Source organism: Pipistrellus hanaki (genome assembly GCF_964339955.1).
Source record: "Pipistrellus hanaki genome assembly, chromosome: 18".
NCBI lineage: Eukaryota > Metazoa > Chordata > Mammalia > Chiroptera > Vespertilionidae > Pipistrellus > Pipistrellus hanaki.
Window position 1 is genome coordinate 4,412,045 of NC_140520.1, and position 69,571 is coordinate 4,481,615.

The 69,571-nt window shown below is 61.0% G+C and overlaps 1 protein-coding gene across 1 annotated transcript; it reads right to left on the reverse strand.

Annotated features, from left to right (window-relative positions):
• Positions 1–883: 883 nt before the first annotated feature.
• On the reverse strand, positions 884–34,694 carry SLC6A17 (solute carrier family 6 member 17). Its single transcript, XM_084866309.1, has 12 exons — positions 34,310–34,694; positions 21,413–21,789; positions 19,195–19,352; positions 17,472–17,598; positions 16,433–16,614; positions 14,983–15,093; positions 8,154–8,395; positions 7,701–7,893; positions 6,777–6,969; positions 6,376–6,535; positions 5,150–5,312; positions 884–4,603 (listed from the first exon to the last, which is right to left on the reverse strand). The coding sequence occupies exons 2-12, from the start codon at positions 21,702–21,704 to the stop codon at positions 4,235–4,237; spliced, it is 2,190 nt and encodes a 729-aa protein (XP_084722435.1). The 5' UTR covers positions 21,705–21,789; positions 34,310–34,694; the 3' UTR covers positions 884–4,234.
• Positions 34,695–69,571: the final 34,877 nt, after the last annotated feature.

Here is a 69,571-nt window from a genome sequence, read left to right on the forward strand (position 1 = left end):
TCTCAGGACTTATTGTAGAACATGGCTTGCTCCGAGGAACCCTGCTGCCCCTTACCTGGCTCTCACCCTGCCAGCCCCAGCCCTTCCCTGAGGCGGGTCTCCACCCCCCACCCCCCACCCTCCCCACCCTCCGGGGCTGGCAGGCAGAGCGCTTCCTGGGAGTGAGGCTCAGAGCCCCCTCAGAGCCCCGGAAGTGGACACCAAGCCCCATCCTCACATCAACGGAGCCTCATGTCCCTCAAATGGACAGCAAAACCCTGGCCGCCAAGCCGACCCTCGAACAGGGCGGTCAAACCCCCGTAGAGCCGGGTCCCTCATAGAGAGGGACACAGAACAGTGCGCCCGGCTTCCCAGCTGCAGAGGTCAACCTGGAACCAGGGGGGCGCGGTGTGATGCCCGGCCAGGGCACACGCCGGGTTGCAGGCTTGCTCTCCAGTGTGGGGCGTGCAGGAGGCAGCCGATCCATGATTCTCTCTCCTCGCTGATGTTTCTCTCTCTCCCCCCACCTCTGAAATCAACAAAAATATATATTTAAAAATTCTGTCTTTGGTTGGCTGCATTCATAGACGGGAAACCCGTGGGTATGAAGGGCCAGCTGCATATTTGTTGGGGAAAACCCACGCCTAAGTCCAGTTCAGCCCCGTGTTTTGATAGCTGTTGTGAACGTCCAGTGGGAGTGGGTGTGTAGAGTCCTCGGAGCCCAAGGGGCCTGCTTCAAGGACACCCAGACAATTCTTGGAGAATAAATACATGTCCCTCCCTCCTCCTCCTCCCCAAGCCCCAGCCAGCCACACCCACGGCCCCCTCAGCTCCCATCCAAGCTGTTACCCCAATGCTGCCCATCCCGTCCCTGATCCTGGCAGGTCAGAGAGGCAAGAGGGGGTGGTAAGAACAGACACTTTATTGCACACCATGGGGGGAGCGGAGAGGAAGGGGCTCCGGGGTCACAGTGCCTCGTCCCCTCCCCTGGGCCGAGTGGCCTTGACCGACCCAGGGCTCTGCTAGCCGTGAACTCGCGCCAGGACTAACGCGATGCTCGCCGTATGCACGTGGGCCTGGACCAAGCGGCGCTCGGGGTGAGGAGGGACCCTGGGCCCAGGACTAGGCCTCAGGGAGGAGGCGGTGGGTCCCGCTTGGGGGCCTCGTGGATGCTCAGGGCTCAGTCCCTCTTCCGTGGGGAGGCAGTGGCAGGGGTGCGGCTGTGAGGATGGGCAGAAGGGCAGCCCCTGCCCGCAATACTGCAGCCCTGCTGGCCTGGGACCACCCAGCTTCCGGCCCCCAGCCTCACGGCCGCGCAGGCTGGCCCAGGAGGCGCCTCCCGGCCCTAGGAAAGCAACAGTCTCCGCAGGTTTATTGCTGGAGGGCAAAGCCAGGCTCACTGGCACCAGCTTGTGTGCCCCGCGGTCGGCCGCTCCGGGCCTGGGGCTTCAAGCTGCCTCAGCGAGCGGGCTCCCTGAGCGAGAAGCTGGTGATCAGGCTGAGGGGCGGGGACCGGGACTCTCTCAGGCACACCCTGCCCCGGGGCCGCTGTCTCCTGCGATGCTGGCGGGGGCTGGGGACCCTGTGCGGGGATGAAGGCCCACTTCCTGCTCCCCCAGGAAGCCGAGGGCTGGGTCTCACCTCACCAGAGGCCCCACCGGCCCCAGCCTCGCCCCACTGCGGAGTGAGCAAAGGTGTGCGTGTCAACAGCGCAGGTGACAGGCGGCCGGTCCCTTCTGACACGGTCAGGACCGGCTCAGAGACAGGTGCAGGGCGGGGCGCTGTGAGGGTCCCTCTGGGGGGATCTCACCCCTTCAGGAGCCCGGCCTTCCGTCAGGAGGAAGAGCATGTAACTCAAAGGGTGACAGGAACATGAATCGGGGGCTCCTTCCCCACGGCCCCTCCTTCCCTGTTTCTGGGAGCCCGAGGGTGTCACCAGCCAGGGTGGGCTGCTTCCCCCACAGCAGGGCCTCCCGCAGCCCCGGAGGCCTGGCTGAGAGGAGGGGGAGGCGGGGAGGGCAGCAGGGGCTTCAGGACACGAGGGACAAGGGTTCACGAATCAGCACCCACACACACCCACGCCCACGGATGTGCACACATCACACATGTACACGCTCGCACGCCAAGCTCCGGGCCCTAGGACTAACAGCGGAGACAGAGCCGGCCAGGCCCGGCCGCAGCCGGAGGCCAGGAGCACGCCAGCCCGCGGGCACCGCGCCCCCGTCCCCGGCTGGCGGGCTGGGGCCCGGCCCGGCCACAAGCTACAAAATTAAAAATATATCAAATATACAATGAAAATAGATCTGTGCAGCACTGAGGGTGAAAATAGTCCGGCAGCCACAGTAGATGGGGTTGTCCTTTAACAGCATGTACACCCACGTGTACAGATTGCATGTACAATGGGAATAGAATACACAGAGGAGTATGTATAGGCGCCTCTCCCGGGCTTTGCTCTTCCTGCCGCTGAGCTGGGGGCCCGGGAGGGGTGTTGTCCAGGGAGGGGCCTCAGGCGGCCTGTTACGCCCCAAAGGCTCCTGTCTCTGGGGAGAGGTGGCCTCCCTCCCCTCACAGGAAGGGCAGGAGGGCTGAGAGGCCAGAAAGGGGGGAGGAGAGAGGGACAGGGGGGATGGATCCCCAGGAAAGGGGGGGGGGGGCAAGAAACGAAGGGGCAAAGGAGGGAGCCTGGGCCCAGTCTGTCCTCCCCTTCCCCCCAGCGCGGAGAGCAGTCAGTCACTAGTGACTCAGGACCCTCTGTCATGGCACCCAGGCCTGGGTCCTCCCTGCCCACCACAGCTCTCATCGAGGTTTGCTGTCCCAGCCAGTTTTCCTTCCTTCCTACCTACCTTCCCTCCATCCATCCATCCATCCATCCTCCAATTGGTCCATCCATCCATCCACCCATCCACCCACCCATCCATCATCTATCTATCCATCCTTCCCTTGGTCCATCTATCCATCCATCCATCCATCCTTCCCTCTGCCCATCCATCCATCCATCCATCCTCCCATTGGTCCATCCATCCATCCACCCATCCACCCACCCATCCATCATCTATCTATCCATCCTTCCCTTGGTCCATCCATCCATCCATCCATCCTTCCCTCTGCCCATCCATCCATCCATCCATCCTCCCATTGGTCCATCCATCCATCCACCCATCCACCCACCCATCCATCATCTATCTATCCATCCTTCCCTTGGTCCATCCATCCATCCATCACCCATCTACCCATCCTTCCACTGGCCCACCCATCACTCTGCAGACATGTTCTCTGGTCAGGTTCTGTTCCAGGGCAGGCGGAAGGGAAGAGTGGGGGTGGGACACAGACACCCAGCCCCTCCCCTTGGCAGCCTTCAGCGTCCACAGCACCGTCTGTGGCCCCGACCGCCACGGCCTGGGCAGCTGTGCTTACATAACAGAGGGGGAGGGGGTGGCGGCCCAGAAGGGCACTGGGATGACCTCTCTGCCAGGTGCCAGGCTTCCTGGACGAGGGCCCCGAACTCCAGGAACCCGTTCCAGGGGGAAGCTGCCATTAGGAAGTCGGGTCCCAGGTGAGAGGAGGGGATGTGCTTTGCAATTGTGCTCCAGACCGCCCGATTGTGCTGTGGACGCGTGTGCTCTGGACTCAGACAGAGGTGGAGGCCCCACTCGGCTCCCGGATGGGGCTGTGGGGGCCGGGAGGGCACAGGGAGAGCCCCGGTGGAGGCCTGAGGGGTTCGGACCTCGTCATGGCCTCCCAGGCAAGATGCAGGAGCACCCCCTGACCACCACCACCCCCCCCCCCCAGGCATGGCCTGGGACATCGGAGATCCCACCTAGAGCCCCACCCCCCGCCGCCCGGGCACCATCTGCCTCACACGAAGGAGCCCCACCCCACGCTGAGCCCCGGGTCCTGGCACATCTGTCCCACCCCCCGCCTTCAGCAAGGCAGCCTCTGGGATCCCCGCCCCCACCTGGCAGCCCGAGGGCTCCGAGACCAAGATCCGCGGGAGCAGGTGAGGGGGAGCGAAGGGAGGGGTGACCTGTAAGTGGCCCTGGGCGACTCCCCTCCGTTCCCGGTCCTCGGCGGCCGTGGGGTGACGGACCTCGGAGGGTTAGACGGCAGGGCCCCCCCCCCCCCCCCCCCAGGCCTGGGGTGCGGACGGACGGGCTGGGGACGAGGCAGGGAGGCCCCTCCCCCGGAGGAGGGCCCGGCGGGGCGGGGCGGGGCGGGGCGGGGCGGGGCGGGGCGGGGCGGGCGCGGCGGGCGGCGGTCACAGCTCCGATTCCGGGGTGCCGGCCAGGAGGTAGCCGCTGCCGTAGCGTCCGTTGGGGTTGCCGCCGGGCTCCAGGGGCGAGGGGCCGCCGGGCCCCAGGTAGGAGCGGTGGGTGGGCATGGGCGAGGGCGCCTCGCTGGGCGCCTTGCTGAGGATGAAGCGCGTCTCGTCGTTCTCCTCCAGGTTGGAGATGTCCTTCATCATGCGGCCCTTCTTGTAGGACACGGACAGCGTGTTGGAGCCGTCGGCCAGCAGGTGGAAGTGCCGCAGCACGAACACCACGGGGATGGGCAGCGTCGCCACGACGATGAGCAGGATCAGCAGCGCCATGGCCCAGTCCGGGAAGTACAGGTAGCGCTCGGCGGCCTGGAGGGGGCGGCGGTGAGGCCGGCGCCGGGCACTGCCAACCTCACCCGCTCAGGGCCCTCTCCCACCCTCTCCCCACCCCCCACCCGCCGCCGCCGGGCACCAGCAGAGATGAGGGTGCCATCAGGGGCTGCTACCGGATGGGGCTGGAGGGCAGGAGGGCTGAGAGGCCAGAAAGGGGGGAGGAGGGAGGGGCAGGGGGGATGGATCCCCAGGAAAGGGGATGGATCCCCCGTCCTCTGCACCCCGGTATTTACACCTGCACAGAGGGTGGGTGACTCCATCCCCACCGGGGCGGGAAAGCACGGGTGGGAAGATGGACACGTGCGTTAGCCTTTCGGCCCTCGGTGTTCCTGTCTGCACCCCAGGGGTGACGCCACCGCCCATGCCCTGGGCTGTTGGGAAGGTTCCAGCCAGGCGTGCAGCGCCCCCCGCAGGGCCGGGCTCACAGCGATTGCCCCACTAGGGTGGATCTCCATCCCGCGTTGCATTCACGGCCCGGGAAGGTCCCGGTGTCCCCGGGCGGGCCGGGGTGGCCGCCCTCACCTCCTCTCTGATCCAGGCGCTGTAGCCCGGGGGCGTGACCGCCAGCTGGATGACGCTGGCCGTGGTGAGCACGGCCATGCACAGGGGCGACACGAACTTCCACATGTAGAAGTAGAAGCGGTAGGGCCGGAAGCCCAGCATCTCCGTCAGCTCCTGCATGAACCTGCGGGGGGCGGCAGAGGGCCGGCAGCTGGCACCTTCGCTGGCCTGCGTGTTTCCCCCGTGGCCTCCTCCTCCCGGAAGCCTTCTCTGACCACCCACCCGTTCTTCACATTCACCGCCCCGGCCTGTCCCCTGTGGCCGCCGGCCTCCGGCAGGCTCTGCCGTCTTCCTCTAAGATCCTCTGACCACATCAGACCACACCCTCCCAGGATATAACACAGCCCGCAGGGCACCAGAGGGCTCTGTGCCCTGGGCAGCCCTCGCCCCCAATCGCACTGGCCTGGCTCTAGACTCCCCCTGCTGGAAGAGAGGAGGAAGTGCACCTCCCTAAAGTCCAGAAGGCTGCCCTGGCTAGGGGTTTCTAACTGCCCTGCCTGTGGGTGGAATTCGGGGTGGGGGGGGAGGGGTGTGTGTGTGTGTGTGTGTGTGTGTGTGTGTGTGGCTAGCAGACTGTGCCCACGAGTGACATTTAAAAAATCATCCCTACCTCCACAACACCTAACCGAAATCTTGCATTTCTCCTATTATAAATGCAAACAGCCACAGCTGTGTTAACAGTTCCTGTGACTGCCAGCAACTGACTAAATCTCAGATTCGTTCCTATCGCACTGCAACTGAAAGTACCCTACTCATACCACATATGCTCAGAGCTGCCTTGAAGTTACCGTCGTTATCAAACCCACAGCCAGATCCTGTAATGTGCGGCAGTAACAGGAAAGCAAGAGCCTGGCTGGTACGAACCAGGAGGTCACGGTTCAGTTCCGGGTCAGGGCACACGCCTGGATTGCAGGCTCGATCCCCAGTAGGGGGCCTGCAGGAGGCAGCTGACCCATGATTCTCTCTAGGTGCTTAAGCTTCACTGAATTCTGAGGAGCTGTGCCCAGGCCGGGTGCTGTGAGCATTCAGGCAGTTTAGGGTGAGGACGGGACCTGAACCCTCTCTGAGCCTCCGTCTCTCCGTGGTCTGTGGGAGCGCCTCCGCTCTGGCTTCCTGACCCTGGGCCGGGCCCCCCTCGGGCGCTCCCAGGGGAGCCCCTGCCGCCGCCCCCCTCCCCGGCCCCTTACTTTTTGGTCCCGTAGACCCAGGCCACGGCGATGTTCTCCAGGATGACGATGACGGTGAGCGGCAGGGTGGCCGAGTAGTCGTCAAACATGGTGACGAAGTAGTTCCCCGAGCGCTGGACGAACAACAGCCCCACGAAGAATGCAAAGACACAGCAGCCCACTACAGAGAGCCGGAGGCCGGTGTGGGGGCAGGGGCGCGGCGGGCGGGCGGGCGGCCCAGGGCTCTGGGCACCCAGGCCCCTCCCCTGCCCCCCCCCGCAGACCCACAGCCCTCCCCCCCACCTCCCCCGGGCAGCAGGCCCAGCCCCGAGGGTCAGGAGTGGCTCCAGCAGAGCCCGGGGCCTCTCCGTCACAGCCGCCCCCCAGGGCGCCCGTCCGCCGGCGGGGGCTGCCCGGAGTACCTGTGAACATCTCCTTGGGCACCTTGAAGGTGTCGATGACGGGCGTGGTGATGCCCGCCATGGTGCCGATCATGCTGCCCAGGCCCAGGTTGATGAGCATCAGGAAGAACATGACGGACCAGAACGGCGAGGCGGGGAAGTGCGTCATGGCCTCCGTGAAAGCGATGAAGGCCAGGCCGGTGCCCTGCACGGACTGCGGGGCGGGCGGGGGGCCAGGCCTCAGCGGGGGCCCTCGTCCACCCTGCCCCCCCCCGTTCTCTCCGCCCCCAGAGCTTTAGGATGGACTCCTCCCTCTTCCCAGCGGCCCCCACCTCCATCTCCATCCCTCCACCTTGACCAGCAGGGCTCGGGTCTGAGTTTGCATCACAATCCTCCCCCCACAAGGCAGTAAGCCACCATCCAGCCAGGGGTTCAGCGGTGGGGTCTGGAGTCTGCGAGGTGTACCAGGACCCGGGAGATTCAGAGGAAGACGCTCCCTTTCAGCAACACACCCGGCTCCAGGCTCTCCTCCTCTGAGGAGCCTTCCCTGATTGCTCCCAGCCCTGAACTCCGGGCCTGAACGTGGTGACCTCAGCCCGGCTGCCCCTGAGCACAGCGGAGCCATTAACAACTCCGATGCCTGGCTCAGCCCAGGACAATGATTGGGTTGGTCGGGAGGTAGAGCCGGGTATTAGGGTTTTATAAAACCCCAGGAGTCCCGATGGACGGGCGGGTAGAGGACAATGCAGTCACGCTGGGCCCCTGCTCACCAGGGCTCAGCTGACCTCGGGGCAGAGGTTTGGGCCGATACCTCTCCTCTCTCCCTCTCTGGACACACGGAAATAAGGTCCTTGCTCATCAGGGAAATGAATGGGTCCCCGGTGGCTCTCTGGCCCCGCCCCTCCCCGCCCCCCTTGCCTGTCCGCCGCCCCGCCCGCCCCTCACCTTGTCCAGCTCGTCCTCCAGCAGGCAGGGGTCCAGGCCCAGGGCGGGGAAGCGGTCCTCCTTCACGGTCATGATGACCTTGTACATCTCCGCGTAGTCCTGGGTGGTCAGGTGGGAGAAGTTGACGTGGGGGGGGATGAGGTCCTGGCTCAGGACGTTGGAGTGGAGGTACCCCAGGATCTTCTCGGCGTTCCTGCAGCACAGAGGGGAGAAGGCCAGTTAAAAGGGCAGCAGTGAGCACGCACCCGGGGGCACCGCCCCCACACCCCGGCCGGGCCCGCTGGCCAGCAGCAGAGGCCTCTGCCCGTGTGGTCCAGGGCTGGGGACAGAGGGCTCCCCCGGTCTCCATCCTTCAGCCCCGGGGACAGGGACTCCCCACCCACGGCCCGCCGGCCCCTCCTGGCAGGGAGGGTGGCAGGGAGGAGGAGACAGGCAGGAGGAGGCGCCACCTACTCCACCACGCATTTCTCGTTCATGATGTTGGCCTTGAAGCCCAGCACGGCGAACACCACGAGGGTGGCCAGCACCGAGGTGAAGAAGTTGATCAGGGCCACCAGGGCGGCGTCGAAGTGGCAGTTGTTGTCCTGCTTGTTGTAGCTGGAGAAGGCGATGACGCCGCCGAAGCCCAGCCCCAGGGCGAAGAAGACCTGCGTGGCCGCCTCCCGCCACACCTGCGGGTCCAGCATCTTGTCCAGCTGAGCGGGAGGGGCGGGCAGGGGAGAGAAGAGACACACGGTAACGGTGTCATTCACGGGCAATGGGGTTCCCACCGACCCCCCTCTCCTCAGCCTCCACGGAGCTCAGAGGCAGCGGGGCGCAGGGGGAGAGAGCGGTGGCCCTGTGACCTGGACACATCCCCTCACCCTGGAACCGTGTCCCTCGGTGAAACGCAGACACAGGAGCATCCTGGGAGAATCACTGCCAGGCTGAGGTACGACGGAACAGACACGCCCACCTGCACAGTACGTTCCCTGATCTTTTATTTTTATTTTTAAAAAATATATTTTATTGATTTTCCACAGAGAGGAAGGGAGAGGGATAGAGAGCTAGAAACATCGATGAGAGAAACATCAACCAGCTGCCTCCTGCACACCCCCCACCGGGGATGTACCCGCAACCAAGGTACATGCCCTTGACCGGAATGGAACCCGGGACCTTTCAGTCTGCAGACCGACGCCGGGAGGGAGGTCCGAGCGTGCAGACGGGTGGACGCGGTTTCGGCTGGTCCCAGCAGGGAGAGCGAGGCCAGAGAGATGGCGCAGGCGCCTTCCTTCCAGTATGATCCCAGCTGCCTTATTCACACGCCCGGGGCCAGGCGGGTTTGGGAAATCAGGGCTCACTTCTGATTTTATTGTCAGAGGGTAATATGGTGCGCAGGCCACAGAGCTACATGCTACCCTGAGCAGGGCTGGGACAAGCCTGTAACCAAACGCACCGGGTTCCTGCTGCAGAATATGGCAGCCACACCAGCACGCCCATAGACTATAAATAGCCTCCCAGCGGGGCAGGTCGTTCTGCCACAGAATGAGTTCCCTCCCAGAGAAAGCAAACTGCTGTTATCCTTCACCAAACAGTGAGTTCACCAAACAGTGAGTAGGGTTATGTGGGTTCGGGCACGGTGAATATGGACCTGGGGCCTCTCCATGCCCGAAGAGAGATGTGAAAATTAAATAAAAGGAAAATCACACTCATCCTTCCTCATCTGTGGTTTTGCTATCCATGGTTTTTAGCTGCCTCTGGGCAACTGCATTTTGAAAATATTAAATGGAAAATTCCAGAAATAGACGATTCCTACGTTTTAAATTGTGCGCCAGCCAAGCCAGCGTGACTCAGCGATTGAGCAGCAACCTATGAGCCAGGTCATCAGGGCACATGCCCTGGCTGTGGGCTCCAACCAGATCAATGATTCTCATCATTGATGTTTCTATCTCCTCTTCCTTCCTCTCTGAAATCAATAAAAATATATCTAAAATAATAATTAATAATAATAATAATAAATAATAAATAAGGGAAGTAAATTGTGCGCCATTCTTCAAAAGCACCATGATCTCCTACCTGTGGTCTTTGCCCAGGCTGTTCTCTCTGCCTGGAATTTCCTTCCTCCTACTCACTGTTTGGTGAACTCCTATTTATATCTCAAAACCCAGCACAAATATCGCCTCCGCCCTGAAGCTTTTCCCTCGGCCTCCAGCAGAGCTAGCCATGGTCCTGGGCTCTCCCAGTCCCCGGTCACACCAGAATTATCGGTGTGTATGTGTTACCTCCCTGTCTATACTTTGTGGTGAGGGATGGAGCACGCTGGCTGTCTGAGCAAGGAGAGAGTTGGGGGCGGGGGAGGGGGAGGCGCGGGCAGACAGGCAAAGCTGGCTGTGCCCTAAAGGGACCTGAGCTGAAGGCGTGCTGTTCCTGGACTCACAGGGGCTCTTCCGGGATTGGTGGCTGATGGCACATGGCCTTAACGAGGTCCTGATCACAGTGTCAGCAGAGGCTGAACCCAAGGCCCAGCCTCAGGAAGCTCAGGGTCCTTTTGGGACATCAGAGCGTGATTGCAGGAGGGGAGGTGGGAACCAGCTTCCCCACCGGAGACGAGGCTCACACCCTTTTCAGGGTGCCCCCCCCCCCCGAAACAGCAACAGCTTCCCGTCACTTCCTTGGCACCTCGGCTGAGTCACTGCCTGGCGCAGGGAACAAGGTGTTCGTGGCATTTGGCTCCGAGGCACGAAGATGCTTTTTGAATCCACAAGCAGCTGCCGAGCGCCCAGCCGGAGCTGCTCGTGACGGGAGCGCGGCCAGACAGACGGCAGGACGCCAGGTGGCACCGGAGCGCCGGCTCCCCGCCTGCGGGCGGCGTCACCTTCGCGAGGGACAGAGCAACGCTCGCTCACGCTCACAGCGCTCTCTGCACGCAGCAGCAGCCACACACTCACTCCCCCGACAGCTGTGATGGAGCCACATGTCACCCCTCCAGCAGCTGAGGAGACGGAGGCCCTGAGGGGGCAGGACCTGCCCTCCGGCCGCCGAGCCACGAGCTGGCATCCGGCCCCATCCCTGGGCTCTGAGCCCGCCCTGTGGGGAGAGGCTGGGCTGCGGGTCCTGCTCAGAGCCGCTCCAGCTGCGGGAGCCGGCGAGTCCCTCCAGGAGCTTCCTCTTCACTAACAATCCTGGCACACCCCGGGCCCGTGGTCAGTCCGCTCACTGTCAGCACCACCCGCACGCCCAGACCCAGAGGCTGCAATGCCCGGAGCCCAGCTTGTGCTGATCCCAACCCAGAGGCTGGCGCGGCTCCTTCCATGGTGACTGCTTACAGGCAACACAGTGGTGTGGTTCAAAACCAGCAGGCGGAGAGGGGCCCACAGGAAAGTCTCCCTCTCCGCGCCTCAGTATCCCGGACGCCCTGCTCCCTGCCTGGACGTAACCATGACGTCCGTTTTTGCACACTCTTCCAGTGATGGTCAACGCACATGCCCGCGTGTTTATACGCACACTCGAGGCCCGTTGCACGAAGGTCCGTGCAATCGGCCTTCCTTCCCCTGCCTGCCGGCACCAGGACCCAGGCTCCGCGCCGGCTGCGGTGGAGGAGCCGAGCCTCTCTGGTCTCCAGTTTTCAGTCGCCCAGCTGGTCTCCGAGAAGCGCTTGCTGGAGGCACAAGGAACACCTCCCTCCAGATTGGAAATGGAGTCTCGGAGCACAACGTCACAGCCGTTACCACAACGGGTTTTAGAACAGCCATGACCATCATCAACGTCAGAGCATCTTCCGCACCCTGAAAAGCAAGCTGTGCCTAGGAGTGGCCGCTCCCCATTCCTACCCCAACCCGCCCCAAGCCCAGCCCTGATCTGCTTTCTGTTTCTGCAGAGCTGCCTGCTCTGGGTGTTCCGTGTAAGCGGAATCATACGACATGTGGTCTTTTTGTGCGAATGGCTTCCTTCATTCAGTGTCATGTCTTCAAGGCTCATGCACACATGACCGGGAGCCGCACGCCTCTGACAGCTGGGTACGGAGCCCGTCCCACGGATACACCGTTCTCCACTTTTCCGTCCGTGCACTGATGGGTGTTGGAGCTGCTTCTGCTGTTTGGCTGTTGCGAGCAATGGTGCGTGCACCCTTGTGTACACGTTTCCGTGTGGACATGTGTTTTCAGCTCCCTTGGATGCGTGCCCAGGAGCGGAGCTGCTGGGTCACATGCGAGCGCTGTCTAACCTTTTGAGGAACTGCCAGATTGTTCTCCCAGGGCAGCTGCTGCACGGTTTTCCAGCCCCGCCGGCCGTGTCTGAGGGCTTATTTCTGTATAAAATCCTGAAATAACACCTTTGATCTCATGACCCTGTCCAGTTAGCACCCCGCTTCTCGTGTCTGTGCCCCATTACAGCAGGACTCCCGAAAATAAGTGGTTTCCATCCCTTGTCTTCAAGTTCTCACCTTCCATGTTCCCGCGAACTCATTCCTAGGAGACTGTCCCCAGCACGCCACCCCCTCAACCGCTCTTGTCAAGATCACGTGACCTCTCTGTGGCCAAGTGCTCCGGCCATTTCTCAGTCCTCATGACCTGACCTCCGGGCAGCTCTGGGCATGGCTGACCTCCAGGCCCCCTGTCCTTGTGGAATACATCCCGCCGGAGTCAAAGGCAGGAGCTGCCCCATAACTGCTCGGCGGGCAAGGTCTCAAGATGGATGGACCCCAGAGATTTCATCCGGACTGAGAGGCACAAGGTTCAGAGGGCCAGGGCCACGCCTGCTGGTTCTCGGGGACCTGAGTCCTCCAGGGCCTCCTGCATTTCTTTCTTTCTTTCTTTCTTTCTTTCTTTCTTTCTTTCTTTCTTTTTTTTTTTAAATATATTTTATTGATTTTGTACAGAGAAGAAGGGAGAGAGATAGAGAGTTAGAAACATCGATGAGAGAGAGTCATCGATCAGCTGCCTCTTGCACACCCCCTACTGGGGATGTGCCCCCAACAAAGGTACATGCCCTTGACCGGAATTGAACCCGGGACCTTTCAGTCCCTAAGCCGACTCTCTATCCATTGAGCCAAACCAGTTTCGGCTTGGGTTTATTTCTTTACACTTGGCCTCAGGAAGACCCTGGCCCCTGCTCCAGTGGGATCACACCGTTTCCCGGACATCTGGGAAAGGGTGCTGGGAAGGAGTGCCCGCTGCTGCTGTTCAAAACGCACACCCGCCCTTCTGCACCCACAGGATACTTGAAATATATTATAGCAAACGTAGAGCCACATAACCAGCTGGTGGGGGTGTTCACAGAAGCAGCCTCTTTGGAGCAATGTGGCCAACATCTAGTTACACTGAAGCCAGCATGCCCTCTGGGACAGCAGTTCCACTCCCATACGCACACCCCGAGAGCCCGGCCCACGAAGGCCTGTGCCATCCTGTTCATTGTAGCATTACTAGCAACGGTGCACGCTGGGAAAAGCCTCAGTGACGGTCACCCGGAGAATGAATACATCCCTCCGAGTCCAGTGCTGCGGCGAAAACGGACGCACTAGAGCTACACATATCACTGCAGCTACATCTTCGAAGTGTGGAGCAAAAACAAAAACAAGGCTGCTATAATATGATGCCATTCGTGTGAAATGTAGAAGTATGCACCAATGGCTATGTGTTGTTGATGGACATGCACGTATGTTTAAAAAACAAAACAAACCTTTCATGTAGCAGCAGGAGAAACCCCAATTAAGGACAGGGCTTATCCCTGGGGAGGAAGGGTGTGGGATCAGGGTGCGCTGTACTGATACGGCATCTGCGATATTTTCTTTCTTAAGGATGCTTACTATGTTATTAAGTGTGTGTGTTTCCTAGTCTATCCCTGAGACGAAGCCACAAGATGTCTTAAAGAGCTCCTGAATTAAACGGGAGCAGCGCCGTCTGTGCTCGGCTCAGCAGCCGGCGTCACAGCCCGGCTCCCTCGCTCCTGGAATTAAGCCCCCGGCTCTCCTCCCGGCAGCAGGGCCCATCTGGAGGCCTGGCTTACCATCTCCACGTTTACCACCCTCTCCGGAGTCTGTCCTCCGCTCACAGAGCTCAGTGAGGTAAAACCGAGAGACTCCACTGCTCGCATCAGGCAGATTCTAGAAACAGGGCTGAAGTCATTCATAAAACAGCCGGCTTTCTTCTCAGAGCTGGTTTCCCCCAAAGCGAGAGGGTTGTGTTTCTCTCCTTTGTCAGACACCACGTGCTCACCACCGCCCGCGCCGGCCACGTGGCCCGAGTCACACTCATGCCTCCCGAGATTCACTAAGTGCTTCGCAAAGGGGACCTCCGCGGTGGTTCCCATGGCAACATCAGAAGTCACTTCCCAGCATGCCGAGGGCCGGCTCCTGCGGTCTGGCGGCGATGGAGCCGTGTGTCCTGCACATTGCCACCCCGGACACCGGGAGCTGTGCACAGCTGCGCGCAGGGGGGAGTGGGGAGGGGAGGGGGTCTCATACCCGCTGGTTCTTCTCCCTGTGCGATCTGTGTAACTGAGTGCATGCGTGCATGTGTGTGTGCATGTGCGTGTGATATACATGTGACATGGCACTATTGAAGGCCAACGCTAAGACCTGAACCTAGGGGGGTCCTGACCCAGGCCCCTGCTGGTGGCTGGTCAGCTGGCATTTGGGGGTGAGCTTCTCAGCCTGCCCACAGGGGTTACTAATTCCATTGCTTGGGGCACCTTAAAGGACACCCCAACCTGCATTTGAAATTCTCTTGCTCCTCAGGGGACTGGCACATGCCAGCTGTGCCCAGTGGTCTAAAGGGAAATGGGGAGGCAGGGTCACATGTGGGCAGAGACCACCGGGAGAAGCCTGGGTGACCGTGTCCAGGACGCCTGTGCGGGCGTGTGAAACAGGCACAGGGGTCCGGCCTGGCCCACTCCCCGGGCCACGGGAGATGTGGACGGAGTCGCTGAGGGTGGTCACTATCCATGTACAAGCTGGGTTCACGGGGGGAGACTCCTTCTCTGAGGCACCTTCTTGGTTCCTGCTCTCACAGCTGCACCCTCGAATGCCCCCCTCCCTGTCCCCGTGCCCCAGCCACGCCTGACTTCCCTCAGGCACGCCCGATGCTTCCCACATGCATGCTCACACGGTCCCCGAAACGCCCTCCAGCGGCTCATGAAATCCTCCCTGCTCCCCAAGGCTCAGCTCCCGTGTCCCCTCCTCCCTGATGCTGCTTCTGATTTCACCCCAATAAGTGTGACGTCCCTTTCCTCGGGACCCATGCTCTGCCCTCAGGGCGTCCCTCCAGGGCCCTGTGATGCCCACAAGGCCGATGGGCCGGGCGCCTACCTTGGGCGTGAACATGTGCAGGATGCCGTCAACCGCCCCGCGCAGCAGCAGCCCCCGGACCAGGAAGCAGGCCAGCACCACGTAGGGGAAGAGGGAGCTGAAGTACATCACCTGCAGGGAAGACAGGGGCCACCGTGGGCCAGGGCCCTCCCGCAGCAGGCCCCGCTCCGCCCCTCACAGCTGGGGCACATGAGCCGCGCCGATGGCTGCAGAGAGCAGAGCCCGGGACCCCGGGCACGGGGCCAACCCCGCCGCATGTCTGGCCGGGAGCCAAGGCAGAAACAGGAGCCCAGAAAGCTGGAGTCAGCATGGCTGGGCTCGCAACCCCGCCCACCCTCCCCCGGGGCGCCCGGGGGGCCGAGGAGCCCTTTGCTCTCCCTGCCTCAGCTTTTTTCATGTCTGGAGCCTGCGTCTCTGTCCCTGGCTCCAGCGGGCCCCCTGAGGGTCTCCCCTGTCCTGAAAGGCCTTTGACAGAGGCCTCCAGGAGGTTCCAGTCATGGCTCCCGAGCCAAAACATCAGAAGGAGGTCCTGCCTCTGTGGTTATAAATCATGTCCCGTGTTCTAGCATGTGTGTCTCGTGTGCGTTTCCACATCCCCATGGGCCTGGCACAGGGCCTCGTGCGGAGAAGATGCTCACGCCATGTTGGCTGCACTGACACAGATCTGGAGGGCTGCTGGGCAGGCGGCGAGGCCGTCAGGAGCATGCGTGTCTGCAGCTAGACACGTATGAGTCCCGTGATCTTGAGCTGTGCACTTAGCATGCCTCGTCTATGAAAGCGGGTACAGTAGCTCCTAACTCATAAGGTGGCTGTGGGTCACAGGCATTCGCACACTCAGGGCCACAGAGTTTCGGCTACAATTTTGGACTCTGGAGAGGGAAGAGGAGGGGGCCGAGACCACGCTCCCGCTCCCAAGGCTTAGCTTCCTTGCTCTAAGTCTGGAAAAGAACCCGAGGCCCCGGCCAGCCGGGCTCCAATCCCAGCTCTGGGACAGGCTGACTGTGTGACCTCAGGGCAGTGTTTTCTCCTCCCTCGGCCTCAGTCTCTTCATCTGACAAAGGAGTGGACTGGGCTGCAGGGTCCCTAACGCCCCCTCCAGGCCTGGCCATGCGTGAATGGTGACACGTGACCAAGAAGCAGAGCCTCTTTGGAGGGAAGGAGCTGTGGGAGAAGGTATATGGGGCTCGGCTGGGCTGCCCTGCAGAGACCTGGGTGGAGCCACGCCGAGGGGCTGAGACCCGGGTGGGGCCACCCTGAGGGACTGTCCACAGGGAACGGTGCTGCGGCAATGACACTCCATCGCCACCTCGGGAGCCTGTGACCTCATCCCGGTCACCCAGAGGCCAAGCCCACCCACAGGACCCTGCGTGGGGCCACACTCTGGTCTCTCGGCTCCCTGCCCTCCACCCTCTCCTCAGGCCGTGGGGTCTGAGCGCCCCTCCCAGCTCACCTTCCCCGAGGACTGGATGCCCTTGACCACGGCCATGCCCACGATGGTCCAGGCCATGAGGAGGCACAGCGTCATCTTCCAGTTGAGGCCCCCGCTCTCCGAGATGGAGTTGGAGATGTCCAGGGCCTCCCGGTACCAGAAGTAGGTGGTGGCCGAGCTCTTCTCGCACTCCGCCTCCACCACTGCAAGGGCAGCGGGGCCTCAGTGCCCCCTGGTGGCGGGGCCTGGACCCCCACCCAGGCAGCAGGGCCCAGGGGGCAGCTGACCCAAGACCCCGAGGACTCCTGGGCTCCCGACAGGGCCTGGGAGGCTTCAGGACTCTGTATTCCCGCTCAGGCCCCCCCTGCCCGCGCCGGTCTGTGGGGGGGAGGGCCGGGGGAGGTCCTGAGCTGGGAGCAGAAGCCCTGGCTTCCCTCCCTTGGTGACATCGGTGGTGTGGCCAGGGCAGTTGTTATGGGTGGGCCTCGATTTGCCCAGCTGCGAGGTGGGATACACCATCCAGGCCTTGATGGAACATTAAAACTTGCCGAAACCGGTGTGGCTCCGTGGATAGAGCGTCGGCCTGCGGACTGAAAGGTCCCAGGTTCGATTCCAGCCAGGGGCATGTGCCTTGGTTGCAGGCACATCCCCAGTGGGGGCTGTGCAAGAGGCAGCTGATCGATGGTTCTCTCTCATCGATGTTTCTAACTCTCTATCCCTCTCCCTTCCTCTCTGTAAAAAAATCAATTAAAAAAATAATAATAAAACTGTTTCAGGAGAGGGTGGCATTTGTGCAGCACAGGGTGGTGGGTGACAACTACAGAAGCAGAGTTCCACCTGCACTCGCTGGTTCTCTCCATCCCTTTAAGGACTGCAGGCTGGGGGAGGGCATCCAAAGGGGAAAGGAGGGTCAGAGAGGGCAGGTGTCTTCTTCAAAGGAACACGGCGAGTCGACGCGACCCCAAATCTGTGTCTAAGCCTCTTGGGCTCATTTGGCTCCTTCCTGGGACAGGGCTGGCTGGGGTCCCCGCTGGTCACACTCCGGGGCCCCCGTACTTGCCTGCCATGGTCCCATTCCTGACGACAGGACATTCGCTCCAGGGCAGTGGGTACTGGAAGGACTTGAAGAAGTAGAAGATGCTCCAGCCGATGATCACGTTATAATACAGCCCCACGAAGAGGCAGACCTGAGGACGAGGGCCCAGGGGCAGGGGTCACGGGGGCGGCAGGAAGTTCCCTCCCTACCCAGCCCCACCGGAGGCCGGGCGGAGCACAGCCTTGGGGGAGGAGCAGCCGAGGCCCCTCCTCACTCTCGTCCCTCTGGCATTCAAAGAATCCGCCCAGGAATGCTTCCCACATAAAGTTCTCTCCTTCGAGCAATAAACGCGTGTAGCACGTTAATCCTTTCCAGTTCCCCTTCTCCTCGGAGGCTGCGAGCACCACCTCCCCCTTCCCGAGGGCTCGGCGGCCCCGTTTCAGAGCTGCCCCGGGAGGTGGGACCGCCCGGCTCTGCCTCCCTGGTCCCTATGCCCAGACGGGGGTGCCTTCTGAGACTTTCTGGATGCTTCTTACTGGTTTCCCATGGCGCGCCCCCCCCCCCTTCCCTCGGGACACTCCTTTCCCTTCGCACAGTCTGCAGCCGCCTCAACAAAGACAAAGACGGCCGTTCTCGTCTCTCACGTCCTGGAGGCTGTCACGTCTCATTTCTTGGGAACAACAGAACCCCCTTTGGCAGAACTGACGGGGGGCTCCCGGGCGCCTCTTCGAAAGCACGGCTTTCTCTCACTGCCCTGCCCGGTCGGGGACAGGCCCTTCACCTCCCGGGGCGGCGATGTTCTCGCGCACCAGCACCCCCAATGGTCGGTGAGACCGCGGAGGGCCCCTCGCTGCACCCATTCCCCCTGATTCCCCCCGAGCTCCGGTGTGCGGGAGCAGACGCTCCCACAGCACATGTTACAGGAGACACAGGGAGAGGGGCGCCCACTCCTTTCAGACCGAGGGGACCCCCTCCCGCTCCCAGCAGCCCCAGCAGAGCGGGCTGTGTGCCCCGGGCACCTGGGCAGAGCGATGCCCAGCGTGAGGCTGTGGCGCTGACCCTCCCCCGGGCTCGGCCCGGGCCGGCTGGGCTGGCCCCGCTGCCACGTCCGACAGCGTCCTCGGCCCCTTTCTGAAGCAGATCCCGTTCCGTCCCGGTGAGCGTGGGCACCGGGGCTGGATCCCCCAGGGGGGCTGGCCGTCCTCCCCACAGCGCAGAGCAGGCCGGTGGGGGAGCCGAGCGCCTCTCAAAGCTCCCTGTCCGGGGCTCCTGCCTCCCGCGGTGCCGAAGCCTTGCCCCTCCGGCCGCTCCTGCCAGACCCGCCTCCGGCTCTGCCCATGAGCGTGCCCCGGGCTGCCTTTTCCTGCCACCCACCTGCCCAGTTCCCTTACTCTCTACCCGAGGAGAGAGGAAGCGCCTCGCTCGAGGGGAGCTGACGGGCTGGCAGGCAGAGCGGAGGATGGGGCGGCCCACATGTCCCCAAACTCCAGCAGAGATGTGCCTGCTCCCCTGTGACATGCCCTGGCCTTCCCGCCTTCATCACATTCCCAAGTGTAGGCCCCGCTCCAGGCAGCGAAAACAGCTTCCCGTCCAGAAAATGATGGTCCCAAGACACCCGCCGGGAGCCATCCCCACACCGAGGGCTCCGTCCCTGCCCCTGCCCTGGCCCAGGACTCCTGGCTGGAGACCCCGCCCCCACGAGCGGCCCCTCGGCCTCCCGGAAGGGCCCAGCCGGCTCCGGACTCACGATGCAGCTGGAGAAGCCGATGCCGCCCAGGCGGGGACACACGTAGTGCCACACGCCGATGCTGCCCCGGCGGATGCGCTGGCCCACGGCCAGCTCCAGGAAGAAGAGCGGGATCCCGATGATGATCAGCAGCACCAGGTAGGGCACCAGGTAGGCACCTGGGAGGAGAGGGGGATAGAAAAGGTGTCTGAGGCTGGCACCAGGGTAAGGAGGGCTGGCAGCCAGTCCTACCGTCCTGCCCACATCCCCGATCATCTCCAACCACCCCCGGGGTCCTTGTGCTCATCCAAACCCTCCCCCTTCCCGGGATTCCCCACCTGAACCAAGAAGGGAGGGTCCACGGTACATCAACGCCTCCTGCTTACAAGGATAGACCCACAGACAGACAGACAGGCAGGCAGGCAGGTGGGCAGACAGATCCTGTACTGCCTCTCAGAATCCTCATATCCAGTCACTCGCCGGCAGACACACTGGCCCAGCAGTGCCCTCTGGGGACACCTGTTCGCCACCCTCCCGCCCACAGAGCAGCAGCCCAGGTGGAGTGGCCCCGGGGCAGAGACTCCAGCGGGGCCGGGCTCAGAGGCCCTGCGGGGAGACAGTCGGACCAGCGTGGCCGTGAGTCTACAGCGAAGTGGGAGGAGCGGGGAGAAACGAGCGGCTCAGGACAGCGGAGCTGGGAGGGTGGTGAGGAGAGAACGGAACCGCTGAAGATTCCAGATGATGAATTAAGCTCTGTCCTGGGCCTCACAGCAGACAATCTCGTTTCCAGTGACAGGGCATTTAGCAGGAAAATTAAAACCTTGTCTGGACACAGACGAGCGATCCCGCCGAGAGCTGTGCCAATGACCTAGTCAGTCCTGTTAGCAATGCTGTTGGCACGGCCCTGCCCGTCCGCCTAATGGGGCCAGACCAGCGCCAGCCACCAGTGCCCTGATGGTCACCCAGCACCCCAGACCACGCCCAGGGGGCTGGGAGTCTCCCATAGAGCCTCCAGCCTCGCCGCTCTGCCCCCTCCCATGACACCCCACATGCTCCCCAGTATGTGCTCCATCTGCCAACAAACCCGAGGGATGGGCATCTCCTGGGCCCGAGACCTGGCACCAGGCAACAGTCAGTTGTTATCTAATCTGTACCAGGCAGAGCAATAAGGGGACATCAGGACAGCAGAGGGTCCGACGCTATCCTGGGAGCCACAGCAGAACCTCCAGGTGCGCATGAGCAATGTCAGCACATGCACACGCACACACGCACACGCACACACACACAGAACCAACTGACCACAGAGCTAACTGGGAAAGGCTTCCAGGGCAGGCAGCACACTGAGCTCACACACTGCAGCAGCTCACTCACACACACACACGCATACACCAGCGCCAAGCGTCACTGACCCGCAGCCCTGTCACGGCCCTAACAGGAGGGCGGGTCAGTCTTATAACTTATTCTGTCTTGGGCTGTGGAGACCCGGTAGGGGTTGAGACCCAGACTCTTGGGAGAAGAGGTTTGATGTCAGAGTAAGATCCTTTAGGGGGATTCAAACTCAGCGAGCAGCAGGAGGACCCCTCCTAGGTGTGGCGATTGTGTGCGCAGACCCTGGGGCCAAGCTGTCCAGGCTTGAACCCTGATTCCATCAGTAGCAAATTGCCTAACCTCTCTGTGCTTCCGTTCTGTAGTCTCTTAAGTGAGGATGATAACGTGGGGTTGCTGAGGGGATTCCATGGTTGAACCACATGAAACTGATGCTCTGACTGTTCCAAGATGCTCAGCGGTCTCATCTATCTCAGCCTAACGTCCAGTAAGTGCTTAGGATGGGGCCTGGCACCCAGGAAGCATGTAATATGATGGCCAGAAGCAGCTCTTTACTGTGTGTGAGGCACCGTGTTATAAGCACTCTACGTGCAAAGCTCTTTTCATCTTCCCAGCTCTCCTGTGTGGCAGGGGTGACTACGGCTCCCATTTTACAGACGAGGAACCAAGAGGCACAGGGAGCTGAAGCTGCATGCACAGAGCTGACCGGCGTGGCAGGGACTTGAACCCTGGCCATCCAGGTTCTTACTCTGCGCTTAGCAGTCCCTAGGGGTCTTACCTGAGCTCCAACCTACGAGGGTTCCCATTCTGCCCAGGGCGGGGGGGGGGGGGTAAGGGGTTGGGGGGGGTTCCTTTTCACCCCTCAGCCCAGCCCACTCGCAGGGCACCCGGGGCCGGCAGGCCTGCCTCTTACCGCCCCCGTTTTTCTGGCATAGGTAGGGGAACCGCCAGATGTTGCCGAGGCCCACGGAGAAGCCGATCTGGGCCAGGATGTACTGCAGCTTGCTGTTCCAGGCCGGCCGGTCCTCGGCGTCCAGCTCGTCCTCCGCCGCGGCCGCCGCCGGCTTGCCGCCCGGCCCACCCGCCACGTTCAGGACGCTCTGCTTGTAGTCCACCGGCTCCTCCAGGGCCAGCAGGTCGGCCACCGACTCCGTGACATGCTCGCCGCTGTGCTCGCGCTGGGTCACCTTGCTGTGCTTCGGCATCGGGGACCCCGGGGCCGCCGGCCCTGCTCCCCGGCACTCAGAGAAGGTGGGACTCGGCGGCTGTCAGCGCCGTTGCATCCGGAACCTGTAGAGCCGGGAGCAGGGAAGGGTTAGCGGGCCGACCAACGAAATCCACTCCTTTCACACACACACACACACACATGCGCACACACACACACACATGCACACACACACACACACACACACGCACACGGAGCTGGTCAGGGGCATGAATTATTATTGAACTGGCCCCTCGCCCCATCGGGACTCAGTTTCCCACAGGCCTTCAGAGCCTCCTTAGGAGGAAACATTGAACCAGGCCAAGGAGGCCACGCCAGACACGGAATCCCAGTCCAGGGCTGCCACGGCAGCACCGCTCCGCTCCCACACGCAGATCCAAGTGCTGAAGCCGCCTGGTGCCAGGGCTCGCAGGTTGTCCCACGTCCACGCTCTCTGTTCTGCTGAGCCCGCACCCCCTGCTGGGACCCGGAGGCCAGTGGCTACCTCCTCTGGGAAGGCTCTTTCTATGCAAAACACAGTCGTGGGCTGAAACCGGTTTGGCTCAGTGGATAGAGCGTCGGCCTGCAGACTGAAAGTCCCGGGTTCGATTCTGGTCAAGGGCATGTACCTTGGTTGCAGGCACATCCCCAGTGGGGGGTGTGCAGGAAGCAGCTGATGGATGATTCTCTCTCATTGATGTTTCTAACTCTCTATCCCTCTCTCTTCCTCTCTGTGAAAAATCAATAAACTGTATGAGGAGGGGGAAAAAAGATGCAGCAGATTAATGATTTAAAAACAAAAACAAAAACAAAAAAACCCCACAGTCATGAGCCAGCAGCATCTCAGGGGCCGTGAGCCATGCAGAGTGCCAGGCCCACTCCACACCTGTTCAATCTTTCTCATATTTTTATAGGATCTCCAGGGGATTCAGAGGGATGTGACTATGGGGCGGGAAAAGGGTTAGAGCTCCCACACCAGCCCCTGCTCCTCCTCTCCATCCACAGGCAGACCTACGGACCAGGCTTGGCTAGGATTCCGGCACCAGAGCACAGAGCCCTGGAGGTGTCTGCTCGGTGCCAGCAAACCCAGGGTCATCGCTCACCAGTGACGTTATCTGAGGGCCACTGCGGCCAAGAGCCGGCTCTGCGTCCCTCATGGGCAGTGTGACAGCAGATAACGTCTGCTCGAGGGGCAGGGAGGCCGCACGCTCCCCTGCCATCCCTCATCCGTCTTTCATGCTTCCCCTCAGAAAAAACACACAAAGCACCAAGGAAGCGACTCCTTTGAAGGATCCCCACATTCTGCTGTATTTCAAAGCACTTCCTCGTCGGAGGATGTAAAATTAAACACATGGACACCTGGCCTGCAGTTGCCCTGCATCTTCCCAGCGATGTAAATGGCCCGGCTCTGTAATTGCCGAACTCTTGGGAGGAGCTGCCTCTGGAAGCCGGCTCCCGTCGGTTCCCTCGGCTACGCCGCCGGAGCGGCCGGGCAAGGTCACGGCACAGCAGACGCGCGCCCGGCTGCCCTCCCTGCTGGCCTCGGCCCACCCCTTCTGAGTGACTCCAGCAAAGACGGAACTTCCAGGGGACCTGGCCGGCCGGATCCTGCGGATGAGGCCGGGAGGCCTGGCCGATGGGAACCGCTGTCCACGCTGGTCTGCAGGGTGAGCCCACCCTCCCAGGCCAGACCCTGGACCACATCAGTGGGGACAGTGAGTCTTCAGGGACTGCCCCTGGCCAGCCCAGGAACAGTCAGGGGCTTGGGCTCTGGGGAGACTGGGACGGAGCCAGTTTGCCGAGGAGACCCCAGAATTCCCCGAATACACCTTACTCTCTGCTGGGGCTCTGCAGCAGGTCAGCGGAATAGCCCGCTGTGTCCTGGAGATGCCCCAAGGCGGGAGCGTGTGTGTCCACGGACCCTCCGTCCTCAGCCTCCCCCGGGGCGGCTGTCCTGCCCAGGCTACAAAGCAAATGCCGCCCGAGGCACTGTGCCATGGGGAGGCCTAAGGCACCCACCGTGGCCGCTCATCTAGCTGCCCGCCTCCCCTAGGGCTGACACCGAGAATGCTGATTAAAACTGGAGCGGAGAGGAGAGCCGGGTCCTGCTGGAGACTGCAGTCGGCGGGGTGCCTCCGCCCGAGCCTGTCTCCGGGGCGCCGGCAGCAGGATCTGATCAGGGCGATCTGCAACGCATTAGGCTTGATTTACTGCACATCCTGCCACAACTGAAGCGAAGCAAGGGGGATTCCGCAAGTCTGCAGAATGTATCTCGCTGCTGACCCATTGGAGAGCATGCTCCCCCATAAATAGCCCGGTGAGCGGCCGCTCTGGTCACCAGTATGAAAAAGGGGGCCGGGAGCGGGGGAGAAGGGGGGCAGATCGTTTTAGACGAGCAGGGCTCAAGGACAAAATGGACGCACTGTGGTGAAGCCAGGGAGAGATGCCACAGCCGCATCAGGGAAACCGCAAGAAACAGCTCAATACGTACGAGCTGAGCGTCTCCCCTCTTCTCAAGACACCCCTGCCGTGCCGGCACCCTGCGCTGCAGGACGGGCCCAGGGCCTCCAGTGCCGTCGGGTCTGCAGGAGGCGAAGAGCCGGTGTGCGCACAGGCTGAGGCTCAGCGCTGGGCGGCAGCCACGACGGAACCTCCCGACCCAGGGAGCGTGCTCAGAGGACAATGGCTGACTCTGGCACTGAGACCAGGGAAGCCTGAGGGACCCCGACACCGTCCTCAGTGTACATATGGGGACCCTGAGGCCCGGAGAGCGAGTGAACGGCCCAAAGCCACTGGCTCGGACTCCTCGGGGACGGGCACAGGAGGAAGGCGGTGGCAGTGAAGATCAGGGGGCCTGGAAGTCAGACAGACCTGGGTTTGAGGGTTCCCATTCCATTCATTCATTCATTCATTCATGCATTCATTCATCGCTCCATTGCTCACTTGACATACATTTCCGAGTGCCTCTGCTCAAATGCGTCCTCCTTGGGAATGCCTTCCCGGAGACTGAATTAGCAGCCCTCCAGGCTGCCACCCCCGCAGCCGCCCCGTGTTATTTTTCTCCACAGCAAGGATCACCCCTCACCCTTCTATGTCTGCTTCTTTCTTTAGCACCTGGCCCTTCTAGGAGAAATAGGTGACTCCCGCAGGAATAGACATCTGGCTTACTTTGTTCGCGGCTGGATCCCTCGCACCTAGGAGGGAGGGGACGTAGATGCTGCCCAGGTCGCACAGCTGTCAGCACCCAGGCCCCCTCATGCCTGTGTTCTCGCTGTGCTTTGAAAGAGGAGGTGAGGCCAGCAGCCGAGGAAGGTCAGCTTGCAGACCAGTGCATGGGAATCCAACATGAGCCCAGCCAGTGAGGACCAGCACCCAGGAAGAGAAGGACCCAGAATTCCTCTCTGCTCCTCCCTTTGCCAGTGGGGAGACGGCCGCCATCCAGGCATCAGAAGGCCGGCGAGGTGCAGGGCACCATCGCCCTCCCCTCTCAGGGTCTCGCTCTCCCTGTGTGCGAAACGGGTGGGTCTGGATGATCTCTGGGGCCCCGTCAGCTCTGCATACATCCTGGGAGCACCCCGTTCTCTCCCCCGTTGTCCCTGCCCGTGCACACGGTGAGAGTGAGGCCTGCATGCCCCAGGCTCCAGCCTCCGCACCTGCCTGGGCCTGTGACATGCCACCTGTCAGCTGAGAGCTCGCTGCCTGCTTTCCCCAGGATGGCGGCTTCTCCACTCAGCTCCCCTGGGGTCCCGACTTGGAAAATAAATGATTCCCTTGAGCTACGTGGGGCGCCGTGGGGACACTCTGACAGCCAGCCCAGCCGGACCGGAGTCATCCCCCGGAGTAGCCGGGTGGGCTGTTACGGCTGATTTCTCCAGCAGCCCCGGAGATGAGGCTCCGTGCGTCCTCTGGAAGGAAGGCCTCCGTGACTGAAAGCACAGCTCGGAGGGGCTCCGAGGCCTAGGGAGCCGTGTGCCACGTCTGTCACCTAGCAACCGTGCAGCTCGCAGCTCAGAGCAGCACGTGAGAGCGGCAGGCCCGAGCCACTGAACGGTGCTTCTTCCTAAAAAGATAAAAACAGCTGAAACCAGTTTGGCTCAGTGGATAGAGCGTCAGCCTGCGGACTGAAGGGTCCCAGGTTCGATTCCGGTCAAGGGCATGTACATTGGTTGTGGGCACATCCCCGGTAGGGGGTATGCAGGAGGCAGCTGGTCGATGTTTCTCTCTCTCCCTTCCTCTCTGTAAAAAATAAATAAAAAATATATATTTTTTTAAAAAGATAAAAACACCAACTAGGAAGCAGACAGGTAAACATACCTCCTGCCCAGGGAAGGGCTCCACCACTCAGCAATGACTTCGAGGGGTGCAGGATGGCTGCTCAGCCCAGGCCAGGACCAAGCCGGAGTCCCTCCAGCCCGCAGGCCCTGCTGCCAGGCTGAGGTCCGCCCACCCTCTGAGCACTCGCCTCCTGGGGTGGGAGCATCTCTTCCTTGGGAAGGTTGTGCCACGCAACTCGAGGGAATCACTTATTTTCTAAATCGGAACCCTAGGGGAGCTGGGTGGAGAAGCCACCATCCTGGGGAAAGCAGGCAGCGAGGGGACTACAGACCCCACAATGCCCTGCTTCTCTGAGCCCATGGGACTCGCCTAGTTGTGCTGCCCTTACACCTTCCCAAGCCAAAGCAGGGAGAGCCCCCTGCCCCCAGGTCCTCAGGCCCCAAAGCCGAGGTCCCATTCAAGAGGAGCTTCTTCAGGAAGGAAGCAAACTGATTCTGTTCTCTCTGAGAACTCTATGGCTTCCCGATTTCCATGCGGCGGTGGGTTTGGGCCCCAGCAGCTCTCCTGATTGCCTCAGAGCCTCTGGGCTTCCACTGAGCCCAGAACCGGTGACTCCTGTCACAGGCAGACACGGTCCTCCAAAGTATCTGTTTTCCTGGAACGGCCGGCAGTCACCTGGCAGGCCCTGGCCTTGGCTGGGGGGCCGGGACACGCAGGCAGGGAGCCCAGCACCATTCCTGACCTCACGTCCCGCATCCGCCATCCAAAGTCGCCTGTCCGTGCGCCCGGATCTGTCCTCCTCCCCACCCCGCGGGCTCTGGTCCAGACCTCCCGGCTCCCTCCCTCCCAGGCCTTCGGAGGCGGCTTCACGAAATACCACACCGCCTGGCTCCGCCTCCCGGTGGCATTTCCAGCTCCTCCACTGGCCCTCCATCTCCATCCTCTGCAGGAACCCCTCCAGCCCCTCCCTACTGAAGCCACCAGCCCCTGAGGGTGCAGCTAGCTCGAGGCCCACTGCTGGGCCTCCATGACACGGCCTGTGATTCTCTGAGATCCAATGTCCTTTCCCTCCCCTTCACAGCCGCTCCTTGCAGCACTCTGATGCCTTTCCCATCTGCCTTTCCAGCAGAGCTTCCTGTTTACACGGCGGATTCCTTTTCTAGGTGTCCTGCCCGGCCCAGGCTGGACAGAACGTGGTCCTTTCCGATGCCCCAGAGTCCCTGCCTTCCCGCCCTCCAGGTGCAGCCTTCTTCCTGGGCTGACATCCTACCCACTGCCTTTGCCTTTGAAACACAGGGGCAGGCCTGGCGAGCCGACAGATCTGACTGGGGAGACCGGTAAGCCTCCCAGGAGGTCTGCGCGCCCAGCTGGGGGGCCCTGGGGGAGCGCAGCCTGCAGCACACGTGTGGGGGACCCCGGGGCTGGAGCGCCAGATTTCTGTTCCTTATTCATCTGGAAGAGAGGGCACAGTGCTCACCTACCCACCAGGCCTGGTTCCCACATGGACGGGAGGGGAACGAGAGTGAAAAACTGATCAAGGAGCCGCACCAAATCCGGGCGTCTTACTGTTACACGTGCTCGTAAACTTGACATGATGAGCTGGATGAGTGAATAGATGGTCAGATGCTTGAGTCCCCCCAAGTTTCCTAGAGTCTGATGTAACGTCCAGCTTTCACCCCTCCTCACTCTGCTGCCATATTCTGACCCCAAGACCATCGGAGGCCCACGGGTGCCCCTAGAGGAAGTTCATGGCTATGGGAAAGGAAGTCTGGCCGCTGCTCATTGACTTTTTCTTCTTACAAAGGAGCCACCCACTCTCTCACCCGGCAGACAGCACCATCCTCACCTCCGGGAAATAAACACCGGAGAGGCACAGACTGGGCACAGAGCGTGCCAGGGGGCGGTGGGCCCCTCCTAACACCGGCTCGGGCACCGCGGAGCCTCCTGCAGCCGTCCTGTCAGGCTCTCCAGGCGCGGTCTCTGCAGTCGGCATTTTGTTTTCTTAGTCAAGGAGGAAGAAAAGGAAAAAACGGGCAGATGGTCGGGAGGGGTAGGAACTGGCACTGGGACACGTGGGCGGGGCCCGTGCAAACCAAACCTTTTGGTTCCGTTTTCCCATCTCACGTGGGGGAGTAGGTGCCGGTGGGAATGTAGCCAGACCAGCCCCGGGGCCGCCCCTCAGACACCTGACCCTCCGCTGGAACTCAGGCAGAGCGGGCGCAGCAACAAGGACAAGGACAGCAGCCACACGCGGGCAACACTTCCTGAGGAAGGACTCTGTGACGGCCACTGTGTGGAGCAGCCGTGGTCTCCTGTAACCCGCCAGTGAGCGTGTGAGGTGGGTACCACTGTGATAACCATTCGCGAATGAAGAAGCACAGGTGAGAGGGGTGAATGACCTCTGTGTCACTGAACCGGAGGCCCTTCGACGCTGCTACTTCCTTGAACTTCCCAGAAAGGTCAATGGAAGGACTGTACGCAACTGAGTCACCACCCCCTCCTCACCCACAGCCCATTCGCACTGATGGCACACCACGTCCCGATTCTAAGATGTGATCGTGTGCTAGACTGTGCATCTTGGAAGCAGTAAGATAAGGCACACGGTCAGAGAGCGGAGGCCCAGGGTCCTCACCACCATCGGACCCCAGAGCCACAACATCCTGATGATGGGCACATGCCACCCCTCTGTGGCGCTGGTTCGGATGCTCCCCAAGGTGCTGCGCTGCTCTGCAAAGCAATACACCCGAGTCTCAGTCAGCAAGTCGACAGTGGGCACGTCCAGCTGGCACCATTCCCCCTGAGGTCAGGCCCTCCATACCTGGCCAGGCTCTTTCCCAAAGCCAATGACAGAATGTAGCTTGGGGAGCAGTTTTCGGGGATTTCTCCCAGTCATTCTCCCAGGGACTCCCCACATCACCAGCAGACAGGCTGTCTCTGCGGTGTGCCAGGACCGCGGACAGCGCCCACCAGGCCCTCCTGGGAGCCGGTGAGGGGCTGCCCAGCACAGAGAAGCCACTCGCTGTCCTCAGACACATCCAGAGGAGGAGGTCCGTGTCCTCCATGAACGGTCACATGGAGACACCTGATGAGGCCACGCCGCCAGGGGACTGTCCACTCTCCTGGAAGGCGGCTTGATTTATCACACAGCTCTCCCCACCTCGAGTGGGATCTAAAACCACTGGAGCTCAGGCGTCTTATAATTAAAGGGAAGATGCAACCAGCAGGAATTCGGGGTGTGGACCAATGAATCCTACTTGCAACTGAAATAGGTGCAAGGAACTCAGCAGAAGTTCTAATTAAGCCAGCAATTAGGAATGATGGGCTGCAGCGAGAGGCAACTTGTTACCTTTAAACGAGCCGTCCGATGGCTCTGGCAGGCAGAGTGGCAGCTCGGTGGGACCAGGGTGGCCGGGGTGGTGACCCCAGGCCTGGGAGCTGGGGCGTGACTTCCTCTGGCCCCACGCCTGCCCCATGAGGCCCCGTGAGGGCCTCAAGTCCCACCTCCCAAGGTGGGCACTCAGACTGCCCGGAACTCACCTGACCCAGAACTGTCCTCTCATGAGTATACCTGGTTCTGAACGTGAGGATAATGCAGTCCAGCAACTCCCCTGGTCGCCTTGAACCTGAGCTCCTGCTCCCACATGCGAGTTTCTTGTACAGTAAATACCTAACTATGTTTCTGAATGCCTGGATATAGCCATAGATGAACCATGTTTGTATTTTTTAAATTAGTCATGCTTGGTGGGGAGGGGTGGGTATCAGAGCCATCTCCACAGAATGGATGCCCATGAAGCAGGGTGTCTGGAAAGGCCTGGGGATGCACTGGGTGGGGTGGAGGGGCATTAATGCCTACACGGATCCACCCTCACTCATAGGACCTTCCCACCAAGATCAAGGGTGGTTAGGAGGTGCCAGGCGGGCGAGGCCAGTGTGGGCCTGTGCCTTGGGGTGATTTCTCAGAGAGAGAAGAGACGGCCAAGCAGGAGGAAGCAGATGCCAAGTTTCCCAGAATGCCAAGGACGGAAGGGGCAGAGCCCCCGAGGGAGGAGGGTGGACTGTCCGGGGGACAAGACCAGGGAGCAGCAGCATTCCTCTGAGCAGCCCTGACGTGTGAGCAGTGCTGCTCAGGTCTCAGCAGGCACTTCTGCAAGGCCCTGGCTCACGTTCTCCCACAGAGAAACCCGCCCCGCCCAGTTCCCACTCTGCAGATGCAGGAGGTCTCCTCCAGGCACCATCCGGTCTGCTACACTCTCCCCTCACTGCCCCAGCACCAGCCCCGGACTGGACAAATGGAGGGACCCAGCCTGCTACGCTCTCCCCTCACTGCCCCAGCACCAGCCCCGGTCTGGACAAATGGAGGGATCCAGCCTGCTATTCTCTCCCCTCGCTGCCCCAGCACCAGCCTGGCCTAGCAACCTATGAGGGAAGGAGGCCAGGGAGGCAGAAGTCCCGAAGAGAAAGCTGGACTTGACCTTCTTCTGGATTCCCACCCACATGCAAGCTTGTACCCGTCCTCCAACCTCACCAGTTTAGGTCTGTTCCTTCTCTACCAACTTCCCGTTGGCAGAGGCTCACCACCCCCTTTCTCAGGGCGTGACCTCCAAGAACTGCACACGCATTGAGACAGTCTCACTTGGCTACATGCCTCGGTCGTTAGCCAGCATTTGTAAAGAACTAATAACGGGACACATCACACCGTGGTCCAGGAAGTCGGGAGCCTGACAGACCTGAGTTCTCATTCTCAGGTTGCCACGCACTACTCGGGTGACCTTGACCAAGTTAGTTAACCTCTCTGAGCCTCAAGTCCCACATCTGTACAACCGCCAAGAGCAAGATAGGTCTCCTGGGATGGTAGCAAAGATGAGACAGGATGGTGTAGGAATAACGCACTCAGCACAGCCCGGAAGCCTCCATAAAAATCAGGACATTATCGCCGGGTGCCAAGACAGGGGTGAGCTGCTGGAATACAGGCCTGCACCCGCCCCCCTAAAAGCTCAGAGATTAGGCATTTTCCCACAGATCCCCCCATCCCACCTGAGTTGGGGCCATGTACTAACAGCTCTACTCAGGGTACTGTGCTTCTGGCCTTTGAGAGCCCGGGACAGCAGGAGAGAGGGGAGGGGAGTAGCTGATGGAGGAGGGCTTTGCAGGGCTGAGTAACGGTTTATTTCCCTCCCCGGCGATCCGGGCTCCAGATGTGTGGCTGTGAGGACTTCCTGGGCTCAGCCTGGGAGCGGGCGATAAGTCAGACCTGCTTCCAGGGGGAAAAGCCCCAATTCACCCTCCCCTTAAACATTCTGCTGCTTATCTTAGCAGCTTTGCAGGGATTAGTGATGAATTGTGCTCCTGCAGCAAATCCGACCGGCACGAGGGGAGGGCAGGTGCCCAGACAGAAGGCGCCTGCTCCTCAGGAGCCTCTAGCACAGAGGTCCTCAAACTTTTTAAAGTGGGGGCCAGATCACGGTCCCTCAGAGAGCTGGAGGGCCGGACTATATGAACTACTAATTCCTACTGTAACACCTTGGCTGCGCTCACTGCCCAAAAAACCTGGCGGGCAGGATCAGACTCCCTGGGGGCTGCATGTGGCCCGCGGGCCGTAGTTTGAAGACCCCTGCACCTCGGAATTTGCCAGATCCAGTGGGAAGGGCACTGGTTTCCAGGGTGTGTGTGCCCCTCACACACACACACACACACACACACACACACACACACATTTCCAGGAGCAAGCTAGAGTCCCCTGGGTCAGCTGGCCTTTTTGCTACACTGGGAATCCCCCTTACTGCCTCCACTCTTTAAAAAAAAAAGAAATATATATATATATATATGAGGGAGAGAGGGATAGAAACATCAGTGATGAGAGAGAATCATCAACTGGCTGCCTCTGCATTCCCCCTCCCTGGGGATCAAGCCTGCCACCGGAGCATGTGCCCCACCTGGGAATCGAACCGTGACCTCCAGGTTCATAGGTCGATGGCCAACCACGGAGCCTTGCCTCCACTCTGGAGGCAAACACATCTCAGCTCGGCACCAAGTCCACACACATTACAGAGGAGGGAGCCCAAGCCCGAGGCCCTCGGCGAAGGCAGGGAACACAGTCTTGCAGCTTCCACGCCCCTATAGAAGGGGCAGGTGAGGAGGAGGGTGGCAAGACCTGCTCCAGGGGCAAGGACCCCTGTCGTCCGCCCGGCAGGCATGTCACTTGGGACCAGGCCGCAGTCACGGACAATCGTAAGGAGTCCAGGTCTGTGCCGGAGTCTCACCCTGGAGCCCTCGCAGCCAGCCCGGGGCACCCTGCAGACCCAGGTCCCCACCAGCCCCGCGTTCACTTGGGCTTCCCCGTCCCGGGGCTCCTGGTAGAACTGAGGGATGGAAGTAGGTCAGTTTGCAGCTGAGTTGCGAGTGCTTCTCCCGCTGTCACTGTCCTCTGTCTCCACCCCAAGGAGCGAGGGCAGGGAGGGGCAAGAACCCCTTCTGCGAAGGCCCTAAAGAAAGAGGCGGGAACTCACTTACTGAGCACCCGCTCTATGGCCACCCTGGGCCCAGAATAAGCCTGTGGCGAAGGCACCACGAGTGTCCCTGTTTGTCCACCGAGAAAACCAAGGCTCCAGGGGTAGACTGACTTGCCCAAGGTCACCCCACGCTGGCACATGGAAGAACCCTGGGCCGTTCTGACCACAATCCCAGCGCCTCCCCTGCAGCCTCTCCGCCACCTCCCCACCCAGCCTGACCCTGCTCGCCTTTCCCTGGGGCCAGCGCCCCAGAGCCCCTGCCCGGAGCCAGGCAGCCTGAGTCTGAGGACTCGGCTCCCTCTGAGGACCTGCCCACTTCTGGTTGGTGGGTCCCAAACACAAGTCCCATTCAGCTCACCAGCAGCTGACACCATGCTGCCTGTGACTCAGGCCGAACAAACTCACTCCGATCAGAGTGAGTGGGCCCGGTGTGCCTCCTGCACTGAGTCACCTCCAGGCTGAGCCGCGGGGATTCGCTGAGACTCACCACCTACCTAGCCACAGCTGCTCCGTCTGAGAGAAAGCCAGCAGAGGAGCTGGCGGTGCCGATGGTCCCCAGGGCCCAGCCACGGCCAAGGACAATCAGGCGTGACCTCCAAGCCCTTCCCGCCCAGGGTCGGACCCGCCTCGCCGGGCCCTGGGGTAACGTAAGTGCAGCATCAGATACACAGCCCCATGGTTACCCTCACACTCTGACCTTGCTCTCCAGACAGCACTCGGCGAATCCTGCACAGCCTAACAGGATCTAACGAAAGTTTTTACTGATCTTTTTTTTTTTAGTCATCCAGGATCTTCTCAGTTTCTGGAAATCCCTGCTCACGAGGGCAGTGCCCTCCAACGAATCTTCCTCCCTCTCCAATCCAGCCCCGCCAGCTTCGTGTGCACAGCTGAACTGCCCCAAAGGCAGGTCTGGTAAAAAACTTCCTAATCCAAAGACCTAGTTAAAACACTTCGCCAAGGAGAGAGGAGTGGGATCAAATTGGGTTTTTTTTGTTTGTTTGTTTTTTTAATTCCTCTTGACAGCGACCTGGCCCTGTAAGGTGAGAGGCCTCGGTGTTTCTGAACCCTGGGAGGCCTGACAGGGCTGTTCGGGATTTAAAGAGAAACACAGGCTTCCTTCCACTGCGCCCCGGAGAGCAGCGGGCATCCGAGCCCCAGACGCACAGGTGTAAAGGCAGCCGAGGCCCCTCTCCGGAGGGGGCGCCCCGGAGACCTGCCCCCCGCGCGCCTCCCGTCTCCGCCATTCCGCTCCGATGTGCTTACCTCCAGGGAGTATGGGCTTCCCGCTGGCTGGGACCCCAGCGAGGACCGGCCCCGGGATGGGATATTACACACTCATCTCGGGCAGGAGCGCTCTGCTGCTGCCAATGATACCGTCAAGGTCAAGGGCGGGCCCGGAGCGAGCGGCAGGGTCTGCAGGAGCCTCACCGCAGGAGCCTCCCCGTGCGCTGCTCCAGGCGGCGGGGCGAGCGGCCTCCTCCCTCCCTGGTCCGAGGGCGCCAGCCCCGCAGCTCCGCCCCAGCACCCCCGGAGTCCTCGGGCCCATCCAGGCCCGGAAGCTGAAGCTATAGCGGCAGGTGTCCAGCCCCTGAGCTCGGCGCCAGACACCCCGATGGATGCGTGCGAGGAGCGCGGCTCCCGGGCTCCGTCTCCAGGCAACGGAGGCCGAGCGCGGGGAGGAGCCCGGGCTGAGCCGGAGGATGCCCGGGCAGCGCCCCCCGCTGCACCCCGGTTCCCAGGCCTCCCCGGCCGGGGCGGGGCCGAGCAGCTAAAGTTGCGGCGCCTGACCCCGCGGAGCCGGGCAGAGCGAGCCCCGACTCACCTGTCCCCGCGGGACCGCCGCGCGGATCTGCCCCCGCGCTCCCCGGAGCGGCTGCGGGCCCCGGTCCCGGACCCTCCTCCGGGTGCCCAGGTCCGGCGGCACCGGGCACCGGCGGGCAAAGAGGGGCCGCGGAGCGGCGCGCCGCCGGCTCTGCTGGCGTCTCGCTCCCTCCCTCCCGCGCCGCCGGTCCGCCGGCTCCGCTCAGCCTCTGGGGAGCGGCCGGGGTCTCGGTCCCGCGGCGGAGGGCGCCCGTGGGGCTGCGGATCCAGGACGAGCGCCGCCTCCCCGCGCTCCGGTCACGGTCACGCCGGCGCCGCGGAGCGGAACGGGCTGGGCGGGGCGCGGCGCGCCGGCTGCTCCCTCGCATCCGAAAGGCCACCCCGGCGGGCGGGCGGCGGGGGCCGTGACGCAGGCCTGACTCACTCACGCGGGCCGCGTCAGTGCGAGGCTTTGAGCGAGGCTCTGATGGCCTAGCGGGAGGAGGGGGTGGGCAGCAGGGGGTGGGCAGGAGGAGGGAGTGGGCAGCAGGAGGGGGTGGGCAGGAGGAGGGGGTGGGCAGGAGGAGGGGGTGAGCAGGAGGAGGGGGTGGGCAGGAGGAGGGGATGGGCAGGAGGAGGGGGTGGGCAGGAGGAGGGGGTGGGCAGCAGGGGGTGGGCAGGAGGAGGGGGTGGGCAGGAGGAGGGGTGGGCAGGAGGAGGGGGTGGGCAGCAGGGGCTGGGGGAGCTGCCCTGGCAGCAGTCTCTGGAGGCCCCTCACGGAGGGGTCCACACTCTGGGGAGGAGTCACTGGGGCTTCTGCCCTCAGAGCGGACCGGGACCCCCGTGGCCAAGGCCCTCCTGAGCCCTGGCCCTCCTTTCCCCATCCTTTCAGGCCCATCTCTTCCGTCCCCTTCGTGAACTCAGACCACCCAGAGCGGGTTTAGAACCCCCCAGCAGCCGTGCACCTCCTGTGCTCCTCACTGGGAATGTCTTCCTGCCCCCTGCGGTCCTCCCATCCCCTGTCCCAGGAGGGTCACTCCCTGTGCAGCCCAGTTCCTGGTGCATCCCTCGCTCGGCTCCTGAGCTCCTGCCTGGGCACAGGCTGCAGGGTGGGACAGCAGGAATGGTGGCGGGGGACCTGGAGAACAGAAACGGAGAGGTTTGCCCAGACAGCCACGGTGCCAGGCAGGAGGTCTGAAGACCCTGGAAGATAAGGCAAGTGGGGAACGATGAAGGGAGAAGGAGGTTCTGCCTGGGCTCTGGGCAGGCCTCATGGAGGAGGTGAGGTAGGATCCTGGCCTCAGAGGTGGAAGGGGACAAGGATGACCCCTGTAGGTCATGACAAGAGCAAAGACACATAAGAGCGGAGGTGTGCAGGGGGGCGGCAGGGTGGGGCGGTGAATGCCTGAGCTGGAGCAGGTGTGGGTGGAGGAAGGTAGACAGGCAGGAGCCATGCTCCAGAGCCTTGGAGGGCTGTTTGCAGCGTCTGGGTTGAATCACCTCTGATCCAGAGCAGCGGCTGCCAACCAGCCATTTTTGAGGTTCGTAAGGCTGGGGACCGCTGCTCTAGAGGACGCTAAGGGGACCTTGGCATGAGACACAGGCCAGGCGTTTGGGAAGGATGGTTGGTGGCAGCTGCCTCAGGGGTCCCTATGGAAAGGCAACAGGACTGCAGTCCTGAGCTCCGGGGGCTCTGGGATTCTTCCCTTGCCGTCTAACAAGTGAGCCTGGCAGTTTGGTGGATGCTGGCAGGAGACATGAGGCTCCTGGGCCAGAGACAAAGGATCGTATTCCTCCAGGCTCAGCAGGAAGCTCGAGCTGCAGTCAAATCAGCTTTCCTTCCCCCCGAGTCCACTGGAGGGAAGTGGGGCTGTGCTCAGATAGCACTGCCCGGGCTGGGGAGCCCCATCTTTTATAGCGGTGGCCAGCACACCTGCCCACCCTTGGCCCCAGATGTCACTATACTTAGTATCGTATCATCCCAGACAGCAAGCCAGCCTGTCCCCCACTGGGAGACACCATCTCCAGCTTCCAAAGCTGTGTGCCAGGCACACATCCTCAGAAAGATGGCCGCCATGCTCCCCTTTCAGCAGCACCGAGATGAGTGGATCCTTCTCGAGCTCACAGTTGCGCCCCCATCCTTAGCAGGTCCTTCAAGGCCCTCCACATCCCCCGGCTCATTTCACACCCCCTCCCACGGCCTCTCCTGCACCCACTCCCTGACACCCCCCCCCCAACCTTCTCTCAGCTCCGGCTCGCCCACTCCTTCCTGACTCGGCCTTCAGCGCTTGTGCCCTCTCTGCCAAGGTCCCCTCTTCCCTCCCCCCTCACTCCCTGCCCACTCACCTCAGAGTTCGTCTCGGACCCCAGCTCTTCACGCCTCTGCTGACCGTGGAGAAGCATTCGGTCAGCCTCCCCGCTGGACAGGTCTTCTCCTCCGTAGCCTTCGTCACAATGTCATTAACTGCTTCACGGTGAGACCGGCTGCTGCGTGAGGGTTGCCTTGACTGCTGCGGACATTCCACAGGGCAGAGGCCATGCCTGTCTTCAACACAGAGTGGACTGTCCGTGCAGATTTGCTGAAAGAATACAGAAAGCGCCGAAACCGGTTTGGCTCAGTGGATAGAGCATCGGTCTGCGGACTGAAGGGTCCCGGGTTCGATTCCGGTCAAGGGCATGTACCTTGGTTGCGGGCACATTCCTGATAGGGGGTGTGCAGGAGGCAGCTGGTCGATGTTTCTCTCTCATCGATGTTTCTAGCTCTCTATCACTCTCCCTTCCTCTCTGTAAAAACAATCAATAAAATATATTTTTTTAAAAAGGAATACAGAAAGCGTGGTTAGAAATATGGGTATCACCTGGCCGGTGTGGTTCAGCCGTTGAGTATTGATCTATGAACCAGGAGATCACAGTTCAATTCCCAGTTAGGGCACATGCTCAGGTTTCGGGGCTCGAAGCCCGGCGGGGAAATTCATCATTGATGTTTCTTTCTCTCTCTCCCTCTCCTTTTCTCTCTGAAATCAATAAAAATAAGTGTTTAAAAACCAGAAGTGACACACTGCAGAAGTAGCTGCAGTGTGAGATTACAGGTTGAAGTACAGGGTTGCGTTAACAGGTCCCTCCTGCTTCCTGTCTGGAGCGAGAGGACAGACCCTGCAGAAGAAGACAGAGCAAGCAGGGAGGGGCAGGTGATGGGACTCCTCAGATCTCTGACCTCGCGGGCCCCAAGGGGAGCTGTGGGCGCGGGACAAGTGGGAGAGAAGGCCGGAGGCGAGTCGAATTCTCTCCTGTGGAGGCCTGGCCTGTCAGCACGGGGCTGCCACTTCCGTTGGGAGGCTATAAGGGAGCCGCACAAACGCAGGCCAGCCCCAGCCTGTCCCTTTGCTGGGACTCAGTGGTTAAAAAGCTGCCCCGGTGACTAGACCCAGAGTCCTTACTGAGCAGGGTGGGGTGGCCCAGCGAGGCACACCCCTGCGTGGGCACCCAGAACACAAATCAAAAAGAGCGACGCCAGGGACCCTCCACTTCGCAACAGGACTGGCCCGGCCTCTCGGTGAGATGCTGTGAGGTGCAGTCAGATAAACACGGGTTCTGATCCAGCACCACCTTACCAGGGGACCTCTGACCAACTACTTCGTATCTCCGACCTTCAGATTCTTTATCTGGGAAATGGAGATAATAATCCGTTCTCTAACCTCATGGGGTCGTTAAGGATTAAATGAAATAAGACCCTGTGTAAACTCAAGGCCGTGTTATGACTGCTGCTATTACCAGTAACTCAGAAGATGGGCCAGGCACTGCTCTAAATATCCTACACTTAGCAACTCACTGAATTATGAAATAGCCACTTACCCCAGGGTGGGGTGTGTGTGTGTGTGTGTGTGTGTGTTCTCCTCTTAAAGGCTGAAAGCTTCATTTGAAAAATAATTCAGCCCGGGCAGCAAGGCTCAGTGGCTGAGTGATGACCTATGAACCAGGAGGCCACAGTTTGATTCCTGGTCAGGCCCAGGTTGTGTGCGGGCTCACTCCCAGTAAGAGGGTGTGCAGGAGGTAGCCAATCAATAATCCTCATCATTGATATTTCTATTTTTCTCTCCCTCTCCCTTCCTCTCTGAAATCAATAAAACATATTTAAAAAAATAATTCACAACTAAAAAAAAAAACATAAAAAAGATGCATGAATGTGACATATGCAAAATTAACATGTAAAATGTCATAACCTTCCAATATACCAACCAGTGAGGAAATATAAGAAATGCTTTAGTTACAAGAGCAAGAACCAGAAAAGAACACCTGGAATAAACTTTAAAAGATGTGTAGCGTATCTTACACGAAGAAAGCATCTGAATGCTACTGAGAGTTCGTAAAGGGCATTTGGACGTAAGAAAAGAAATGATATTCTCAGATTGGGAGAGAAAACATATAAATTAATTGATAATTTTAAAAGGACTCGATGGAAATAACAAAAGGGTTACTTTTTTCTTTGTAATCAGACAAGCTGCTTCTAAGATTCATTAGGAAAAACAAACCATTAGCTAGGAAATGAGCAGGCGAGTGACGGGTGTGCTGGGAATGCGCCTGCCCACGGGTAAGGCACATTGGGAAGCTACCAGTGTGAGTCAGTGCGGTCCTAGTCCTGAGAAATACGAAGCAGAACCCCGAGTCCAGGAGGGAACCCAGACCCAGTCATTTAGAAGATCACACAGATTGCATTTCCATCTGTAAAATGGGTAACCGGTGTCTACAGCACTGGGTGTGGTGATGTTCACTGAGATAACATACATGGGCGAGTGCTCAACAAACAAGTCACCATCAGCATCTCCTTGCTTTTCTGGAACATCCGTCCCTCCCAAGGCTCTCTCTCTACAATGTCTCCTTCCTCCATTTAGCCGCTTCCTCCCCACACAGCAGGAAGAAGTGGCGAGGCTCTGAGTGACCACAGTAACCTCTGGTGTTTACTGGGCGCTGCAAGGACATTTCTCTTGGTGGTACCTGGGCGAGGGGTGCGGGAGGGTGTCCTCAATTGCCCACCTGCCCAGCAGCCTGGGCCCCCGAACTCCCAGCCAGGAGGAAGGCCTTGCTTGTAAACAGAAGGGGATCTGCTGTGCAGCAGCTGGGACCGGTGCGGGGAAGGGAATGTGCGGGACACAGAGGAAGGGTGGGGACTGGGCACCCCCCCTCCGGGCTTGGGAAGGGAGAATGAGATGTAAGAGCTGCCTCTCCCCGGGGCCGGCACAGAGCTTTCTGTACCTGAGTCAAATATAGACCCATTTCCATAAAAGCACCAGCCTGCTTCTATAAATACCTCGGCCAATTTTCTGGGGTTCTCATGTGACTTTGATGCTTACCTCGCCTGAAGGGACCCGTTGCCATGGCGACCAGACCACGTGACCAGCCGCTCTTCATTCAGGCAAGTTGCCGCATCCTACACTGGGGATGGGGTGCTGGAGCAGGGTGGCTAGAGATCACGTCCAGTCTCGAGGGGACGTGGCAGGATTCTGGCTTTACTGCGAGGGTGCTGGCACAGAATTATTGATCCCCAAGCTGCACGTCCAGGAGGGACATTTTAATTCGCGCAGCTACAGACACTCGTCTTTGAATCCGTGGAGCAAAGGTTCAGGGCTGGGAGGCAGCTTAACAGTCCTCCAGGCCGCTACTGCTACCAGATGAAGAAAGTCAGGCCCAGCACGGGGGAGTGACTTGTCCAAGGTCACACAGCAAGCCGGTTACAAAACTGTGTGTGTGTGTGTGTGTGTGTGTGTGTGTGTGTGTGATTAACAAACTCCTCTCCCCCTAACTGAGACTCAGCCCTGGGCTGGGGGTGACTGGTGAGTGGAACTTTAGATTCCTTTGCTCCCAGGTGACCCCACCTGGCTGGACGGGTGGAAACAGCCCATTCAGTTTGTACCAGGACTCAGCCCCTCCCCCACCTCCCTGGCAAATGAGGACAGAGGGCAGTAAACCTTGAGAAGCCCCATAGTGCTGGGCCACGGCAGGTGTCATCCCCGATACCCTACGGGACTCTTTCTGATCAGAACATCCCAGGTGTGACCCCAGCGGGCCAAACCCTTCAGTCATCGCTCGTTCTTCGTCCTTCCGTGCTTGGTGCTGGGGAGGAGATGGAGAGGCAGGAAAGCCCCCTGCTGCCCTCACACCGCTGCCCCACGTAGGTGCACGTGGATCAGCAAATAGAAGAGAATCTAGTTAATCCACAGCTGAGCCCCCGGGATGTTCGGGGCTGGACAGACGGTGGGTCACGGAAGACGGGAGGGCTTCTGGGAGGAGGCGGGAGGGCAGGCGATGGGAAGCATCCTCAGAGGTACCTGGTGGTGGCGCAGGACCCGGTATGCGGGCCGGGGACAGTGCTCGGAGGTTGGCCATGTCCTGGGACAGGAGGCTGCTGACCTCGGGGCTGAGTCAGGTGGTCCAATCACGTGGGCTCGAGCAGCCAGCCGTGGAGGGTCCAGGAGGAGGAGGATTCAGATGGACAAAGAAACACTCTAAGAAGAGGAAGAGGAAGAAAAAGGTAAAGATAAAAATTGTGATCAACAAATACATTATCTATCAACAAGTGAATCTAAAAGTCAAGTGAATAAAAAATCTGATGAACAGAATCAACTGGTGAATAGAATCAGGGGCATAGAAAGGGAGTGGACTGACAATTCTTGTGGGGAAAGGGGTGCGAGGGGTGCAGGAAGAGACTGGACAAAAATTATACACCTATGGATGACGGGGGTGGGGGCGGGGGAGGAGTTAAGGGCAGAGAGTGGGGTGGGAACCTGGTGGAGGGGAGCTATAGGGGGAAAAGAGAAGGAACTGCACTAATCTGAACAATAAAGATTAAAAAAAAAAAAAAAAAAAAAAAGCAACACTGGCCTTGGAATATTCCTGAAGGAGACAGAGTAAAAGGAGACACCAGCTGTGGACTCTGTCACCACCTGGGCTTGGGAAAGCTGTTCCCATGGAGACTAAGACCCAGTGGAGGCTGGGAGCAGCCGGATGCCCAAGGGCCAGGCTTGGCCCCCTTGTTCATCACCACGCCATCGCCACGGAGCTGAGGACACAGCCCACCGGCCCCTGCCCACTGAGTGTTAGGCAGCCGGACAGGGGACTGTCCCCACCCTCAGAGGTGGGAGCGGTGAGTCTGATGGCAGATTCCTCTTCTACTTCTGCTCAGAGACAATTCAAGCAGGAATCACAGACCCCATTGCCTGAGGGTGTTGTGTGACTTGCCCAAGGTCTCAGGCCAGCTGGTGGGAGAGTCAGGTCTGAACTCAGGGCTCCTACACCCTGCCCTGTCCTTTCTCCCTCGCTCCCTGCTGCTCCTGCCGAGATTCTCAAGGTGGAGACTCCTCAGACTCTGGGACCTGGGCCAGCAAGTTGGCCAGCGGCCGCGGCCTGGGCCCAGGAAGCCTCCAACCATGGAGGAGTTTGCTTTGAAGGCAAAGGATGACTGGCTCCTGGCAAGGAGCGTCCTTCTTATTTCTGCTCCAGAGATGGGGAGCCGCCAGGACGCGGTGATAAATCATTTTGCTAACGACGGTGCAGCCGCTGGGCTGATTCTGTGCAGGCTCTGGATGTGCTACAAGTCAATTACTGGGCCCGGCTCTCAGCACTGAGCAGAGATGTGTTCATCGAGTGGCTGTACCGGAGCCAGAACCACCCGGCGATCTGGCTGGGAAGCGAGTCCACTTGGTGTTTGGGGCAGGTGACGGCACCGGGGTGTGTGTGTGTGTGTGTGTTTGTGTGTGTGTGTGGATGCCCAGGAGCCCACGGGAAGGTGTCCTCCGGCCCCATCGTGATGGCCACCACACCCGGAGCCATCCCAGCCACTGCGCCAGGCAGGATCAGTCTGCCCCCCCTTTTTTTATTTTTTTTTAAATATATTTTTATCGATTTCTTACAGAGAGGAAGGGAGAGAGATAGAGAGTGAAACATCGATGAGAGTGTCATCGATCAGCTGCCTCTTGCACACCTCCTACTGGGGATGTGCCCACAACCAAGGCACATGCCCATGACCAGAATGGACCCTGGGACCCTTCAGTCCGCAGGCCGACGCTCTATCCACTGAGCACACCGGTTTCGGCATAGTCTGCCCGATTTAGAATCACCAGTCTAACGCGCCCTCATGCCCAACTGCCTGGGTTTGGGGAAATGAGTTCCCATTCCAGGCCAAACCCCGAGTCTCAGAAGCACGTCCCCTGTGGCCTGGGAGCTCCTGAACACTCACAGTCCTCAGTCTCCCCCCTCCCCACACCCCGAAAACCTCCCTGGCATCGCAGTGTGCTGAGGTGACCCCTGGAACGGCTCTGGGCCAGCGATCCTGCCTTCCCTCACCCTCACACCCTCTCGGTGAAGCACACACTAGTCCTCCGAAGCCACACATTTCAAACCTGATACCTTTGTGGCTCCAAGAGTGTCTGCCTGTGGCAGTCAGTGTCTCAGAACCAAAGTCTGAGGTCCTAGTGAGGACCCTGGCCTGGCCTTCACACACTGCTGTGTGACTTTGGGAAGGTCTTTCACCTCTCTGGGCCCCCATTTCCTCATCTGAAAATGTGGCCACCGGTCCTCCCCGGGTCCTAAATGCTGAGATTCATCCTCTGGGTTCTGAGAAGGCGGTCGGAGACTGGGCATACGGTGAGGGGGCGGGGGCGGGAAGACGTAGGGAGGGAAGAAATGAAACAGAGGGCAGGGGTCTGAGTCACAGAGAACTTGAATGTCACGCTGAAGAGCCCAGGTTTTATTTTAAAGAGAGCGGAGAGCCAGGGAAATGTTTGAAGCATGGGATCAGAGTTGCCAGATTTAGCAAATAAAAAATGCCAGACCTCTAGCCAGACTTGAGCCGGGCATCCTGTGTTTGATTTGGAAACCTGCGTGGTGCCAACAGAGAAACCTTCTGGGCACGGAGTGGGAAAGGCATTGGATTGGATAAAACGGGGGACAGAGAGGCCAGTTAGGGGTTACTGTCCTGTGCCAGGCAACAGTTCCAGAGTTAATGTTTGCTGAGTGCCTGCTTCTAGCCGGGCACTATGCTAAGTATTTTGTGTATATGAATTTACTTAATTCTCGTAACAAGGGGAAGACTCGAGTATCATTCCCATTTCATGGGGGACCAGACGGCAGCACAGAGAGGTGAAGGAACTTGCCCAGGTCACACAGCTAGTTGGAGGCAGAACCGGGGTGGAAGTCCCAAGCCCACGGGCTTCACCACAAGATACTGCCGCCCCTCGGGGCCGTGAGAGCCTGACCCCAGGCCAGGCAGTGGGCACTGGGCCACAGACGCCGTTGTGAAGCCCCAGCCCCTGCAGTGGGGGTGGGGAGACTGTGACCGGCGGAGAAAAGAGAAGGGAGGCTCAGGAATGTGGATGGATTCAGAGCACATGTTCAGGTCATGTGACATGTTTCAAGCAGATAAGAAAAAGAGCCACTGCCGTACACCTACCAGACCCCAGGCAGGGGGGCAGCGACCATCAGGCGTGGAGGAGGCACCATCGACGTGGGGTGGGGGGACAGCCTTTCTGCAGCAGTTCCTCCCCACCTGTAAAAGGGAACAGCACCCACAGCCACATCGTCACAGGCGTAAAGGGGGGAGTAAACGGGAAAGCGAGGCCCCAGTGCGAATGTCATCGGTGCCTGTGCTATGGCTCCTGCTCCTGCCTCTGCCGCCTCTCGGTAATCTCTGCAGCCTCCCGTCCTCCCCACCTTCTCTCCCAACTCCACTGCCCTGTCCTCACCCTCCCTCCCTCTTTGTAGGCGCCGGACAGAGCCTGGTCCAGAAGTGTCCGCAGAGCAGCAGCCCCGAGCCAGCCTGTGGCCTCTGTCCCCCCTGCTGGGCTCCTCCACCCCCACCCCCACCCCCATCCCCACCCCCACCCCCATCCCCACCCCCATCCCCACCCCCATCCCCATCCCCACCCCCACCCCCACCCCCACCCCCATCCCCACCCCCACCCCCATCCCCATCCCCACCCCCATCCCCATCCCCACCCCCACCCCCACCCCCACCCCCACGCACAAGGACAGCCACCACCTCTCCAGGTGACCCACCTGTAGGGTCTCCTCCCTCCACATATCCCCCCCCCCCCCCGCAGGGAGCCCCGCCCACTGTTGCCCCGGGAACCACCGGAGGTGTCAGGAGGGATGACAGGAGAGGCCCAAGGGGATGGGAGGCTCGGCCCTAAAGGCCTGGAAATGTACAAAGCCGGTCCCTGGGGCTGAGGGAGAGTGTGACGTCAAACGGAGACTGAAAATACAGTCTAGGAAGTCACGCGGCACCAGCCGCTCTGCCGGAGGCTTGGAGAGCGGGGAGGAGACCTAAACCGGCTCCGCCTGGGCGTCTGCGGCCATCAGAGCTGCCGCTGAGCCTGGAGCGCCTGCTGAGAGGTCCCAGGGCCACCCACCCAGTCAGGGCACCGCACCACCACCGCCCCCCACGCCAGAGACAGCCGGCACCCTGAGGCCCAAGGGGCCCGGGGGGTCTAGGGGGTGGTCCCACGCCCCTCCCTCCGCACCGCTGGGGCACATGGTTCTCAGAGACCAGACTTCCGGCCACTCTCAGACTTCTGAGTGTCCCCCTTGGACTGTGAGAAAGGGGCAGGGGACCCCAGGCCGTGAGGGCAGCCGCAGGGTTCGGGCTTTCTGACAGCCTGGAGGGCCAGCAAGGTCCGAGGCAGACAGCCCCGCCCCCATTCCTGCCACGTGTGTCTGAGGACAGAGACCCCTCTCGTCTCTGTGTGAACTCCCCACAGTGGCGTGCTGGCCTCCAGGTCCCTGTCCTGGCCTGGGTCTCTCTCCCTGTGCCCTGAGCCGGGCCTGGGTGGTGCCAGCCTGTGGCAGGGCGGTGACCAGAGGCCTGGCTGCCCTGGCGAGGGTCCTGCTCCGCCAGCTGCTGCTCAGGGACCCAGCTGAGGCTGGAAAGCAGCAGAACCCGCCTGGCACAGATGGTGTTCCCCCCTCCCCTCGAGGGTCACCTTCTCCTCGTCCTTCTTTTCTGCTTTGCTTCCTGGACCTCTCCTCTGCCCTGTCCCTCCCGTTCCTGCTCACAGGTGGCCGTGCTGCCGGGAAGGTGGACGGCCAGGCAGGGTCAGGGTCAGGGTCAGGGTGCTGGGTCCCCGGCACTTCCTGCCGGGGCTCTGCCAGGCCGGCCAGCTGGCTCTGGCACCCTCCCTCTCTGGCCCAGCTCCTGCAGTCCTCCCGGCTCCTCCCGGGAGCTGCTCGGCTCCGGCTGGAAGCCCTTCTCTGGGAAGGACTGTAACCGCGGAGCCTGCAGGACGGCTCCTGCCTCGCGGCCTGTGCCCCGGCGGCAGCCTCTCCCGCCCGGTGATTTAGGGGCCCCCGGCCCGGTGATTTAGGGGCCCCCGGCGGCCGTCAGCAGCTCCCTCTGCCCTCGCGGGAGGTGATAAATCTGCAGTGACTACCGTCTGCCGCCGCCGTTAAGCTGTCACGGCCCCTGCAGAGGCCAGGCCTGCCCGCTGAGCCCCTGGCCGGCCGTGTCAGCCCGCCGCCCTCCGAGCAGTCCCAGGGCGCCGCGCCTGGGGGTTATTTATGAGCGAGAAGCCCCGGATCAAAGCCCCTGTCCGTCAGAGAGGGCGGGGAGCCTGGGCGACGCCCGTGGTCCCGCCTCTGCTCCTGACACGCTCGGCCACTGCTGCTGCTCTTCCCCTTGAATGACGGGGCCTCGTCCTCTGGGCTCCCAGCTCCCTCCGCTCCTTTCCCTGGCCAAGTCCAAGTCCACTTCACCCCTCCACACACACACACACACACACACACACACACTTCACCCCTACACACACACACACTTCACCCCTACACACACACACACACTTCACCCCTACACACACACATGCACACGCACACACATGCATACATGCACACACTTCACCCCTACACACTCACGCACACACACACGCACACGCATGCACACACTAGAACAGGGGCTCTGTGGGGGCTTTGGTGACAGTTGGGTTTTGCAGGGGGGACTCCAGCAGCTGTGTGTCCGGTGCCTCCCCTGGGCCAGGGACCTGAGAGGGCAGCCTGAGGCAGGCAGTGACCCTGGGTGTCATGAGGTACCCAGCATGTTCCGGGCTGGGTGTGCTGAGCCAAGCCACATCCTCCCGGTGTGCCCGGGACCTCTGAGGCTCACGGCAAGGCCCTTTGCCATCCTCCACTGGCTCGAACGCCACCTCCTTGGAGGCCCCCTGGGACTCAGCTGGAGAGACCACTCCCCGTCTGTGTCCCCACAGCGTCTGGACTGACCCCAACACTCCCGCGGGCTCATAGTCAACAATGTCATTCACATGTACAGACGACGTGGGACAAACGCTTCCTGCTATGACGGACAGACCGCGCTCTGCGTGTGGGAGGGGCCGCTGGCTCTCAAGCTCCTGAAACCCTGTAAGCCCCTTCCTTCTCCGAAATCTGCAAGAACCGTCCTTCCAACGCACCATTCCCAGCCCCACCACGCAGGATCCTGGGCAAAAGGGACGTCACTGGGTAACAGCACATCTTCACCTTAGGTCAGTGGTCGGCAAACTCATTAGTCAGCAGGGTGGCCAACCGAGCCGCAGTTTGCAGACCCCTGCCCTATGTCAAGGGGAGGCTCTGCGGAGGCAGTAAGGGTTTTCCCCGGCCCCTCCGCTGCACCGTGCAGCCAGGGACAGCAGGGGGCGCGCTTCTCTCTAACCAGATGCTCAGCTACCTGCCTGAGTCCCCGGCACACGTTAGGACCACCGCCCCTGTTCACTGGCGGGAGAAAAGGGACTGATGAAGCAGCACATGGACCAAGAGGCTGAGGGAGCTGGCCTTCGGGCGACACAGGACGGAGCCAGGAGAAGCCGAGGGCTCTGCGGACAGGAGCACGAGCCCGGGAGCCCGGGGTGTGGCTGCCCTGAGGGGCCTCCTGGGTGAGCCCACGTTCCCTGTGGGGGCGTGCGTGTCCCTTCCCGGGAGGAGCGTGGCGCTGGGCCCGCAGCCTGGAAGAGTGCCAGCCCCACGCCCGCCCCTCAGGGGGACACCAGAGAGGGAGCAGGTTAAACCTCTCTGAAGCAGGAGAGCTGGCCGCAGGGAAGGGTCTCGGGGCAGGCGGCCACGAGCTGGGGTTCACCACACAACAGGATTCGAACCCGTGGCTGGGCATGAGGGATGGCTCCCCCTCCAGCCCCCCAAGAGAGCCCGACCTCCAAGTCCAGTGCGAGGGGACAGAGCCTGTCACCCCACAGGGAGGAGCAGCGCCGAGCGACACTGTCCTGGGGGAGCCGACCAGCACGTCCTCACTAAGTGCCAGTGTGTCCTCTCCCGGAAGGAGCGGACGGGAGGCGGGGAGCTGAGAGGGCAGGGTCCGTGGGGGAGGCAGCCACGGCACAGACGACGGGACCGCTCTCCCTCCTCCTCGCGGGGGACCGGGGTCCTCCTCCCCGGAAGCTCTGGGGCCAGCACGGACACGCCCACCAACTGGAGAGAAGATGAAGGCCACCACCCCACATATGCGGTCCTTCCTGCCAGCTTCTCCCGGCAGAAGGAATAAAACGGCCCACTTACTTTTTATCGCTCACAGATTTCCTGGGAAATGAGCTATTAGTTCCCTTAATGTAAAGATAATGGGCTCATCCCCCTTGCAAACGGCACAGCCCAGCACCTGGGCTCCCGAGCCAGCAGGAGGCCTCCTGCAGAGGGGCAGGGGCAGGGGCAGGGGCAGGGGCAGGGGCAGGGGCAGGCTGGGCGCCCGCAGCCCGACCTGCAGGTGCTGGCTGCAGCCGCCCAGCACTGAGTGCTTTGTGCCCCGGGAGAGGCCATTGAGTCCTCGGAGGCCCTGACTGTCCTCTCCTCTGGGCTGATGGGGGCAGGGGAGGGTCGTCAGCTGCCTGAGGGTGGCTGTCGCTCTGGGTCTGAGGTGAGCGGAGACAGGAACACTTCGGGGGCCCCGCGGGGTCCGCACCTCTGTGGCACCAGGCATTTTCAGTCCAGCCTGAGTCTCCCAGGGCAGGTCTCTCCCACACAGGCCGACACAGGGACGCTCCTGAGAGACGGCAGTGATCCACCTCCCACTGCGCATCCCTGTGGGGGCACCCAGCACGCCTCCGCCTCCCTCCCTGACTCCAGGAGGCAGGGCGGGGTGGCACCCGTCTCTGGACCCCCTCCTCCAGCACACGGAGAGAGCCTGGCTCCCCGGGCCTCACAGCACGTCCGTTAAATAAAGAATAAAACTGAGCCACGCAGGAGGCGGCGGGCTGAGGAAGATATAAGCCTGCCCACAGCCTCTCCCTCACCCCCTCTTCTCTCCGAGAGACGAAAATCCGAAATGCCGTTAAAAACAAGTCAAAGTGATCCCAGTCTTTACCGAAGGATCTGCCATCGTATTCCTTAAACAGCCAGCAGCTCCCGTGGTACACTGAAACAGGATGGAATTTACACACGTGAATACAGGACCCGGGTCTCCGTGGTGGCAGGGGGAGCAGAGGGTGAGGGAGACTTCCCGGGAGCACCCGGGAGCTCCCAGCCTCCGGAGGGGGCCCCTATGGGGGACACACCGGGGGGGGGTGGTGGCAGGGCTGGGGCACCGGGAGCAGCACTGATCCAGGCAGGCTTCCCGGAGGACGGAGACTTGAGTCATCGCAAGGAGATGAAACCTGGTCTCTCCCCTGCTCCGGGACTTCCAAGGAGGGACGGGAGCCAGAGCTCTGGAGCCAGCGGTCTGCCCAGGACAATGGCGGCCCCTGGGGAAGGCGTGTCCGGCTGGGCCCCTAGAATAAGGTGAGCAGAGGTCCTGCTTTTGGAGGGACTGTCCTGCCAAAAGCGGGACGTCTGGTCACCGTATCCTAGAAGCACAACTCAGGTTCCATCTCCCCAGGGCCACTGGCCACGTGCAGACCGGTCCCCTTCTCAGCCCAGGCGCACAGACAGCAGTGCCCACGCTGACCTGGAGGGCCACCCCTGCCGGGCCGGCCGCACTTTCCCAAACCAGGCTCCCGGGTGAGAGTGCCTGCGTCCTCATGGGCCACGAAAGCAAAGGCTTCAGAATTAAGGGTCAGGGAAACCGAGTCACCACCCAACCCCTCTTCTGTGCCTGGGGCACCCGCCGAGGCCCCAAATCATTCTGGAGCTTGGAAATGTCCCATGGCGAAGGCTGCCCTCCACCGCGCCACTGAGACCCCATTCGGCCTGTGCCGCCTCCTGCAGCTGTCAGCAGGGACCCCACTCCTCTGAGGCGTGTCCCAGGGCTGCTCTGTGCCCATGCGGGTCTGGCCAGGACAGGACAGGCAGCTCCTTAGGCAGCCCTGCCCCAGGCTGTCCTCCGCGGTGCCTGGCACACAGTAGGCGCTATGTAGATAAACGAGGCCCACTGGCTGGCACTGGCCCTGTCAGCAGATGCACCAAAGTGGGTGGGTGACTGCTCCAGTGAGGACCCCAAAGCCTGCCCCAGGGCTTGGGGAGCTGAGGCTGGGGTGGAGGGTAGCAGATGGCACAGAAGGAGCCATCCCAGCCCTGTCCCCGCTGACCGTGTGGGCCCAGCATCTCTCCAGGCCTGGGTCCTGGCACCCGCCCAGGTCCTGCCCTGCACTGCGGAGACGCAGACCCTGACTGGGGCAGCTCAGAAGCCCCACCCAAAGGCCACGTGGGACTCGGACTCACCTACTGGAACCTGGCGGGGCTGCGTCCCGCCGCGACCACTAGATGTCACTGTGACCTCCCCGGCCAGCTTGGTGTCTGAGGCCAACCAGCGGCCTGGACCCCAGCCTCATTCAGAGGGAGCCCGCCTCCAGCTGGTGCCAGTCCCGCCCTGCGGGTCCTCTCAGCTCTGCTCCGGGCACAGACAGCGGTGCCCACCCTGAGCGGGCGCTGTGCCCGGCGCTGAGGCACGTCCCTGTCGGGTGGGGGCACATACACACACAGCGGGCCAGGAGCCTCTGCAGACATGTGCCCATGGAGGGGAAGGGACCCTGACCCAAGGGGAGGTGGGGCCAGGTCGGCAGCTTCACCCAGGAGAGGCCCCGAGGGGTCCAGGAGCGGCCCCAGCAACGGGCGAGTGGTGGCTGCAGGGTGGGGGGGACGGGGCAGGAGCAGGCAGGGCCATCACCTTCACAGAAGTCTGTTCTGGGTGCTGAACACGTCACACCTTAAACCCCGGTGCCACCGGCGTCCCCAAGGAGCACAACTAGGCACACGCACACACTCACGTATTCACGCACGCACGCACCAATGCACGCACCAACATAATCATGCACGCACGTAATCACGCACACACAGGCACACAGGTATGAATCACGTAGGTACGTATGCACATACAAAGTCATGTGTGTGTATACACGTGCACATGCATGCACACACATGTGCGCGCACACACGTGCACACTCTGCCCACCCAAGCGGGGCCAGGGAGGAAACTTGCTCCCCGCACTCCCTCTGAGCTCCTAGGGCTGTTGGGACACAGGAGCCCTGCCCAGCGAAGCTGCCAGGGGTGCGTCCCTCTGGCCCAGGCTGCCTGGCCATCATCTCAGAGGGTGCTCCCACCACGGCCCACAGTGCACCCCTCGGCCCGTCTGCACCCCGGGCTGTGATTCCAGCTGATGGAAAAGACCTGGCTTCAGGGTGTGGCCACGGTGCTGGGGCATTCACTTAGACTAAGGAAATACACACTGAGCTTCGGGAGTGGTATTGTAACCCTCAGGACGACTCTGGGAGAAGGGGCCACCAGCACGGCGAGGCTCGGATGCACAGGCACAGGGCTGGCCACTCGCGCACACGTCCCTGGTTGTGCCCACAGACGTGCTTCGCTCAGAGGACGTGCCTGGTGTTTGCACTGAACTGCAGGGTAACCTCTGCTCTGCAAACCAACCAGGAGCAAGAGGCGGTGCTCAGACTGAACTTGGACCTGGCGGGGGGGCCGTGAGAGGGGGTGAAGCTGGTTTCTTCATTCCTAGCCAGAGGGACAGGCCTGAGAAGCGAGGGGGACACTGAGGCAGGAGCAGCCTCTGCAGTGCCTCCGCGGCCTCAGGAGGACTGAGGGACCGGTTGTGGAGAGCCTTCCTGCAGGCCGGCTGAAGAAAGCGCCCCCCAGGGGAGCGGGAGCTGGCAGCACCCACTCAGACAGGGTCGGAGAGCAGGGGTGAGGGGGATCTGTGGGCCTCACGCGGGGCCGCGGACCGGCAGAGCCAGGGCTGGCCTGCTCATCCCCTCCAGGCCCTGCGAACTGTTTCCCCTTATGAAGTGCTTCCCGGAAAACCTATAATCTTGTCTCGGTTGCAACAATGAGAGAAACATTGGGCCCGATCCAGTGGAGAAGCAGAGGGGCCCCTGAGTCACGCAGAATGCCGGCAGCTACAGAGACGCAGCCGAGGGCAGGGGGGCCCTGGGGGGCTGGCAGTCACGGGCACCCCCAGGAATGGCTTTGATGAATGCTCTTCTCCCTCCAGGGGTGGCTGCGTCTTTGAAGATCCGAGTCATCCATCAGAGCGGCAGGAACCTCCGGCAAAGATCAACCGTGACGCGTGAAAAGCGAGGGCCGAGGAGGAGCCGCAGAGCCGCCTGAGCACCCCGGCTCTCCCAGGCCTGCCGGGCCGCAGCCGGGTCTGACGGAGGAGCCTGTGGCCGCGGGAGAGATGCCGCCACCCTGGCTCCGGAGGGCTCCTCGCGGCTCCCGGAGAGATGCCGGGCTGGTCCTCCCACAGGGCCGCTGTGCTATCCTCCCGCCTGGCGGCTGGCCTCGGTGCTCTGGCCGGCCGGTCCTCGGATGAGGCCAGGCTGGGTTCCGTGCCAGACGGGAACCGATGGCTCCCACAGGGGGTCGGGTGGGAACTCCATGGGTTGGCACCCGGTTCTTCTCTCCCAGCTGTTTCGGGGTCACAGGGTGGCTGGCGCAGGAGCCCCCTGAGCTGTCCAAAACCACAGGGCAGGCACCCTCTCAAGCTCCCGTGGTTACCGGACCTTCCCACCTCCCTGCAGGGACGAGGCAGGGGGGTGGGAGATACGGGCACAGAAGGATTCGGGATGATATGTAGGAGGACAATTCTGATGTGAGGCTGGGATGCTGCTTCCCGTAACCTCTCAGCAATAAAGAGAATGAGCCCCATTGAACTGAACCCTGAGCCAGAGGCAGGGGGGTGGGCGAGGTGACCTTGACCTGCAGGTGACCTTGACAGGCCTTCACGGTGAACTCAGACAGGGGTGCCCGGATAGAAAGACCCCTGAACTCTGTCCTCCACCAGGCCTCCCCCTAACGCAGCGGAGACGCCATCATGGTAACCATGGCCCAGCGAGGTCCCTGGGTTGTAGAATCATAGTGATCAGAGGGGGAGGGGGCTGAAGGAGCAAGCCCTGGTACCCCACCAAGAAACGGGGGCCTCACTCCAGCCCTATTTCAGAGGGGCACCCATGCCCGAGAGGAGCAGGCCTTCTGGGAGAGGAGCCGGCCCCATACCCACGGTGGCGAGGAGAGGCGGGGTGGGGGCTGAGTGAGGGGATGGCCCCCAAGGCCCCGGCCGAGTTTCTGGGCCCCAGATGAAGAGAGAGCCACTGGTTCCCCCTGGAGGAGACCAGTCAGTCACTCCGTAAAAGTTTATTTTTACTCATGTCTGATCTATTTCACATCCGCCCCGCTGTTTTGACACACAGACAGGAAATGGGACTCCCCATTCGGCCAGACCTGGCGAAACCCAATAGGGTCGCAGAGGAGCAGAGGGGAGCTGCAGAGCTAGGAAGGAATGCCAGAGGCCCCGGGCCACGGTGGCACCTGGGCCGGCAGGCTGGGGACGGGGTCACGGGGAGGCCAAGGCAGAAGCCCCCCTGCCCGGGGACAGGTCCCAGGGCCGCCCGCCTGGGAGCCTGCGTGTGCTCTGTCTGCCCTGTGGGGGGCAGAGTACCGGGGAAGGCCAGGGAGGGCCACCTTCCCCATGAGGGAAAGGGCGTGTCCTTCTCCGCTCGCCCACAGAGAAACGTAATCCCGATAACGCACTCATGTGGGAGGGACGTTTTTGCATTTAAATTCACGGACATCCCATTCCTACAGGTGCCCGGGGAGGCAGGGTCGTGGGCGTGTCATAGGGTCGAGATGGGCAGATGGCGGTGGGATCAGGCCCGGGTGCGGACAGACTGGCCACGGAACGTTCTCTCCTTGAAGGCACTGGGGCTGTCCTAGGCCCTGCTTGCTTAAAAACAAAACGGCAGCCCAGCCACTGCGGCTCAGGGTTTGAGCATCGACCGATGGACTAGAGGTCACGGTTCCATTCCCCGTCAGGGCACGTGCCCAGGAGGGGGCTTGTGCAGGCTCCATCCCCAGGAGGGGGCTTGTGCAGGCTCCATCCCCAGGAGGGGGCTTGCAGAAGGCATCATTCCCATCACTGATGTTTCTCTCTCTCCTCTCCCTTCCTCTCTGAAACCAATAAGAATATATTTTTTATTAAAAAAAAAAACCAGCACACAGTAGCTTTCCCTCTGCCTCTGTGTCCGGGGGCTCCTGCCCCCTGGCTGCGGCATGTCTGGCCTGGAATATGTCACTGCCTTGGTCCCCCCCATCCCACCCTGGTCCCAGGGAGGGGGCTCAGCATCTCAGAGCACCAAGGCGGAGCCTCCCAGGCCCTGCCTGGACAGGGGCCTGCCATAGCCAAGAGCTGCCAGACGCCTGCCCTCTCACCCCCCTCCACACACACACACACACACACACACACACACACACACACACACACCTCCTCTGGGGGTGGGAGGGAGGAGGTGGGGGCTGCACTTGGCCTCACCTCACCCCGTCTCCCCCCTGCCCCTCCCTGTAAACCCGGACACAACAGGAAGGCCCTTTAACTGGCACATAAAAGCACTCTGGCTTTCAAAGGCCCACTCTGCCTTTACGGGAGCCGGGAGGTTTATGGGCCATTTCCAGTCCCCTTCCCGTGACCCGCTGGTGTGGCTGGGCTTCTGGCTGTGGTGTAGGGGGTTGTCCCAGCCCAAGCCCGGGGCCATGGGGCAGGGAAGAGGGTGAGAGAGACACCCCTGAGCCTGGGCCAGCCGCACACCCGCCCTCTGGGGCCAGGCAGGCTGCTGGGCCCTCCCCCCGCGGCCGGCCCTCTGCCCCTCGGCGAGGGCATGCAGTAAGGCCTTGCCAAGCTGTTACCCGTTGACCGGTGTGCGGCCGCAGCCACTGCAGATCGGTCCTGGGAGGGGCCAGCCAGCACCCCTGGCGGGCAGCGAGGTCTGGCCCCGGGAGGGACTCGCCCATCTGGGAGGTGGACGGACAGATGAGCTGTCCGGACCGGGACGGACATGGATCGTCACCATCTGGCTGAGCCCGGAAGACGGGTAAGGATTTGGGGGAGTGTTATTGAGCATCTCTCCGGTGCAGAGCGAGGACCCCCGGCCAGCAGCCTCGCAGGAGGGCCTCTGAGCCCAGCCCGTCTGGGACCTCTTGGCTGTAAGTGGGGGGGGATTGGGGGGTTGGGAGGCTGGGGGGTTGCCTTCCAGCCTGGGAGCTGCCAGAAGCCAATGGAGGGAGGAGCGACCGGGTCTCAGCCTGCTGCTGCCTCCTGCCCAGAGACAGCCTGGCCCCACAGCCCCCAGGGTGGGCACCGAGACCCCTCCCTGGGGTCTGCCCGCTGGCCCCTCTCTCAGGGGCCCTCCCCACATTCTCCACGGCCCTCCCTCTCACTCTCTCCAATCTACTCTAGCTCTTTTTCTCTGCCTTTTTATTTCTTTTTTTTTGGGGGGGGGGAGCAGTTTTTCCTCTCCCTCCTCTGCCTCCCTTTTCTGATTCTTTAGCCTCATCCCTGGAACCACTCTCCGACCCATTCCATTTGGTGTTTACCTCTCCTTTCTTCTCTTTTCCTTCCTGTCTCTCTATGTGATCGCACTATTTGTCTCTCCTGGACAAGGTTGTCGCTCAAGGTCGCACTTAACAATGAAATCCCCTAGTATTGCAGGTTCCATGAACACCTGCCTGCAGAGCGTTAGGCCGCGCAATGTTTATTACGACAGCTGAGCCTCAGCACCGTTGTCCGAGGTTGAGTTTGCTCTCATTTCACAGGCACCCAACGGACTTGGAGCCACCCAGCTGCTAGAGGGCGGGCCTAGGATTGGCTCCGCCCACTTCCCTGGCAACAAGGACCATCTAGCCCCCCACCACCACCCCAGCAGCAGTGCAGAGTGTAGGGCCGGACTGTACCACAGCACACACCAAATAACCAGCATGCAGCTCGGTGCCTGACCCTGTCCCCAGGCTGTGTCCCCAGCACACACATCCACCACAACCCCACGCTGCTCCTCCCATTTCACAGATGATGAAACTGAGGCGCAAAGAGCTTGAATAACGTGCCCACGGGGCCCCATCGAGGGACTAACAGAGCAGGACTGACACCCAGGCGCTTGGCCTCCAGACTGTGGGTAACCCCTCTTCTCTGTGTTCTGTCAAGGGGTTTCCCCCCACCCCCATCAGGAAATTCAGTCTCGGTTCCGACAGGAACGGAGTTCTCGGGGCCCCAGAGGCTGGTGCACGCGAGGGGCAGGCAGCACATGCGCGCCGGGTGCTGAGGGACGCCAAGGCCACGGGTGGGGGAGAGATGTCGCAGGAGGGGTCGGCTGAGACGAGAGGGTCCTGCCTCGTTTCCAGGCTGGGGAAGGAAGGCCTTCATTGGAGTCCTTGGTCCCGCTGGGGAGGCCCTGGGAGCCACTGAGTCCTGCTCAGGGAGGGCCCATGGGTCATTGTCCCCACCCCTGGGGGCTCCCCACCCCTGGGGACCTCCGGGCCATACCTGGGCTGCCTCTCCCCCTAACACATCCCCCAGGAATGTGCTCTGTCATCCTATCCTCCCTGCCCGACCCCAGCCCGGTGCAGAATTGGATTAAGAACAAAAATATGAGCTATGTTTGTTTTAATCAGCTCCAAGCCATGGGGGCTCTGCCAGGGGGGAGAGCGGGCCGGACTGGCCCCGGGGTGGGCGGCCGACTGCACTGCCACCCTGGTCAGGAGCGAGCTGAGGGGAGTGCATCTGCGGGTCAGATCCCGGGGCAGATAAGGCTGTGAGGGAGGGCCTGGGGCCTGGACTGGGGGCAGAGGGGTGAGAGGATGGGAAGGAGGGAGGCAAAGACAGGTTATCCCTTTAAGCAGCGACCACCATCCTCAACCTGGAGTGAGGAGGGCGGGGAGGGAGGGAGGAAAAGAGAGGGAGGGGGCTGAGGGAGTCCCTCACCGGGAGCGTAGACAAGCCAGCAGGGAGCAATTTTTTCTCGAGGAGGGGCTTCCTCCTTGTCACAAAAGGCTTTGAAAGCAGAACTTCTAGAAAGCCTATTCTTGGCAAAATTAAAATGATCAAACCACTGTCCATCCCTTCCACGAAAAGCAAATTTCAAAAAATGTTTTTATTGATTTCAGAGAGGAAGGAGTAGGGGGAGAGAGAGAAACATCAGTGATGAGCCGAAACCGGTTTGGCTCAGTGAATGGAGCGTCGGTCTGCGGACTGAAAGGTCCCAGGTTCGATTCCGGTCAAGGGCATGTACCTTGGTTGCGGGCACATCCCCAGTAGGGGGTGTGCAAGAGGCAGCCGGTGGATGTTTCTCTCTCATTGATGTTTCTAGCTCTCTATCCCTCTCCCTTCCTCTCTGTAAAAAATCAAACATTTTTTAATTGTTTAAAAAACAAAATATTTTTTAAAAAATAAATAAATAAAGGAGGAACAGGAATAAAAGAGAAAGAAATATCAGCGATGAGAGAGAACCATTGACCCGCCGCCTCCCGCACGCCCCCTACTGGGGATCGAGCCTGTAACCTGGGCAGGTGCCCTGGCTGGACACAAACCCTGACCTCCTAGTTCCTAGGTCGATGCTCAACCACTGAGCCACACCAGCCGGGGCTGAAAAGCCATGTTGATGGGTCCATAAAGGCCCCCAGGTTGGGCACACCGGCGTTGTTTCATTTGGAGACATGGGGAGCTGGCCTGGGCCGCAGCCGGTTAGCAGAGCCTGGGACGGGGAGCTCTGGGGTCTAGACCTTATTGCTGCCTGTTTAGCCTCCGTGTCCTCTTCTGGAGAGAAGCAGACAGGCCTGCAGGCAGCCTCTAACCCAGTGGTCGGCAAACTCATTCGTCCACAGAGCCAAATATCAACAGCACAACGATTGACATTTCTTTTGGGAGCCAAATTTTTTTAAACTTAAATTTCTTCTAACGCCACTTCTTCAAAGTACACTCGCCCAGGCCGTGGTGTTTTGTGGAAGAGCTGCGTGTGGCTCTAGAGCCGCAGTTTGCCCACCGCTGCTCTAAGGGGAAGCCAGCACAACACTCCTCAGGTGAGGCGGGAAGGAGCTGTGGAAAGCAGGGCCCGCAGTCTCAGGCTCTGAGCAGGCAGCTGCCCTCCCACCCACTTTCTCCCCCCCTCCGCCCCCGCCCCCGGCCCCAGGAGACTTAAGGGGGCTCAGCTGCCTCATGAGAGTTCCAACAACAACAAGTCTGCCAGCCCAGAGGAAAGAGCTTCACTGCCCGTCCGCCAGGACTTAAGCCCAAACCAAACACGTGGCCCCTTGCGCACTGTCCCACCTCTGGGTGCGTGCCCAGCCCCGCAGGCTGGGACCAGCCTCAGAGCCACTCGTCCACGTGAGCCACACCGCCGCCCACGGCAGGTGGCGATGGCCTGACCCAATGCCGCCGAAGGTGACCTAGTCCCTCTCCGCCCAAATGGGGACACGCCGTCACCCGGAGACGGTCCGGGCGGCAGTGCTGCCTTTACCTGTGGAACCTGTGTATCAGCGTGTCTCCTGCCTCTGCGCTGGTCGGAGGCAGACAGAGTAGAATAGGGCCAGTCTCCGCCCTCAGGACCAGGCCTGGGAAAAGAGCCAGTGACCTGAGGGGGGGTGCAATGGAGAGGGGGCCCCAGGCCTCCGGGGAGCTGGCTCAGGGAGAGTGAGCGCCCTGCACAGACCCCGAGGCAGAGGCAGAGGCAGAGGCGGGGGCCGCTGGCCAGGGATGGGGCCCAGGATGGACATGCCTCTCTGGCGGAGGCAGGTGGCTCAGTTGGAACTGTTAGAGCGTCGTCCCCATACACCAAGGTTGTGGGTTCGATCCCTGGTCTGGGCACATATAAGAATCAACCACAGAGTGCATGAATGAGTGGCATAACAAGTCCATGTTTCCCTCCGGCTCTCTCTCCTCCTCTTCCTCTAAAATCAATAAATAGGGCCCTCGCCAGTTCGGATAGAGCGCTGGCCTGCAGACCGAAGGGTCCCAGGCTGGATTCCAGGCAAGGGCACCTGCCTCGGTTGCAGGCTCGATCCCGGGCCCTGGTTGGGGCACGTGCAAGAGGCACCCAGTTGGTGTGTGTCTCACATGGATGTTCCTCTCTTCGTCTCTCTCCCCTCCCTTCCACTCCCTCTAAAAATCAATGGAAAAATATCCTCTGGTGAGGATGCACCAAAATATAACAAACAAATAAAATCAATACATTGGCGGAGGGGTTAAAAAACAGACGCCTCTTTGAATGCTGGCGCTTGGTTAGAATGGGGAGTGAGGGGCCACAGCCATCTGCCCCCCCCAGGCCCCTGGGGACGGAGGGCTGTGCCTGGCCAGCAGGGCACGGTCACCCGGTGGGCGCTGCTTCCAGCTGTGGGTGCCTTCTCCCTGCCCTTCCTGGGAGCCGGAAAGAGGTGTCTCTGCAGGGTCCTTGGATGCCATGGGAGCAGGCATGGGTGCTCCATTCAGGGTGGAAGGCACAGGGTGGCCGTGGGGTGGGGGTGCGGGTGGCAGCCCCCGCCCCAGGCGGGCGGCCCAGCTCTGTGCAGTCTCAGCCCCGTTCCCCAGACGCGGAGGGACACCGCTCGGACACTGTGGCATTGGGTTTCCCGGGGCGGCTCCGGCTACTGTCACCGGGCCTGCCAGGAAATTGCTGCTGACACCGGGGCAGGCCGGCAGCGGGGAGGCCAGGATGCGACGTCGTCGCTGAGTTCTGAGCGGGCCTGGGGAGGTGGGGGGGCAGCTGTCCGGCTGAGGGGAGTCTGGTCACACAGGGAACCTGGGAGCCTGTGGCCAGCCTGGCTTCGTGGGGGGAAGGGAGGAGGAAGGGAGAGCAGAGACCGAGGGTCACAGGACCCCCCTCCACATCCCCAACCCCAACCCCAAGGTTGTACGAATATGCCCCTTAGCGCCCATCGCCGAGGGGACTACCCCCCCCCCAATAAAAGCCCTCAGTCCTGGATGCTGACATCGTCCACAGCATTGGTTTTGGGGTATCTAACTTACTGGTCCCCAAATGTGGTATTAACAGGCCACGGAATCATAATGCAATGTTCTTACTTTTCACTTAACCACGTACATTAGAGAACTATGAAAGGTGTTGTAACCCTTTTTTTTTTTTTAAAGAAAAAGAGGATAAAACAAAAGACAGTCCTTCCCAATATCAGCGAGTGACAGAGGTTAAACCCGGGTTATTTCGGGGGAACTGACCGGAAGGGACACCGGGAGGCCTGGGCGCCAGTCAAGGACTCGTTCCAGGTCTGGGAGGGGGCTCACACAGTGCGACGTGCACAGAAATGAGCCAATAAGGGTATTCCGTCAGAGAACACCCAGCGGGACAGGTACCCCAAAACCTACCCGCAGGCACGCCCCGTTCAAAGTGCCGAAGATCAGGACACGCAGCGCATGAGGGAAGACGCGTCACTTCAGAGGAACGAGGGTAAGAAGGTGGCCCAGCCCTAACCGGTTTGGCTCCGTGGATAGAGCGTGGGCCTGTGGACTCAAGGGTCCCAGGGGCACATCCTGTGGGGGTCGGGGAGGGGGGGAGCAAGAGGCAGCTGATCAATGTTTCTCTCTCATTGATGTTTCTAACTCTCTATCCCTCTCCCTTCCTCTCTGTAAAAAAATCAATAAAATATAGTTTAGAAGAAAAAGAAAAAGGAGGAGGAGGAGGAGGAAGAGGAGGAGGAGGAGGAGGGGAAGGAGGAGGAGGAGGAGGTGGTGCCCAGTGGGTCTTGGCTTGAGCATCTGGAGAGTGACGGTGTCTTTAGCTGAGACAGGGGACCGGGGAGAGAAGCAGGTTTCGGGGGGGAGGGCCGGGAATCAGGAGTTCTGCTCTGCGTGGCCACTTCTAACACGTGGACATGCTGTGTTTGTAAGAGGACAAACGGACAGCTGGACAGACGCGTCTAGAACTCAGGGACGTGGGCAGAGCAGAACTCATCCTTAGAGGACCCTCAGCGGCCGGAGGTGTCACCAGACGCCCTGCTTGCTCCCACGCGTGGTCTTCTTGTAACCAAGACGACGGAACACCCCCCGTGGCCCCGTGGAGGGGAGTGGAAGCTGGCTCTCCAGGGCCGTCTCAGTAAGGTGGGAATATTCTGGGCAACATCAGAGAAAGCGAGACTGACCCCCTCACCGCCCCCCCCCACTCCTCCAGGCCAGCCCTCGCCCTGGGCAGGAGGCACAGGGGTGCGGGGAGGGCCTGGTCAGCACTGGCCGAGAGGCGCACGCCCACTGGGTGCCCCTGGGGAGCCGGGCGGCCTCGGGTGGCCCCTGCGGAGAGGGTGGACCGCTCTTCCTCTCCGACCCTTTCACAGGTGATTACGACGTGCCCTGTGCGTAACGCTGCACCTGGTCCCCGAAAACATGGCCGGCGGGCCTTTCACACCCTCTCGCTCGGGCTGGCAGCCCTGGCGAAGGGCAGACAGCAAACCCGAGCCCCCGGGCGTCCGGCCGCTCCAGCCACAGCGTGCCCACGCGGCTATGGTGTCGTGGTATTTGTTTTTACGGCTCCTGTTTATGACAAGTGCTGCTAGGCTTCCATTTATGGCAGGGATGTAGGACTTCCTCTTAAAAGATACTCGTGTGTGTGCGTGTGTGTGCACGCGCGCCCCGAATTGATTTAAAGAAAAATGGAAAAATGTTAATAGAGCAAGTGGCACTCAGATGTGGCCAAAACCGGGAAGGTGCTATCCACGTGACCACGCTGTGAAATAAAACACGCCTATAAAAGACTCGGGGAGGAAAACAAGAGCCCTGAGCCTCGTATTCATACACCAAGCTCATAATCACCTCGAGCACCCGAAGATCAAGGGGGCGGGGGCACTTCCTTCCCCCTCCCGGGCCCTGCAGGCTGCAGGTGGGCAGCTTCCTCTCTGGCGAGGACTGGGCTTCACGAAAGGGGAGCTCTGAGCTGCAGTTCCCACCGCCTCCTGGTCACAGAATTGATGCCCCCACCCCCACCTCCCAAACCCTGCAAATTCATGAGGTGCCTTCTGTACCAGCCCACCTGACAGCAGGCCTTTTATTTTTATTATTTTACTATTTTTTAAAAAAATACATTTTATTGAATTTTTACAGAGAGGAAAGGAGAGGGATAGAGAGCTAGAAACATCGGTGAGAAAGAAACATCTATCAGCTGCCTCCTGCACACCTCCTACTGGGGATGTGCCCGCAATCAAGGTACATGCCCTTGACCAGAATCGAACCTGGGACTTTTCAGTCTGCAGGCCGATGCTTTATCCATTGAGCCAAATCAGTCCTGGCTATTATTTTACTATTGTTATTTTTAAAAATATATAGGTTTCTTGCCAAAACCGGTTTGGCTCAGTGGTAGAGCGTCGGTCTGCGGACTGAAAGGTCCCTGGTTCGATTCCGGTCAGGGGCATGTACGTTGGTTGTGGGCACATCCCCTACCGGGGATGTGCAAGAGGCAGCTAGCTGGTCGATGTTTCTAGCTCTCTATCCCTCTCTCTTCCTCTCTGTAAAAAATCAATAAAAATATATTTTTATTAAAAAAATAAATAAATAAGTAAAAACATATAGGTTTCTTGATTTCAGAGAGGACGGGAGAGGGCAAGAGAGATAAGAGAAACATCCATGATGAGAGAGAATTATGGATCGGCTGCCTCCTGCACGCCCCCCACTGGGGATCGAGCCTGCAACCCGGGCCTGTGCTCTGACCGGGAATCGAACCGTGACCTCCTGGTTCCCGGGTTGGTGCTCAACCACTGAGCCACGCCGGCTGGGCACAGCGGCCCCTTTAAATGACAACTGTGCTGGATCACACTTCTAACTGGTGGAGATGGACGCTCTGGACAATAATGTCCCCGAACAGTGGCTCTGGACATGACTCGGGACCTTGGGCACCACCTGGCCTCGGGGGCCCACGCACGCAGCTCCGCCCGCCTGAGCCAGAGGACAGTGGCCGTGGGGTCCGCAGACCCAGGCAGAGAACGGAGCTCAGGAGCAGAGGATGGAGGGATTCCGGTGCCAGATAACTGACCTCTGGGGGCCCCGGGAGAAACCGCCACACCCTTCCCAGGAGACCTCTTGGCCCGGCGACGGTATCCCCGAGCAGGAAGCACGGGAGGGGCTCCCAGCACCGCCAGCTGCGCGGGCCGGGGGCACAGCTGTCTCGCCCTGGGCTGTGTCTCTTGTGGAGGAGAAACATCCGGCCAATTCCATCACGAATGTCAGTCAAAATCCCGGGGAGCACGCGGCCAGCTGGGCACCCTGTCTGCCCGCCGCCCCGTTCCCGGGAGCAGGCGCCTGCACCATCCTCGGCCGGGACGGGGGCCACGGTCTCCCCGGGGCCATGGCCTCTGCAGCCCCGGAGCCCCCGGTCCCCGGGCGGGTGGCCTGCAGCCTGGGGGAGGCGGGGACGGGCAGGACGTGACCCAGGATGCAGGGACCCCAGGCTCCGCGGAGAGATATGCGGAGGTGAAAGGGCAAAGCTGTTTTGAGTCTCCTTATCAGGAATGGCCGAGTGAAAGGGAAGTGGGCAGCCCTGGAGGTCAGGCTGGGGGGTCATGGCGGGGCCAGGGCCAGGCCCGGGAGACCAGAGAGGAGTCCCTGCTGGGGACAGGAGAGAGGGGGCGGGAGGGGAGCTGCTGGTGCATTCCCGGGGGAGCAGCGGATAGGGGGGCCAGCCTGGGGCTAAGGGGCTTGGGGAGACAGACTTCAGGCTGAGACCCAGGGTGGCGGGTCATTCTAGAAGCAATCCTGCTATGGGACTCAGACACACACCCCCTCCACTGTCCCAGGCTCAGCCCAGCGCCTGGTGTGAACACCTTGCTTCTCCCACCGCCTCCATTCAGCCAACACATAGTGATGACATGCCTGCTTGGGCCCTAGCCCGTGTGGCTCAGTGGATAGAGCATCAGCCTGCGGACGGAAAGGTCTCGGGTTCCATTCCAGTCAAGGGGACGTACGTAGGCTGCAGGCTTCTTCCTAGCCCGGACCCTGGTTGGGGCGCATGCAGGAGGCAACCAATCAATGTGTTTCTCTCACATCAATATTTCTCTCCGATCCTAGCTGGCTCAGTGGATAGAGCATTGGCCTACAGACTGAAAGGTCCCAAGTTTGATTCCGGTCAAGGGCGCATGCCTGGGTTGTGCGCTCGATCCCCAGGAGCGGATGTGCAGGAAGCAGCCAATCAATGATTCTCTCGCTTCGTTGATGTTTCTATCTCTCCCTCTCCCTTCCTCTCTAGAATCAATCAATATATATATATATATATATATATATATATATATATATATATATATATATATATATATTAAAAAAATACTTATTTCTGTCTTTCCCTCTCTCTTCCGCTCTAAAAATCAATGGAAAAGTATCCTTGGGTGAGGAGTTTTTAAAAATTAATTAATTTAAAAAAAATTTTTTTAAAGAAAGCAGTGCCTCCTCGGTGCCAGGCACTGGGGCTCAGCAGTGAGATGGCAGACACGTGCCCTCAGCCCCCACCCCCAGCCAGAGCTCAAACCCCCAGAATCCTCGCTGCCTCTGCCGCCCGCCTGCCTGCCGGGCCAGCCCACTGCTCAGCGCCTCCGGGCACGTTTCTGGAACGTTCTTTCCTGTCCTCCCTCCACTCCTCCCGGTGGAGTCCCGTATCCAGCTTCCGGCTGCACCTCCCACGGCGCCTGGCACAGGGCCCTGAGCGGACAGTGCTTCATCCTCTCCCACAGAGGGGCTGGGGTGCTGAGGGCAGGTGCAGGGGGCCACCTCGGCCACCCGTGAGTGCCCGGAGCCCCTTGCCCACGCCACTCCACAGCACAAACGGGCACACGGGCCTTTGGATGGCAGGCCTCTGGGGCGCTCGAGGTAAGGGGGCCCAGGAGCAGCTTGCTTTCCCCCAGCTGAAAGGTCGCAGCCTCCGGCTCCAGGACCCCGCTGTCCGGGGGCCTTGCCTGCAGGAGCCCACCATAGCCAGCGTGCCCTGTGTGTCTGGGGTCCCCAAGGTGAGGCAGAGCCAAGCCTAAGGCCCCTTGGCCTTGGTGCTTGCAGGTGGAGAAGCCAGGGGGGGGACCCTGAGCAGACAGCAGGCAGCTGGGGCCCAGCAGGGACTGCCTGGAAGGGAGAGGGCTGCTGGGAGAGGCTGGGGTTCCAGCACAGCCCCAACAGACGAGGCTGCCCACTTAGGAGTAAGGAACTGGGCGGTGGAAGTCACCCGAGACTGCAAGCTTCTTGCGGGCAGGGCCGTGTGCACACCCCTCGCCTCCCTGGCAAGGCAGTACTGAGAGGGGGCTCCCCACACTCTCCCTGGACACCACGGGGATCAAGCCCGGCCCTCAGAGATCAGAGCCCCGCGCTTCTGTCCTGCCCCCTGGTGGCAGCTGGCCATATTGCAACTCATGGAATATTAAAAAAAAAAAAAAAATGGGGTGGGATTTCTGAACCCCCACCTTTAGAACTTAGTTTTGGGGTGGCATTAGGATAGGGTCCCTGAGTGTTCTGGGAACAGCTGAACCCAGTCGCTCCTAACCAGCTGGGGGAGGGGGAAGAGAACACGGGAGGACTCGCCAGCCTGGGACCTGATGCTCTGCCCACGGCTGCAGACAGGGACAGACAGGGGGGGGGGGGGCCTGGGGATCTCCTGAAACGGGGAGTCCGTGCTCAGGGGGGGCTCAGGGCCTAATCATAGTCTTTGGTTCCCGAGCATTCTCACGCTTCCAGTTCGTCTTCATTTGGCCATTCTCCATACGCACAGGCCCCTCTGAGCCCCGGGCTTTCTTTCTTTTTAAAGAGCCGGCCTCCATTTCTTCCAGAGGAAATGTCCCTGGAAGCCGGTCCCTATGAAGTGCAACTGCCCCGGCGACAGGGCTGCAGGGAGGGGGGCTGGCTGCCTCCGCGGGGCCCCTTCCCTGCCCAGCAGCCCCTCGTACGTTCGTTACACCCCAGAATTCTGTAGGTGATATACAGGAGGAGGAATCTGTCTCCCCCATTCCCCCCGCCCACACCCCCCCCCCCCCAGCACATGCCCGGCTCCGTGCCTCGGCCCCAGGACTGTGGGGTGAGAGGGACCAGTTCCAGGTCAAGTTTGGGAGAGGACACCGCTGCCTCCAAAGCCTCCTCCGTCAGCAGAGAGGTCTTAGTCCCGGGCTCCAGGGCCTGTCCTCTTGGGGCTGGGATCACCAGGAGGGAATGAATGGCGAGCACTACCATGAATCCCCACCACCACCACCACCACCACCACTCAGTCTGACCCCGCGGGTCCCCCAGAAGCGCCAGCACAGCCACTGCCTCCTCCATGAAGCTTTCCCAGATGTCCCCGCCTGAGCCATCGTGCTGCTAGGAACGCCGGGCAGCCGCTTTATGACACGGCTTTATTACACTTCTCTCCCCGTTTCTCACACTCACTCAGCCTCGGGCCGAGCTATTTGCATACCACGCTTCATTTCCGCAGGGAGGCTAGGCCGCATTCTTCAGGGGTGGGCTCCTCGTGCTGACTTTTATCGTATTGACTTTTGCATCCATCCCTGTGCCCTCACACAGCCACCTTCAGTGACTGAGAGAGAGAGAGAGAGAGAGAGAGAGAGAGAGAGAGAGAGAGAGGAGGGGGAGTCACCGATGCTCCTGGGTTCGCGGTGTGTCTCCGGGAGAGCCTGCTAAAATCCTGCAGGAGGGGCACCTGGAATTGATTTGCCCTACTAAGACATTAGCTCGGCTTAGCGACTCCACAGGCTGTCACCGAGCTGCGAGCACGGAGGGACTCAGAACAGGGCCCTGTGGGTAGAGGAGAGACGGGCGGGGCCCCACGCGTGCCAGAGCTGGGGCAGAGGACGGCCCCTGGCCCCACGGAAGAACCAGGAGGAGCCGGAGGCGGGCAGAGGGTCCTGGGTCCCGCCGCCCCGGAGTCTGCCTCCCCACCCTGTCTGCAGCGCCGGCCGGGCTGGGGCTGCCGCGGAGGGGACCGCTCCCTCTCCTCCCCGGACATCTGGGGCTGCATCAGACATAACGATCTGGTAAAGAAAATTGTTATGGGAATCTGTAACTGTGAGACGTTATCAAAGGCGTCTTTAAAGCCCCTCCTCCACCCCCCGCCGGGCGGAGGGGATTGGAAATTGGAAAACGGGGAGACAATTACAGGGCCATCAAAGTGGCCGAAATGCAATCCAATCTGCAGGTTTAAGGACGGCTAGCAGACCCCCGGCCCGGCCCAGCGGCTGCATGCCCGCTGTTTAAAAACCAAATCAGCGGCATCGCCAGATCCGGGTCTGGAGCAAACAAACGGAGCCCACAAAGGCTCCCAGCTCTCCCTGGCGATGGGGAAACCCGAGAAGCCGGCCCTGGGGAGGCGCCGAGCCTGAAGTCCGGCTCCCAGGACCTCTATCTCCCCCCACACACACCGCACCGCACCGCAGGGCGCTTTGTCTCCTCCGTCTTTCTGAGCTACTTTCTCCCTCCCCCTTCCTCTCCTGCCACCTCCCTTTAGATATGTCTTTTCCTGACAGTGTTCTCTCTTTCCTTTTTCTCTTTCCCTCATAATCTCTTCGCGACATTTCCACCCCTTTCGGTGTCTTTCAGCTCTGTATCTGTCTCTTTACATTTGTTCTTTCTCTCTCTCTCTCTCTCTCTCTCTCTCTCTCTCTCTCTCTCTCTCTCTCTCTCTCTCTCTCTCTCTCTCTCTCTCTCTCCTCTCTCTCTCTCTCTCTCTCTCTCTCTCTCTCTCTCTCTCTCTCTCAATATTTCTCTTTTCCTTGACCTCTCTTTCATTTTCTTGCCCTTTTCTGCTTGCGAATTGCCTGTAATTTCCGACTACATATGACGTGACACCGCCTTGGCTGCTTCATTTGCTGGTGTGTGAGTCCTAAGGTACTCCCCCCCCCCCCCCCCAGGTGACACAATCAAATGCCCCCGCCCCTCCATGCCCATCCAGGGACCCTCTCCCCGCGTGTCACCAGGAGCCGAGCTGGCTGGCTAGGCTGTCGTGGCCCCGCAGCCGGCCCGCAGCACATACAGACACTCACAACAGACATGTGGTTCCACCTTGGGAGCAGGCTGCACAGGCGCGGAAATTTATGTCCCGAGGGGGGGAATGCTACAGCACATAAAACCGGTGCAGAATACGTCCGAAATTTACTGTTCCTTTTTATGTGGGGCGAGAGAAAGAGGCTATAATTTTGCCGCTAATCAAGTCCTCTCTATTTATCCTGAAGATGTGAAGGTAGATCTTCATCCGCGTCCCTCCCAGGGGCAAGGAGCCGGGGAGGCTGTCGGATGGCGATTCGCACGCCGCGCTGCCAACCCGGGGACCTTCCTTCCGACCCGTTCCCGTACCTGTGCGGGTCCCGGGGGTCAGGGGCACCAGCGGGAGCCGCAAACGGTCACCCACCTCGGAGGACGCGGGACGGGAAAGGAAGCCCACGCGTGCGATCATGGAAGGACGGAACCGGGAAGGGGCCGGAGAAAACGAAAGCGGACGCCCGCGGCGCGCAGGAGCGGGGAGGGCGCGGGACCCAGGCCTCCGAGGGGGCACCGGGCGCGGGGGCCGCTGCCGGCCGCTCCCCAAACCTGCGGCCGTGAGTGCGGCAGAGGCCGGGCTCCCGCATCGCCCCCGATCCGGCCTCCTGTCGGGTCCTCGGTCCATCGCGCCCGCCCGGGGTCCCAGCTACCGCGTCTCCTCGGCCACCGCCTCCCTCTCCGAGCCCCGCTCTTCCGACTGCCCGGCGGCCGGGCCCTGCGCGCTGCTGCCGGGCACAGGCCCCGGGTCCGCGGGGCACAGGCTCCGGGTCCGCGCGCCCGGTCCGCCCGCTGCGCGGCGGTCAGACCCGGCTGCAGAGAAGAGCGCGCCGGCGGGGTGGCCGCGGGCTCCGCTCCCCGCTCTCCCCTCGGAGATCCGGGGAGAACCCGAGCGTCGGCTCCCTTTGATCGTTGGACGGAGGTTGGATGTTGGCATTCAACTTGGAAAGCTTTTTCTCTTTGGCCGTGTTCCTCCTTGGGGAGCGGACTCCCGGGCCGGGCGGCGGGCCAGGGCGCGGGGTTACTCTGGCTCCGGACGCCGCTGCGCGCAGCCCCCACCCGCTCCGCCCGCAGCCCCGGCTCCTCCCGCAGCCCCAGCTCCTCCCGCAGCCCCGGCTCCTCCCGCAGCCCCGGCTCCTCCCGCAGCCCCGGCTCCACCCGCAGCCCCAGCTCCACCCGCAGCCCCGCTCGCCCCGCGCACCCCCTCCTCCCGCTCTCCGCCGCGCGGGGCGTGGAGCGCAGAGGAAGCTGCAGACCCGGGTTCCCCCTCCCCAGCCCCCACACCCACGCCGCCACTCAGTGATGAACTTTTAGTAAAAAATCTCCCGGGGCAGGAGGCATGTTCTGGGGCCAAACTCAAACGGGCAGCTCCGCATTCCTCAGGGCGAACGGCCTGGGATCCCGCCGGGCTTTGGTGGAGCGGGGGAAGGAGGCTGGGGACGGGGTGTCTCTTCCTGGGGTGACGCTGCCCTGGGCGGGTGGGGTGACCCCGGGAGGCGCCAGCCTCTTTCTCGCTGCTCCGTTCTCCGCACGCACATCGGATGGGAATCAACCCGAAAGCGGCCAGCATCCCGGGCCGGCCCGAGAACAGCGAGAGCTGACTTCCCCTCCCTCCGTTTCTCCTTTGTCTCCGCCACTTGGGGCCCAAGGTCTCTGCATCCGAGATTTCCAAACCTGGTTTTGCAACACTCCAGGGAACTCCAGTTATCTCCGGGGCTTTGTGAAATGCTCACAAATTAATGGAATAAACGTTAATTAACTTTAATTGTTTAACGGCAGGTTAGGACCCTGGATGGGGCCAGAGGTGTTCCCAAATGAAACGCACTATCCCAGGTGTCCCAGCTCCCCGAAGGGGGGATTTCAGGGCTCAGAAAGGGACATCCAGTTCCCAGGAGGGCAGAGGGTTACTTTAGGACAGTTTGGGGCCAGGGAGGACTCTGCCCAGAGGGGCTGGGGGCTCTGTCCTGCCAGGTTCTCCCCCAATTCTCTTGCCAGCCATCTCCATCTAGGCCCCCCTCCCCTCTCCTCCCAACCAAAACCCTCAGTGAGGTCCGGTCCACCGGGACAGAGCAAACGGGCTCCTCCGTTTTAGGAGAGTCTTTAGGAGAGTCGGGGCCCAGGACG

Coding starts and splice junctions, on each gene's coding strand:
- SLC6A17 (XM_084866309.1), bottom strand. CDS start 21,704: ATGCCGAAGCACAGCAAGGTGACCCAGCGCGAGCACAGCGGCGAGCAT. Junction 17,599..19,194: donor TCGGCTTCTCCAGCTGCATC/GTGAGTCCGGAG, acceptor CCTCGTCCTCAG/GTCTGCCTCTTCGTGGGGCT. Junction 16,615..17,471: donor CAGGAATGGGACCATGGCAG/GCAAGTACGGGG, acceptor CTGCCCTTGCAG/TGGTGGAGGCGGAGTGCGAG.